General features: G+C 38.3%; 1 protein-coding gene across 1 annotated transcript; it reads left to right on the forward strand.

The window, feature by feature from the left end:
• Positions 1 to 19508: 19508 nt before the first annotated feature.
• Positions 19509 to 42618, forward strand: NAA30 (N-alpha-acetyltransferase 30, NatC catalytic subunit). Its single transcript, XM_059373276.1, has 5 exons — positions 19509 to 19665; positions 19936 to 20704; positions 25928 to 26051; positions 28307 to 28362; positions 39156 to 42618. Exons 2-5 carry the CDS (start codon positions 19937 to 19939, stop codon positions 39291 to 39293), a joined length of 1086 nt encoding a protein of 361 aa, XP_059229259.1. The 5' UTR covers positions 19509 to 19665; position 19936; the 3' UTR covers positions 39294 to 42618.
• Positions 42619 to 72089: the final 29471 nt, after the last annotated feature.

A 72089-nucleotide genomic window follows, 5' to 3' on the forward strand; every position in this document is an offset into this window, starting at 1 on the left:
TGTGTGACCTCTGTCAGGTGTGGTACTACAGCTCATAAAAAGTCACCGGTCAGATGAAGAAATATAGGAGGGTATTTCAAGCCATTTTCTGATGGGCGGGGAGATCCTCAGGATTGCAGAATTTTCAAATCACAAGCAAGCAGGCCTTTTGTCCCCCAATCGGAGCAGGTCTAGGGGTGAGTGCAGATGCCCTAATATAATATGCCCTAAAACAGAAGTTCTGGATTTGCTGCCCGAGTTGCCTCTCTGGTTTCCCGGCCTCCCCTAGTTTCCCCATCCAGTTCATTCTCCATGCACCTGCAGTATAATCTCCTTGAGACACCAATGATGGACAGCTTCAGTGGTTGCCTGTTCCCTGGAGAGTGCAGGGCATGGGGCCCTCTCCCACAGCTTTCTTGCAACATGCTCTCAAAAAAACAGACAAAACCCTGTATTGACCAGTCTTGTTTCTCTTCTCCCAGGATACCTACCCTTTACCAACTGCCCTCCCTTTTCCTCTGTTGAAATCTTATCTGTTCTTACAGGTTAGAATGTATCCCCCAGAAAGATATATGGAAGCCCTAACCCCCATCCCGAGAATGTTACCTTACTTGGAAATAGGGTCTTTGCAGATGATCGAATTCAGTTGAGGTCCTTGGGGTGGGTCCTACCAAACCAGTATGTCTAGTGGCCCTATGAAAAGGGGAAATTTGGAAACAGACACAGACATGTGTAGAGTGAAGACTTCCAGGTGACAACAGGGACAGAGACTGGGCGGATGCAGCCAGAGGCCCAGCAAGGCCAAGGACTGCTGGCCCCCACCAAAAGCAAGGGAGAAGAAAGGAAGGATTTTACACCCTGAGTTTCAGAAGTAGCATGGCCCTACCAATACCTTCATTTGGGAGGTCTAGCCTCCCAAATGAACTGTGAGATAGTAAATTTCTGCTGTTTAAGCCACCAGTTGGTGGTACTTTGTTATAATAGGCCCAGGAAACTAATATATTCGTCCTTCAAGGCCCAGTTCATGCGGAGTTCATATGGCACCTACCCCACTAAGCCTTCAAAGACTGACTCCAAAATGTCTAAAGTAATCTCTCTAAAGTAATCTCTTGCACTCTTCTATACCTTCATACTATTAGAAGAACATGACCTTTTGTTTTCATTTTCTGTGTTAAGTTGTGGGCTTCCTTAGCTAACCTTTTATCAATTTCAACTTTTTGTCTCCCTAGCATGTGCAGCTCTGCATTTGGAAAGCTTTCCTTAAATGTTTATTGAACTAAGTGGAATGGAATATTTGTTTTTTCAAGACATCAATGACAAATGACTTAGAAGAAACTAATTTTGAGATAATGTTTTATTATCATCTGTTAACTCATTAACCATTGCTGGAAGAACTCTTAGAAAAAAATAGAATGTAAAATGGAGTAATGGAAAATTAACACGCAGTTCTCAGAATCAGGTATAAAAAAATCCAGAAAGAGATCACACTGCTCATAAATAAATCAAGAGCAAGCAAGACAAGTTACTATTTCCATCTGTAAGTAATTGTTGGTATTGATTCAATGAGATTAGCATTCTCATACAAGATATTGAGGATGTAAATAAGTAAAACTTCTTTTGAGAGTAATTTGAAAAGTAGCTATCAATGTTTTCAGTGGGCACCTGGGTGGCTCAGTTAGTTGAGTATCCGACTCTTGATTTTGGCTAGGGTCATGATCTCAGGGTCACGGGATCAAGTCCAGTATCAGCTCTGCTCTTAGCCAGAATTTGCTTGGGTTTCTCTCTCTCCCTCTGCCCCTCCTCCTGCTAGCATACTCCCTCCTGTCCTCTCTTCATTCTCAACTCAGTAAATTAAAAAAGAAAAGAAAGACAAAAATACATAAATATCCTTATTTCTACCACTTAGAGATTATCAGGCAATAATCTAATGAGCATCTTTCCAAATTTATTCTGTGCTAAAGTATGTATACACAGAAAGGACTTATACATAATTATAATTATTCACTGATAGTATATCATTAACATATTTCCATGTTAGGCTTTTAGAACTGAAGAACCCTTAAAATTCATTTAGAACAGAACAGAAAACAGCACCTGCACATACAACCACATGTATATTGCCCTCCTCTTCCACATGCCATGACGCATGGGGCCGAGTCACCATGGCATCTTCTGGGAGGGTTGACACATAGCCTTAAAGGCCTCCTCCACAAAGTGCTACTCACAACTACAACCAAAGGACTAAAGGTTAAAGTCATGCAAGCTGAAACTGATTATTTTTGACTAGTTTAAACCAATAATAAGGAGTCAAGTGATTTCTTGACCAAAGTTACACAACTGGCAATGGAACCAAAGATAGGAACCTGTGAAAATATTCTATCATTGTAAATTTAAAAATAGTACTTTGTGGAACAGACTTCATGATATTAACGTTTAAACCCTGAAATGAAAGGGATTAAATGAAGTTTGGGGCAAAAGTATGAAATAATTAAGTGCACCTAAATATCCATTTATTTTTTGTGTTTAATCCACATTTACATGGTGTGGTGATCCCACCTCTGCTGCAGCAACTGTCCTAGGAACACAATTGCCCCTCTACTTGATATTTTACAGATGAAGATTATTAAAATATTTAGCAGATTAAGACTGCCATGCATAAATCTAAAAGGCCCTTCCAGACTCGTGTTTATGAAAACCATTTAGGATTCTGAGATCTCCTGAAGCTCATGGTGGGTATTTTAGAAATCTGACATAGAAGAATGTCACCTCTACTCCTGAACTGTGGGGACTCTGGGAGAAGAAAACTGTCTGTGCATGATTCAAATCGCTGGACTCCTGATTCTCAAAGCAGGTAGTAGGCTGTGGCCTTCACCACGTGATGTACAGTGGTATGATAAACAGGCCAGGTTCACATACTACATGAGGACATAACTGTTTAGCAATGTATTGTAGCCTCAAGTGCACATCCATCAGGTGACCACATTGTACCACTTCAAGATAATAAATGTTGCCCAGCTGAACCGACAGTACTTAACAAGCATTTCATGAGCACTTATTTTGTGCCAAGCACTGTGCTAGGTTCTAAAGCTACAAATATCAGGAAGACATAGTTCCTGGCCTGAAGGAGCTTGTTTTTGCCATGGGTGTTTGTAGTGGGGCATTAAGGAACCCACAAATTCAGATTTTGTTTTTTCTGTGTGTGTGTGTGTGTGTGTGTGTGTTTTAAGATTTTATTTATTTATTTGAGAGAGAAAGAGAGAGAGAGAGAGAGAATACAAACAGGTGGAGGGGCAGGTAGAGGGAGAGGGAGAAGCAGGTTCCCCGCTGAGCAGAGAGCCCAGGATCCATGACCTGAGCCAAAATCGAAGCTTAACTGCCTAATCCACCCAGGTGCCCCCAAATTCAGATTTTGACTAATAACATTAGTTATTAACATTAACACATAGTGGAAGAAAAGTCTCCAAAGCTGGAAGAATTCCTTCCTTTCATATAACTTGATCTGTGATAGTAGATATTTTAAGAAAAATGTATCCATAACTAGAAATGGCTTGTATAAAAGTATAGAAAAAGCAGAAGTTGAAAATGCAATTTGAAGTTAGAGATCCCTGGTAGGCACACTGTAAATTACAAGTCTGTGGAACAGAGACATTTATTGTGGAGACAGACACAGCAATTTCTTACAGTATGATAACATATTTAATAAACAAAAACGCTAAATTGTAAGCCTTAAAAAAAAAAATGTCTTTTCTCATGGGCACCTGGGTGGCTCAGTCGACTGGGAGACTGACTTGATTTCAGCTCAGGTCACGATCTCAAGGTTGTCGGATCAAGCCCCGAGCCAGGTTCTGCGCTCAGTGTGGAGTCTTCTTGGGACTCCCTCTCTCTCCCTCTGCCCTTTCCTGTGCTCGCTTGCTCTCTCTCTCTCTCTTCCCCCCCTTATAAGTAAATAAATAAAAGCTTATAAAGAAAAGTCTTTTCTCGTAATCTACTTGATGATCATGCCCCCCCCAACCATGACATGCGCTATAGCTCCAAGGACTTCTTTACTCAGTTTTTACTTATTAATTTTTTTACGTTTTATTTATTTATTTGTCAGAGAGAGAGAGAGAGAGAGAACAGAAGCAGGGAAGTGGCAGGCAGAGGCAGAGGGAGAAGCAGGCTTCCTGCTGATCAGTGAGCCCAATGCAGGACTCGATACTCGATCCCAAGACCCTGGGATCACGACCCAAGCCAAAGACAGTCATTTATCCAACTGAGCCACCCAAGTGTCCCTTTTACTCAGTTTTTAATTTGACAGTTGTGCAATTATTAATTTACTCTTTCTCCCCCTTAAGCTCAGTGACATAGTGCTTGCTACATTTATCATTAATCTTTTATAGACTTGGTTGGTCTAATCCACTCAGACCAGAACCTGGAAATTAAATGCCAGAACTTTGAAAGTTAAAGCTGTAACTTCAGGTAATTCACCAAGATAAACTTACCTTATAATAAAGTCAATCAGGCTGCTTTCCCTGGTGAAATCTTCCCTACACACTGGGTACTTCTTAAACCCCAGTAACACTCAGAATTGCTCAAGCACCGTGGGGATAGAAATTTTCATTGATATTCCAAAATTATCTCTGTAGAAATGTGTACAAGTACTTAAAATTACTGTAATTATTTCTTCCTAGTAAGATATTACAAGATTTTAATCACTCTATCTAAAGTGGAAAATATAGATGGAATAATGCAAAGCAAAAGTACAGTATTGTTAATAGTTTTTTAAATGATTCGTTTAACTTTTCACTCGATATTTCAAACAACTCAGAAACCACTATAATGGGGGTGAGAAATTTACTCAAATAACAAACAGAACCACGGAGAATCCTTTACCTGTTCTCAGATTGTAGCAATGGTGGTGGCTAGAATAGAACTCATCTTGGATTTCCAATTTCAGGGCTTCATAAAGAGAGACAAGTTTCTGCATATGAAAGTGCCCTGATGGAACTATCCTGCACTGCAGGTCCTGTTGTATGTATGGCAGAAATAAGCTTTGTTAAAGCAGCTCCTTTTAGAAAGTGCTGCTTATCTCATTTACCCTCTCAGAAAACCTGTATGTTAACTCCACCAGTAGAAGCATACTTACCAGTTCAGATCCTGTGAGTAACGGCTCGTTAAAAATAGAGAGTTTTATAGGCATTCAACACTTGAGAATAACTAGCCATTCCTCATATTGGAGGAAGAAGCAGATATGGTTTTCTACGGGTTAATGTGAACAAAACTCTTACAGCATTTAGTAAGTTAACTATTGCTAATTTCTGAGTCCTTCCCCCTAGGAATTGTAGAAAACCCTTAGCCAAGTTTAGATTGAAAGAATGGTTATAGTCTAAAATTATTTTCTTTTTGCTTCAGTATGTCCCATAGGATTCCTGCCCGCATTTTCATGTTCTGACATCTGGGTTCTTATTTCCATTACAGATTTTCCTAGGCTCCTTGCATAATAGCAATTATTGATGTAAAGTTCCTTTGTACCAGACACTGCTGTAAGTATTTTTATCTTCATTTAATATACAAAAAAAAACAAAAACAAAAAAACCTCATGAGATGTGAATGATTATAAGTGCATTATACATATAAGGAAGATAAGGCACAGAGAGGTTAAGAAATTACCCAAAGTCACACAGCTAGTATTAGCAGAAACTGAGGATTCAAACTCCAGGTGATTAACTACTATGTCATATTGCTTTTCTAAGTACCAGGTACTTGATCACAGAATTCTTAGGGCTTGCTCCCACTAGTATGCTCAGAAATGCTCAGAAAACTAGTATCCTCCCACCAGCATGCTCTTTTAATCCTGTTTGGCACTCTAAACTCCAAATGAGTTTGAGATAGGGGAGGGCCCTGGGGGTATGAAAATATGACCACACAGATACTATCTCCATGCTTGCTTTGCAGATGGAAATCAAAAAGTGTGAGAATTTGCTCATACTAAGGAGCAAGCAATTGCCTTAAACCTTCCATTTTCTCATGATCTTAATTTTTAGAGCCTAGTCAGTTAATCAAATTACCGTCCTATTTAAATACCAGGAAATTAAAATATGTAAAACATTATACATGTTTTCTGATCTAATCGTTAGAACATGCTCTTCCTTTAGAAATTTATGATTTTTTAAATATACTTTTTTTAAGATTTTATTTATTTATTTATTTGACAGGCAGAGATCACAAGGAGGCAGAGAGACAGGCAGAGAGAGGAGGAAGCAGGCTCCCTGCTGAGCAGAGAACCCGATGTGGGACTCGATCCCAGGACCCTGAGATCACGACCTGAGCCGAAGGCAGCAGCTTAACCCACTGAGCCACCCAGGTGCCCTATTTTTTTAATCTTAAAAAATAGTCTCTTCCACTGAAATTTAATGGGTCACATATTCCTAGTCAGAAAAAATGAAATTATTTCCATTTTTAAAATAAATATATGTGTATACATGTATATATATGTATCTATATATTTTTATATAATATATATATTACATATATATGAAATATATATATGTAAAATATATATGTAATATATATATTTCAAACTCATATATGTATCTATATATTTTTATATAATATATATATATATATTTCATATATATATGTAATGAATCCAGGAGGAAAATGATATTTTGTCTTTGGTGTCTTCTCTGTAGTGGATCTATATCCTTGTTTTTCTATAAACAGAAACCAGGCAATACAGAAAGTAGACTCACTTCTTTCCAGTATTAAAAAATATAACTCAAATACATGCAAAATTCATTGTATGGATGTTGGCTCTAAATTTCCTTGCAAATTCGCTAAAAAGATAACACATACTGACAAGATTGTAAATGTCTATTGAAAGAATTATGCTTGATTAAAAACATTGAATTATTTTATCTTATGCAAACATAATTTATTGTTGTGCAAGATTGCCCTCTTGTGTTTTTTCTAGTTAAGTCATTATTATTTTTATCAATTTAATATTCAATTTTCAACTTTTCCATCTAAAATTAACTCACTCAACAACATTGTTGGAGCTAAAGCATGTTACTGCTAAGTGAAATAAGCCAGAGAAAGACAAATACCATATGATTTCACACATATGTGGAATTTAGGAAACAAAACAGATGAACATGGGGGAAAGAGGGGGGAGAAAAACCAAAAATCACTCTTAACAATAGAGAACAGACTGAGGGTTGCTGGAGGGGAGGTGAAGGGTGGGCTAAATGGGTGCTGGGTATTAAGGAGAGTACTTGTGTGGAACACTGGGTATTACATGAAAGTGACGAATCACTAACTCCTGTAACCAATATTACATTATATGTCAACTAACCAGAATTTAAATAAAAACCTAAAACATTGAAAAACTAATTAATTAAATAAAATAAAATTAACTCACCGCCAAAGGAACTTTAAAGCTTTATATTTACAACCCTACTGATCAGTAGTTAGTGCTATGGTTTATGGTACACCCATTCCTTTAAATCTCTGAGTGGATCTGTAAAATATTGTGGCCTAAAGTTACAAGGAAACAGAGTCCATCAGAAGTAAATACATAAACAAAAAATTAGAATTATGTCAACAAATACTGAAATCCTGATACTCACTACTCTACCAAGTTATGGAAGGTGCAGCCAATTCGTCTCATATATATATGGGTCTGGCTTAATAACCTAACAGTCAGTTTCCCCCATTGGCTTACTTAGTTATTATGGTTATATAACAACACTGACAACACTTTAAATTATTTTTTAATTTAATTTATTTATTTTATTAATGTTAATTAATTAATTAATTTGACAGAGAGAAATCACAAGTAGGCAGAGAGAGAGAGAGGAGAAAACAGGCTCCCTGCAGAGCAGAGAGCCCGATATGGGGCTTGATCCCAGAACCCCGGGATCATGACCTGAGCTTAAGGCAGAGGCTTTAACCCACTGAGCCACCCAGGTGCCCCAATATTTTAAATTATTTTACGAAAAACTACCTTGTCTTAGGCAAGATTTCTTTTCAGTGTTGTCAAATTAGAACAAGTACTCTCATATATTGAAATGTATATCTGGTACACTTTTTTGTAAATCAAATTGGCAGTATATGCTAAAAGCCTTAAAAAAAAAAAAAGCCTTATTAGGTTTGCTTCTAGGAATTTATCTCAAAAGCACAATCCTAAGTACCCCCAAAACTTCATGCCCCAACTACTCATCATGGCCTTATTTCTAGCACAAACACTGGTAACAGCCTAAAGATGGCTGTGTGTTGAATTCGATTGGAATACATAGAGTGGAATTTTTGCAACAACTATAATTTTAATGTAATATTTAAAATGACATGAAATTTTTCTATGTTATGATGTTAAGTTTAAAAAATTCAGGATATAAATATACATGTGTGTATGTGCAGGTGTGTATCACCATGATTTAAAGAAATTCTTCCCAAATTATGAACAAAGACTAAAACAAAATGCCTCAAAATATTAATAGTGGTTGTCATTTGGGGGGTGGCACTATGGTGGCTATTTCTCTATTTCTCACTTGTCTGTGTCTTCATGTTTTTATGTTGAACATGCATTACTGTTATAAAAGGGGGACCCCACATGTCACTAATATCAGCAGAATTGAGGTACTGTCCTCATTGTACAGATCAGGAATTTGGTGGTTTTCTGTGCCACTGGCTCAGGATAGCTGAGCCACTGTAGGAAACTGGAGAAGCCCCTAGATTAGGCAAAGAGTGGGATAGTTCCTTAGGATGGAGACCTTCTTTCTCAATACTTAATTCTTCCGGAGAAGAAAAAGGTAGAATTAGGTGGATTTCTTTTCCAAACACAGAAACAAGCAAACAAAGCAACAACCATTTATTTGGTGCTTAATATATGCTATATTGGTTTGAAGGGGTCAAAAGCTAAATGCAGTGAATGGCTGGATGAAAAGGACGGTTACACAGTCTCACAACCAACCATTCCCCCCCCCTCCGCCACCTGCCCCGGGCCACTGTAGCCAAAGAGCTGCTCTTCCCGCCTGGAGCAACAATCCTTGATTACCTTAACTCCCATTCTCATTCATTTTTCAGAATGCAGAGAGAGTGTTCTTTTCAAAGAACAAACCTTCCACAGATTCCCAGGGCCTCTGGAGATAAACTCTAAATTTATGGGGGTTGACAAGGCCCTTTATGGTCTGGCTTTGGCTAAACCTATCCAGCTTCCTCTTTGGTCTTCTCCAAGCATTCTGATCTTCCCCAGGCTTTGCCCATCCTGTCTCTGGTTCAGTTAACTCCTGCTTAGTTTTTAAGTGTCTGGTTCAGTGTTGCCTTCAGTGGGAAAATGCCGTTGCCCCTCTATGTGCACCTATCATAATCCCAGCTTTCCTGATTAGAGCCCTTTCTGGGGGTTATTAAATTCTCTGCTTTGAAGGACTTTATCTGGACTTTGGGCTCTGAGTGAGGGAAGGGCTGAGTCTACCCTTTAACTAGATATGTTAAGTGCTGAACAGGGGAGCAACAGGTGTTTACTGAATAAATGAATGAATGGGTGAATTAAGTGAGATAGCTTCATTATATTCAACTTCCCCCAAACGTCCTCTCTAAAGATGTACTCTAACTGATGAAGGTGCATATTAATATAAAGAGGATACCTTGCCATGATGGTGGTCCTGGGGATGCTGTGAGTTCTTCGTTCAGCCCTGCCCTGCCATGCTGAATCCAAGTCTCACTTCACAGATCCATGTGCATGTGTGTATATACTTAAGAGATTTTTCAAATTAATTTTTCAAGCCCCTTATGGGAGAAAAAGGGGTCACTATGATACATGAACTGTTTCTAATCCTTAAAAAAAAGATATTTTCATCCAACAATAAAGGAGTAATTTAATTATGATTCATAAAATAATTACAATCTTTAAAGACATAAGAAAATAATATAATACCAAATTTTTATAAAAGTATACATACCAGGGGCGCCTGGGTGGCTCAGTGGGTTAAGCCGCTGCCTTCGGCTCAGGTCATGATCTCAGGGTCCTGGGATCAAGTCCCGCATCGGGCTCTCTGCTAAGCGTGGCGCCTGCTTCCCTCTCTCTCTCTCTGCCTGCCTCTCCGACTACTTGTGATTTCTCTCTGTCAAATAAATAAATAAAATCTTAAAAAAAAAGTATACATACCACATATACAGAACAAGCTAATCTCTCCTACATATAAAAAGTACATATCACACATTTACATAATACCAAGATTTGAAGAAAATGCATCAAAATGTATATTGTGAATATTTCTGAGTCATCGCTGTCAGAAAAGTAAAGTATTTTTCTTCCTTGTATTTATGTATTTATACTCCCATACAGCACATATATACTTAAAAATATTTTACTGAATAAATTAAGTAATGCAAAGATTTTATACTTAATAGATTTACTAATGCAATGACCTTTAATGCAGATACTACTTGAAGACACTATAGAACTACAATCATTTTGAATTTGACTTCTCCGATATCCTCAGGTTGGGAGTTTTTCATGTTTCTCAAAGGGAACAAAGAATATTTTATGAAATGGTTTAGAAAGTAAATTAATGCATACATTATTATGCCAAGCACAAATGAGATGGCATTTAAAAAAAAGAGATTAAAGGATAGGCTGGAGGCAGTTAACTAAGTATAAAGGTACTGGAAGTTGATTAGGGAGAGGCTGATTTGGGCAGAATTCCCTCTTCAAACAGGCCACCAGGAGCAGTTGGGAGGAGCCTGGGAAAGTCCCTCACCTGCACCACCTATCCCAATAGATCTAGGAAGTTGCTTTTTTGTTTTTGTTTTCATTTAACAATAGGTCCAGTGATAAGCAAAATTGCCCTCCTGGAAAGCTCCCTGAAGTGCAAAAAGACTAAGAAGATCAAAGGAACCATTAACCACTCCCTGAACTTCAAAGGTTTCTCCTTGAGAACTCAGAGAAGCCGCTGTGAGTTTATACATGACTGACAGACTTCCACTGCAGTATAGAAATAGAACAAATATCTCGATTACATTATTTATTTCTCTGCTGTGGTCGCATTTTGGATTTTACCAGTTTTGTACACATAATAAAATGAGTAATAAATCAAAATATATTAGGACTAGAGACCTACACTTACCCAATGAGCCCTAATGGCGCTATTCTTAGCACTACTCTCTTTTCGTGCTTTCTAAACCTAGCTTTTTAGTGTCTTGGTTGTTGCTATATTTTCTCATTCAGAAAGAAATAAAATAACCACTTTGCCTTGCATAGTTTGTATTTTAATTCAATATTCAAATAAAGTCTACAAAATCACTTGCTTTTCCTGGACTGGTTTCCAGACTCAGGTCCCCAATGATGGAAGTTCTCTTTTCAGTAAAGCATTTCATGCAGGCTGTGGTGACCTACAGCCCAAAACATTCAGTCAGCCATGAGTGTGTAGCACTCATTTTAATAATAAAAAATGCATCTGCAGTTTTTTTTTTTACTTTTTGTGAAATTCTTTATTAAAAATGCCTCTCCATCTACTTGTGATTTCTCTCTGTCAAATAAATAAATAAATAATCTTTTTAAAAAATTAATTTTTATATTAAAATATCACATATAAATCATAAGTTTATGGCTCTATAAAGTTTCACAAAAAAGATACACTCATGTAATAACCAGCACTCAGATAAAAAAAAAAATAGATTACAGAATATTTCTAGCACTTCAAAACTCTCTCTTGGGCCCTCTTCCACGTTCCTGACTTCTACTCTGAGATACTGACTGTACTAGCCAACAGTGGCCAGACATATATAAAAATAGAGCTCTGGGGGGCACCTAGGTGGTTCAATTGGTTAAGCATCTGCCTTTGGCTCAGGTCATGATCCCCGGGGGTTCTGGGGGATCACTCAGCCTTGGGTTCCCTTCAAAGCAAGGAATTGGCTTCTCCCTCTCTCTCTCTGCCCCTCCCTCTGCTCGTGCTCTCTCTCTCTCTCTGTGTATGTTTCAAAAATAAATAATAAAAAAGTTTTAATAAAAAAATAAAGCTCTAACCCACAATCCACAGCACCCTGCCCACCAACCCCTTATATATCATGAATAAACCAGGAAGCCATACTGCTCTGAGTTGGATTTGTAGGAAGTCACACTGCTACCTCTAGTAACAATCTGGGAGTCCAAACTAACTTCTGTAACAACTGACCCCAATGGCCAGGACTTGATTAATGATGGATAGCTTCTCCAATTTTTGTCTCTACATCCAACTTAGAATGAATGCATGAAAGTCAAGTATGCACCCTCAAGCCAATCCTGTAAGTGCTTATTTTAAGCAGAAGAATCTTAAGCAAAAGACTCTAGAAGATACTACTAGATTCTTAAGACCTTCGAAGATACTTTTCTTATCACTTCTGGTAATAAAAGTCCTATATAAATAAACTTGTTTAAGACATTTACACCAAGAGAGACATCTACTATCTGAAAAGGTGTAGAAAAAGATCGATCTTTGATGCATACATTCAGAATCATGTATTATGCATCTACCAGGAATAAGATGATAAGACATAATTTCCACTCTTAAAAGTCTTCTAGAAGAAGCCACAGAAGAGCAAAGAAGTCTTGAACAAGTTTGCCCACAGAAATCCAAAGCAGTCACTGAACAGGGAGAAGTCAGTTTTGCAAGTAGAGAGGGTGTGTGTGTGTGTGTGTCTGTGTGTCTGTGTGTGTGAGAGAGAGAGAGAGAGATTAGGAATGGTGAAGGTGATGATATCTAGGACCAATAGCAGAATGAGCACAGATATAGAGACCAGAAAACCATCATGCCCATTTTGGGTACTACAAGCAATAGTCTGGTTCAAAGTTCACTCATCCATAAATACAATAATTATTAAATGAATACTTTGAGTTAAAATTGTGACTATCAAGAAATAACTTGTCCTTCAAGATAAGATCATCAAGAAGGCCTTGTCTATGCAGTGAACATAGAACGTGGCCTTCCTAGAATCCATTCCGCATTCTTCTAATAGAAACGTAATTTCTTTAGTATATACCCTTCCCCCCACAACACAAATGCCTCCAAAGCAGCTCACTCACTCCTAGTTCCAAGTGGCCCAAGAAAGGTTACACTTAGTCTCTTTCCAGTGACTGACTTTGGAATAGCTCATGACCAAGTCTGATAAAAGACAACACCAAGAGAGGTTTGCTAGAGTTCTCTGGGAAAGTAATTCTTGGTGCGTTACTGAAAGCCCCTCCCTTCCCCTCACTGGGCATGAATCAAGAAATACATGGCTCCCAATACTTAGGGCAACCATATGGTAAATACAAAGGAAGCAGGTTTAGGATGGAGCTGACTCTATGAATGGCAGGAGAGAGAAAGAAACCTGGATTCTTAAATAATATCATTGAACCAATTGACCCTGAACTTCACCCTGCCTCTGACAGTCTTTTATAAGACAGATAAAGAGATCACAAGGAGGCAGAGAGAGAGAGGAAGGGAAGCAGGCTCCCTACCCAGCAGAGAGCCCGATGTGGGGCTCGATCCCAGGACCCCAGGATCATGACCTGAGCCGAAAGCAGAGGCCCCAACCCACTGAGCCACCCAGGCGCCCCTACTCTAGAGTTGTTTTTACCAGTTTTCCAGGCTAGCATCATCCAAAAGCAACTATCATTGACCACTCTCTTCACATTCTCCTCAGCAGATTAGAAAAAAAAAAGTGATCTAGTTCACTCCCTGACTTTTCTAAAAGCTGGATAGAGATGGTTTTTCTGTTATTTGTGGCCAAAGCACCCTAATCTAGATTTGATTATTAGGCGAAGGGGAGTCACTGAAGAAGTTTAAGCGGGAGATGGACATAGTTTTCATTTTATGAGGACAGCAGTGGCAGAAATGTTGAGGATAGATGAGTGGGATGGGAGACTGGCTAACATTTACTCAGGGCACACCATGTGCTTCTACTAGGCTAAAAATTTTACACATATTAATTCATTTAATCTTTCCCATCCTCTATGAAGTATGTAGTATTATCTGCTTTCAATAAGAATAATCTGAAGCTCAGAGACATTAAGTTATCCGAGATCACAGAGCTAGTAAGTGGCAGAGCCAGGATTTGGACCCCAATTTTATTATAGACATTTCTTCACACACCCCTTGCCCCCAGTAATACATATCAGGAGAAGCGCATATTCCTCTCAGCCACAAACAGGCCTCATTGATCTAAGAGTAAACCACTGACTGGGTTTCCAGTGACTGACTCAGGAATAAGCTGGTGACCCAACTCCAGTTTGGCTTCTAACCACCAGTTCGTGCTGCATATTTCATAGCATTATTGTGAGAACTAAAGTGGGCTATTGCTTAAAACATACTTAATATATGGTAGGCTGACAGTAAATGGTAGCTACTGCTGTGATGATTATAGACTCCTATATATCAAGAAAAACTGAGAAGGAATGTTCAGAGAAGGAGGGCAAAGAAGTATGGTATGACAGAAGCCAAGGGAAGAGTTTAGGAAAGGCATAGCAAAATCAAATGCCATGGGAAAATAAAGTGACATGAAGAGTTAAAGAGTGGAATGGATCTAGTCTTTAGGACATGACAGGTGACTTTTGCCAGGGAAGTGTTAGTGGAAGGGTTGAGGTAGAAGGGCCACCAATTGGCTGAAGAACAAACTTGCATCTGGATTAGCAATTTCACTGTGATGGAAAGGAGAGAAAGTCAGCATTTATAAACTTTGAGGCAGAGAGTGAGAACAACCATGGGACAGGTGCCAAAGGGTATTGAAAGGATGACATCAAGCTCACAGGTAAAGGGAGGTATTAGTCTTGAAGAATTGGGCCATCTTCTACCCTCTAATGGTTTTCCTGGGGTGGGGAGAGATAAGGGTAAATTCAAATACAGATGCATTTATTGACATGGCGGGTGGAGGTGGAGGGCGTTCACCTTTGGAATAGTTCTTTTCTCCTAGTGAAGTGGAGGCAGGGTCATCTGCTGAGGAGAGTGTGAAGAGAGTGGTCAATGATAGTTGCTTTTGGATGATGCTAGCCTGGAAAACTGGTAAAAACAACTCTAGAGTAGGGGCGCCTGGGTGGCTCAGTGGGTTGGGGCCTCTGCTTTCGGCTCAGGTCATGATCCTGGGGTCCTGGGATCGAGCCCCACATCGGGCTCTCTGCTGGGTAGGGAGCCTGCTTCCCTTCCTCTCTCTCTCTGCCTACTTGTGATCTCTTTATCTGTCAAATAAATAAGTAAAACCTTTAAAAAAAAACAAACAAAACAACCAACTCTAGAGTAGTGACAGCTGAGGGCATAGCTAAATTGGAGACCAAGAATTTTCAATAGCTTTAATATATAGGAATATATGATTCTCTTGAGCACCTCTCACTTACCCAGATAGAGATAGAACAAAGAGCCTGTCTGTGCCCTCAGCAAGTTATGGAAGCATGAAGTTCAAAGTAATGGAAATAGCGACCATTTGACTGTAGTCCAGTCTCTGGTTCCTCATACACCGCCAAGGGCCTTATTCATACAAACAAAATCTATGCCTACAACTGGGACTGCCAACCACTGTTGTCAAAGGGTCAGAGGGTTAAAGAACAGACTGTTCACTCCCTCAAATTCAAAGGGAAGAATCAAACTGTTAATCAAAGCACTTTACCTGGGAATCTCACAGTGTTCCAAAATTACAGGTGGTAAAACAATATTCATCCTTTGATTAAATGCTGAGTCTCAAATTTGATGTATCCCCTTTCTTTCATCTAGGATAAAACAAAGTTAAAGACATTCATATTTAAGGCTTTATGTACAATGGATAGGATTAGTAGGACTAAGAGCAATATGGCATGTAAAATAAAACTACATAAATATTTGAATTATTCAGTATGTGTGTCTATGCCACATAACATGACATCCTGCTGAGTCAAGAGAACTTAAAACATCTCTCCATTATTAGCAACTTCATTCCCCCTTAAACCTGGCCAATAAGAGAAAATGTCTACTTGTTAGAATATGGAAGGAACATTTCTCCTTCAGGAAGTTGCTTTAAGATATTGCTTCAAAGTTGCTCTTGGTTATTTTAATTGATTTAATGAGTTTTTTCTTCTAAAAAACTCAAGGTGTGTCCTTTTATTGTTCAAAAGAGAACAAAGGCAATAGTAAACAAGTGACTGTTGTATCATAAGGTATGTCAAAGCAATGAAAATACCAATTATCCAGATAGAAGACTATCACTGGTTGTACATCCCCTGCTTGGAGACCATGCCTTCCTCTGAACTTATCACTCTCAGAGATAGTTGTCTTTTCAGAGCTTCTTAATTGACAAATATGCCTAAAGCATTAGAGTAAACTAATCCTATTTTTATACCTAAAATAATGCTGCCATCATATCAGCATATAAAAACATGAGTAAAAAAGAAAAGGCTTACAAAGACAGATTTCTTAGAGAAGTCTTCCTAGAAGATCAGCATTGGGATTTTAATACTGGGATATAAAGTGGAGTCACTGGAGCTTAGATATCAGAGATCTTATTAGCTTATGAACTAGCAAGGAGGCCAGAATTTACTTTGTAATTATAAACATCCTAGACTGCTGAGAGAATAACATAGTGTAGGAAAAAAAAAAAAAACAGCAAGTCTCCTTTTAAGTATTAGATATGATCATAAGTGAATAAGACTCCGTCACTGACCTCATGGAGGTCTTTCCAAATCTCACCTTTCTGAAAATAACTGTGAGACAACATTAAGTGAGCTCCTCAGCAAGAAAGCTCAGTGCCGGGACGCCTGGGTGGCTCAGGTGGTTAAGCAGCTGCCTTCGGCTCAGGTCATGATCCCAGCGCCCTGGGATCGAGTCCCATATCGGGCTCCTTGCTCAGCAGGGAGCCTGCTTCTCCCTCTGCCTCTGCCTGCCTCTCTGTCTGCCTGTGCTCACTCGCTCTCTCCCCCTCTATCTCTGACAAATAAATAAATAAAATCTTTTTTAAAAAAAAAAAAAAAAAAAAAAAAAAAAAGAAAGCTCAGTGCCAAGTATGGAAAGAACACTAAGACTTGCTGCCACTCATTTCTTACAATGGAGTCACATTAGATAGGGTTACAGTTCACAGATAACAAGAGACATTTTTCTAAGTAAAAATTAACTTTAGGGGCACCTGGGTGGCTCAGTTGGTTAAGTGACTGCCTTTGGCTCAGGTCATGATCCTGGAGTCCTGAGATTAAGTGCCACATCAGGCCCCCAGCTCCATGTGGAGTCTGCTTCTCCCTCTGACCTCCCCTCTCATGCTCTCTCTCTCTCAAATCAATAAATAAAAATCTAAAAAAAAACCCTTTAAATATGTTTTGGGGAGTTGTGTGGGGCCATCTTGGTCATTATTTCCTGAATGACTTGAACAGATCATTGTTTCTTTGGCTGACCATCCAGGTTACACTTCAAACCTATGTCATTTGAAAAATATGTATTGTTAAACAATGTACGTGCATTTGGAAATATGGTTTTGTTTTTCTTTTTAAAAACCATAAATGGGATCCCATTGTACTTATTAGTTTACCTCCTTAGGGTGTTTAGGAAGTCTTAAGCACCTATGACAACTTGTGCTTTCCAAAAATGGCCACAGCAATATTTCTGGTCCCATGTTCTCTTTAAAAACCTTACCTCTCCTCATCAAGAAGTAGGGTCTGTTTCCCCATCCCCTGAACTTGGATGAGGCTTTGTGAGGGTATGGAGAAATAGAAGGCAGTAGAATTGACACTGCATGACTTCTAAAGCAGATAAAAGGTAAGATGGTAGAAATCTGGCTCTCCTACTCTTGGGATACTCACCCTTGGAAACTAGCCATCATGCTGTGAGAAAGCCCAGAGCAGTCCATAGTAAAAGACCACCTGGAGAGATCTACATGGAGTTGAACTGAGTTCTCCAGCCTGTGGCCCCCAGCCAGTATTAACCATCGACATGAAAGTGAAAAGTTTTCAGATGATTCTAATCCTCAACCTTCCAGTTGAGGCCCTATGCATAAAGAGAGCAGAGAAAAGTCATTCCTGCCATGCAGTCTGAATTCCTGACCCACAGAATCCATTGGCATAATAAACGTTTATTTTATACAACTGTATTGTGGGAGTAATTTGCAATGCAATCATAGTGACCGGAAGTGTACCAATATATTCCGTTATATTCAATCTATTTCATTCTTTCAGCAAAAACATAATTAACTATAGTATTTAGGTATCGTAAGCTTATTTTAATCATTCTTGTATTGATAGACACTTAGGTGGTTTGGACTTGTTTCCAATTATAGATAAGGCTGAAATAAATAAGCACCTACACCTCTATTTGTACACAAACGTCAATATTTCTATGAAAATATATAAATTAATTTTTATAAAACCTATAAATGAGTTAACAAATACACATAAGGTACTTAGAACAGTGCCTGGCACATAGTCACACATTTTGTTATTATTTTTTTGTTACTATAGATTGAATTTCTAGATGGAAGATGATAGTTTGTCCTATCTTTAGTGACAGGCATCTGAACAATTGTATTTAACAGCTACAATACAGTGTAACCCACTTTCCAGAGTTTTTATCATGGCAGAAAGTTGCAAACATAATCAGTCATAGAATTAAATCCCTGAAAACATCTGTATGCTGCTGACATGACCAGCTCTACAAATCAGTTTTCAAAAAACTTAATCTGCTCCGCGTGATGGAGAGTTACAAAAGATCCGCTGGAAATCATCATTTGCAGACTAGAGAGGAAAGAGGGAATCCACCCGCTCAAGTCCGTGCCGCTGTTCAATTCCATTTGCATCCGCTCCGGCAGACCACTTGGTGGAGTGAGTGAGGAGGAGGTTCAGGACATCACTTTACTGGTGACAGTTTGTGTCACAAGTTTAGGCTTGTGCTTTTCTAGCCGTTGTCACTCTATTCCACCACCTCTAACTCTTCCTCAGACGTGCTTCTATCTGTCCGGCACCTTTTAATCACATTTACCTCCAAATTCCTGGGTGGGGTGAAGGGGGTAAGGGGAGAGGAAAAGGACCACCTGTCCAGCTTGTCTTGTCTCAAAAGGGTCGACTAATCAAACTTAACTCACACTGCAAACAACCAGTTTTTAACAGCTTTTAACAGCCTTTCTCTTTCGATTTTCTCCCGTTTTGCTCCATTTTTAAGGGACTCAGGTAACCGCCCTCTCCCCTCTGCCTTCCTCCCTTGCCCTTCCCCGGGTCAGGGCAAACGTAGTACAGCTGAGGAGGAGCAGTTTTAGGGAACTCGTGTGCTTTCAGGTCGGCAGGCCACCAGCCCGCAGGCTTCGCGGCAGCTCGGTGGACGGCCGGCCTGCCCATCTCTCCCCCCGCCCAGCGTCTTAACCTCCGCCCGCGGAGGAGTTCCAAAGCCGAGGACAGTGGGGCGGGAGCCGGAGACTCTGAAGCCCTGAGCAACTTCCCCGCCCTACAGCCCCACCCATTAGCACTCGGCCTCCCCCCAGAGCCCACAAGAGACACCTTCGTCCCCGCCCCTCCACAGGTCACCTCCCTCCACGCCCCTTTCCCTTGGCCCCGGCAGCCGGCAGGCAGGGAAGTGTCGTAAAGCCAGGCCTAGGAAACTTTACCCGGGGTAACAGCCGAGGCGCTTTACGGCGACGGCGGCTGAGTGTGAACCTTGGCGGCGGTGGAGGCGGCCGCGGCGGCGAAGGCGGCGGCGGCGGCGGCGGCTGAGGAGGAAGAGGAGTGGCGGCAGTGGCGGCGGGGACCTGTGCGGGGTGAGCCGCGAGGAAGGGACAGGGAGGGGCCGCGGGTGACAGGGCCAGCGATGGGTGCGGGCGGACGGGGACGGTGGCCGGCTGAACAGCTGGGCGGCGCTGAAGAGCGGGGGGGGAGGCGCGGAATTGGGGGGCTGCTCCGTGAGGGACGGTTTCTGCCTTTGTTCCCCCTCCCCACCTTCACCGCCGCCCCCCCGCCCGCCGCCCCCTCTGCTGCGCGCTAGTCCGCCGGGTCTCATGGCCTCCCCTCTCGGTCTGTGTCGCCTCTAGGATGGCGGAGGTACCGCCTGGGCCTAGCAGCCTCCTCCCACCACCAGCACCTCCGGCCTCGGCGGCGGCCGAGCCCCGCTGTCCCTTCCCGGCGGGGGCCGCCCTCGCCTGCTGCAGCGAGGACGAGGAGGACGACGAGGAGCACGAAGGCGGCGGCGGCAGGAGCCCGGCGGGCGGCGAGGCGACGGCGGCGGCCAAGGGGCATCCGTGCCTCCGCTGCCCTCAGCCGCCGCAGGAGCAGCAGCAGCTCAACGGATTGATCAGCCCCGAACTGCGGCACCTCCGGGCGGCCGCCTCCCTCAAGAGCAAGGTTTTGAGCGTGGCCGACACGGCCACGACCACGGCCACCCCCGACGGGGGGCCCAGAGCGACTGCAACAAAAGGAGCTGGGGTACACTCGGGCGAGAGTCCCCCTCACTGCCTCCCCAGTAATGGAAGAACTGCGCTCCCCAGCCCGGCAGAGGCAGTGGCGGCGAGCGATCCTGCGGCGGCCCGCAATGGACTGGCGGAGGGCACGGAGCAGGAGGAGGAGGAGGAAGACGAGCAGGTGCGGCTGCTGTCTTCATCCCTGACCGCCGGCTGCAGTTTAAGAAGCCCCTCAGGCAGGGAGGTTGAGCCTGGGGAGGATCGGACGATACGTTATGTCCGATATGAATCCGAGCTACAAATGCCCGATATCATGAGACTGATCACCAAAGATCTGTCTGAACCCTACTCCATTTATACCTATAGATATTTTATCCACAACTGGCCACAGCTGTGCTTCTTGGTAAGTGGATGGAATGCAAAGAGGGTGAACCCAGCAGAGAGATCCAGGCCGTGCAGGGCAGGGAGTGTGAGGGCTGAGAGTGGCAGTGGATGTATACTCCTGCGTTTCGTAGTACGTTACATGATGTAAAGTGCGTGTGCACACTACTAGTTGTTTAATGAAAGTGTTCTGAAGGTAAGACGTCTTCATCTGGCTGAACTTGATAATGTAAATGCAACAAGCCTGTGTGATGCATGTTGGGGGTCTTGGATCCTGTTTATATTAGCTTATAATCATGTTTAACCGTCTTTAATTACCTTCCCTCGTCCTCAAAGCACTTTGCAATTATTTAATTTGAACATGGTTCTGTTCGGATACAGGCTTTATTAATCTCTCAATTGCAGCCGTAATCAGGGAAGAGTGTATGCATAAACATGTTTTGGTGAACATGATTGTCAGTAAACTTGCTGTGGCCACATTGGAGAATTAAATCTTACAAGCGTTTTCTGTAATTATGGAAATTGTTTCCTTTTACTTCAACAGGACAATTAACAGTTGTAGCCAGCCTGTTTTCTAGTGCTAGATTGTAGAAGGCGCTACTAACACTTTTGGTCGCTGAAAGACTCCTGAAACTTGAACAAAATGCCTTTTTGGAATGTAGGAAACTTAAGTGTGAAATTGTTACTAATCTAATTTTTTTCTTTAAGAAAATGGTCATAGATATACCTAAATGCTAGTAGTAACACTGGCTTCTGTGAAGTATAGTTGACAAATTTTTTTTTTACTTATGTGTAAACAAAAAAGATCTGGCTATGAAGTAAGCTGAATAGTTGTATTTTTTAAAAAATTTATGTAGTACTGGCAGTACCAGTAGTTTCTTCCCAGTAATATTGACCAGTTTTAGTCTGTATGAAACCTTCCACTTAAATATTAACTGAGGGTATATGCATTATATTTGTGTCCTCACAAGCATTTTGTTTCCATTGACTTTCTCTGAGGAAAAGCAACATGCTTTTAAGAAGTATTTTATGGTGTGTAAAGGGAGAAGCACTACTGTTGTTTACTGTTTTAGCATTGACTTAGTTGCACTTAGCAAATCCCTGCAAGACATTTTGACAGTGCTTTAGAAATCCATCTTTTTTATTCCATATGTTGATAATCTGAAAATATAGCTCCAGTATTGTAGATAATGGTAGGGGTTCTGCTATTTTCTATGTTCAGTCTACTAAACTTCAATGTAGTATGTTTATTTAAATTGTGGGAACTATCATATAGTCTACAAAACTGCTCTTCCAGGACTCTAACCACTCTATCAAAATAGGAGTTCTTAGCCATGCCTATGCCAGTGAACATGGGAAAGTGATTTTATAGCACTATTCTACATGTGATATTAAATGCCAATGTAATTGCTAAAAATTTATGATTGATTTAATTGTAAGTTTACCCACAAAAGCATAAAATTGAGTCACACCTTAAATTGAAATATGTATTTCAAATATGTATTTCATGTACAGAAAACAGTTGTATATATAGTATTTAGGCAGCGTTGGGTTCTGATACTACCTTGGCCTTTCTCAATTTGTCTGCCATTTTAGACTCTGATAAACTTAGTAAATTTTAATTTTGATATTTCATAGACTCCTTCCAATTCATCAGCTAATTTGTACTTTAGCTCTTTAATAGCCAATTTACTTAACATTAAATTCTGAATATCTGGAAATTGAGATATGTACAGGTGGTTGACATCTAAGATTTACTAGTGCAAATACATATCTGGAGGTATTGAACATAAAATAGTAGTTAATCAGAAGCCATTTAGAATTGGGGCCTTTATGTTGGCCCCAGTTTTTGAATTTCCTATAAGAACTAACTTAAAACAAATATAAGTGTGTATATTTATTTTAAGTCATATCATGTTAGAACTGTAAAGAATCTTAAATATAACCTAGCTCAACTTCACCTTTTTTAATGGAAAAAAAAAAATTAAGGACCAAAATGACTTAAAATGCTTAAATCTTCAGATAGTTAGGGGTGCCTGGCTGGCTCAGTCAGTAGAACGTGCCACTCTTGATCTCATGTTTGTGAATTCGAGCCCCAGGTTGGGTATAGAGATTACATAAAAACAAAATTTTTTAAAAAAGTAAATAAAGCTTCAAGTATTTAGTGCCTGAGAGGTAAAGCTAGAACTTTACCTGACCTCTCAATATGGAAATAAGCAAGAACCTGAAAAGTTACATATTATTGACCTATTCAGTGAAGATCATTGTGTTACCAAGTTATGCCTCATCAAGGGACTCTTGTCCTTGCAAACATGAATAATCTGAAGAGATTGAAAACCTTCAAAATGTTTCTGATTTTCATATAACCTGTAATGGATCAAATGGAGTGTAGGAGGTTGAACCTTAGAAAATTGCCAATACTTGACCTTATCGGACTAACAAAAATGATGGTTTCTTATGATTCTTCCTAATAATTGTAAAAAGTGTGAAAGTAGAGTACCAGACAAATGGGACATTGTTAGTTACTCTAGTCTTAACTAATTTATCTCTACCTTTTTTGAGCTGTTGGTGCCTTTTTGAACATCTTAAGCTTACTACCAGTGATGTATTATAGTCTGTTTATTCTAAATTTAACTTCATGGCTTCCTCTGTTTTCTCATGTATGGCATTCTGGAATTTGGGAATTTCTATTTCACACAACTTACATTTTTCAAGTTTTATAGATTAACAAGCATTTGGCCTTGTAGAGTTCAGTCTTAATCTTGCCAGGAATTTTTCAGTTTCCATCCTTGAAAAAAGAACACATTTGATAGTAAGAGTTCCAAATATATGTGCAGAGCTTTTATTTAGAAAAACTGACAAGCAGTTTATCAATTACTTATTTTTTTTTTTTTAAGATTGCCTTTATTTATTTGTCAGAGAGTGTGTGCAAGCAAGGGGAGCAGCAGGCTTCCCACTGAGCAAGGAGCACAGATGTGGCACTGGATCCCAGGACCCTGGGAACATGACCTGAGCTGAAGGCAGATGCTTAACCGACTGATCCGCCCACTCGTTCCCCAGTTTAGTGATTCTTTTTTTTTTTTTTTAAGGTTTTATTTATTTATTTGTCAGAGAGAGAGACAGCACAACAGGGGGAGCAACAGGCAGAGGGAGAGGCAAGCAGAGGGAGAAGCAGGCTCCCCACTGAGCAGGAAGTCCAATGTGGGACTGGATCCCAGAATCCTGGGATTATGACTTCATTCGAGGGCAGATGCTTAACCAACTGAGCCACCGAGGTGTCCCTAGTTTAGTGATTCTTTTAAGTGTATAACCAGTAATTTATCAGAAAAAAAATAGAACTTCCTTACTATCAATATCTTATTAGTAACAGGCATATTATATATTGGGCTTTTATCTTTTTTACTGATTTTGTACCTGATCTTTGTTCCTTCATACTCTTAATTAGGAATAAGTCAATCTAGTCTAAGTGTGAAGTGGTATAATACTTGTTTTCCTCTTACTTCCTTGGTCAAAGGACAAAGATTTGTTTGAAATTCCTATCCAATTTCAAAGTATTGTCCAATGGTATTGTTTCTAGTGGTTCTGATTTTGAAGAAGCTTCTTTTGGATGGTTTACTAACTGACGTGTAGCTGTCCTACAGTTTTGTGTCATAGATTTATATAGGTTTCCATTTTCCTTAGCTTATCAGGTCAAAAAGCTTTTTAATGTACCATTTAATGTGTAAAACATGTACACACATACACAACCGCATAAACATATATTTTAGGTGAGTTACTTTCAAATCAGAAAAATGCTGTTAAGAGTTGTTCAGCCAGCCAATTTTTGTGTATTTTTCAGGTCTTATTTCAGGAAGAAATTTTAGTTTTCAAAAGAATTTTGATAAAACCAGATTGATTTATTGTGAATGAAAATGGAAATAGAAATTTTAGAGGTTTATTGGATTGTGTGATAAAACAGGAATGAATTAGTGTGGATTGTTCAGTTTAAGAGCCCTTCAAGAGAATTTTTCTGACCCAGTTCAGATTTGTGTGAAATGGATTAGAATTACCTTGCCTATAGGATTTTCCACAATTAAAAAAGGACTTTTTAATCATATTACAGAATGATGAACTGAAAAATGTCACATCAAAATTAAGTTTAAGTTAAGTATAAACTGGTCTTTTCAATTTTTTAACCCAATTCCTGGTTTTTGTTGTTGAAATAGTTTCTTCTGAAAATTTAATTTTATTAAGAGATAATTTGAAGTTTTCCTGTTTTTTAATGAGTGCTTCTTATAGCAAACACCTATTTCTAGCAAGCTGACATGTTATTAAATAATTGGAGCTATATCCCTGTTGATATTTACCAGAATACAGTATCACTAGAACTTTTCATGAGTGAAGGAACTTTTGAAAAACATTTTTAATGGTAACACTGGAAATCTTAATGAAAATGGGGGATGATTAGCAGTTATTCAATATGTAACCTTTAACACTCTGGAAAGACATACATTTTTGTTAAAATAACTATAAAATTATATTAAAGCTTTTGCTTTAATATGAAGCTCTGATTTTAAGCTCTGGATATTCTCTGAGCTTTATGATAATGATACTGTCAGGAGTACCCTAAAAATGAAACCATCGTATATCTACTTTTCATAGTCCTTCACTGAAAAAACACCTTGGACAGGATCCAAAGAATACCTTAAAAAAAAGTCTTTTTTCTGAAAATCATTACCTTTTTTTCTTCTGGTCAGAATCTAACTCTACTGTTCATTTATAGATATGTCTTATATTTTTCTTTCAGCAGAACTTTTTTAGAATTGAGATAAATTTACAGTACTTTGATACGCAAGTCTACAATACTTTACCATTTCCTAAAGAATTTTCTTAAAAAAATTACTTTCACATATTTCCTCCTTCCCAAATCTTAAACATGTAGGTCTTTATTGCAAATAATTATAAGCACCTCTTTTAAGGTACTTGAATATTTGCTTTGTGGGAATCTTGCTTCTTTTCCCCCTAGGGTTTGGTAAGAAGCATAAGCATACCCTAAATAATGTTGAACAATGTTGAATGATTTTAAAACTGGAACATTTAAAGGACTTCTGGAATTGAGATTTCTGAAACTTAAGTGATTGCTATTACTAGAATTCTTATCTCTCCTTCCTCAAAAGTGTGGCCAATGGTTGGTTGCTGTTTCCCTGGGTAATTGTGCCGTACCTGATGGCAATGTATTCTTCATAACTGTTTGTTTATTTTTAAGGCCATGGTAGGGGAGGAATGTGTAGGTGCCATCGTTTGCAAGTTGGATATGCACAAAAAGATGTTCCGCAGAGGTTATATAGCCATGTTAGCCGTGGATTCCAAATACAGGAGAAATGGCATTGGTAAGGAAAATACTATGTCACTAAATGAATGCATAAGTTATTTTCATTTTTGTTTTTTAAAGCAAAAGATTTATATGTAAATATGTAGGAATGAGAAAGAAGGTAAGAGAAGGAAATTACGGTTGTTTTTATTTCAAAATATTTTAAAAATGTTCTTAAAATGAATTGTTTCTTTATTAATGTTTTGAGAAATTATCTTTCTGGCAAGTAACAGGTGATCAGTTTTTACCTCCAAACATTTCTTTTGATCATATTCAAAATTCTTCGTTTATACTGTATACTGCAGTTTTCAGTAGCATCATTGGGGCATGGATAACAGCCCTCTAGGAGCTGTCTATACCTGTGTTAAGTGGACCTCAAGGCAAAATTATGGAGAAATTGTTACCATTGTTTAGTATTAATGCTAGTACTAGTCCTCAAACATACTGGCAGTTCAGGGAGGACTGGGGGAAAGAATGCTTTCTTAGTATTCCCAATTCCATCTCTTTCTTGGGTCTGCTTTTCCTGGCATTTTCAGTTAATCTTACTCTTGTGATTTATAATGGTCATTAGAATCATTTGGGTGGTTGAAAGGCAAATGTGTAGGTCCCTCCTCCTGAGAATCTTGTTTGTCCTGTTAGAAGGTGGGCTGGAGCTTCCCCAGGTGACTGATGTAAGCCTGGTTAAGAGCCATTGTCCTAGTGTCTAGGACCCACTGGCTCTTTGTTGAGGATGGGGATCAAACACTTGTCTGGCCATGTCAAATTCTGGGATCTAGTAAAGCTAAGTAAGTATTTGTGAAAGATTTAATGCCTATACCAGTATTTAATTACTAGTAGTTTTTTGTCACTTGTGGTTTTTTTTTTTTTTAATACGAGTGTTACTGTCCAATTTAAGACTGTTTCACATTAATTTGAGATGTCAGTAAAAATCATTATGAATAGGTAGACTTAATACATTTGGTTTAACCAACCTTTCTTAACTAGAGGTTAGATTTTACTACTAAGGATTTTAATGGATTGGACTTGTTATATAAGCCAAGTTTGCATTTTTGGCACATTAAAAAGAGCTGATAAGGGCTCATGGCAAATGATAAGCAATTGTCTGGCTAGTTCTCAGGGCAGACCCTGGTGGCTTGAGGGCTGTTTGCTAGCCCATAGACATTTTGTTTGGCTCATGCAATATGTTCTTCCTCATGTGCATGGTTGGGAAATTAAGAGATTCCTTACAGAATTTGGATTTCTTAAAATCAGAGTTGGCAGTTGTTTTCCCTCTTACGAGCCAAATGCATCTGACCCTAAACTAGGATGCATTTTGCGAGACATTTACAGAGAATACTGGCGTCATTTGGGAATGCTGGACTTCAGTAGCTCAGGCTCCCTATAGGGTTTGTAGGAATCAACCAGTATTTTGGGCCCAGTCTGCATCCCAGCAGTTTCTGGTGTGATTTTTGGCAAAATTAGCTCAAGAGTCTAGTAGTAACTTCTGGCTAGTTCAAGGGTTTCCTGGGTTGCTCTGGCCATACTATATCTTGCCTTTTTCTTTTTCCCTTTTTCTCTTACTTTTAAACAGAACAGCACAAACTCCTTCTTTGAGCAAGTAATTACACCTAAGAAAAAAGGATACACACAGAGATAGGTCTTTTTTTTTTTTTTTTTTAATTTTGAATGAATCACTTGATTTAATTTTAAAAGCAGGTTAGTAATTCACATTAGGGCAAATCTGCTTTAAGTTTACAACAAAACCATACCACATATTTAAACCTAATGAGGCCATATTTTGTACCTCAGCATGGCAATTACCAGATAAAACACAGGAAGTGACACGTTGAGACAGAGATAGGTCTTTTATTTTTTTTATTTTTATTTATTTATTTATTTATTTTTTTTAAATATTTTATTTATTTATTTGACAGAGATCACAAGTAGGCAGAGAGGCAGGCAGAGAGAGAGGAGGAAGCAGGCTCCCCGCGGAGCAGAGAGCCCGACGTGGGGCTCGATCCCAGGACCCTGGGATCATGACCCAAGCCGAAGGCAGAGGCTTTAACCACTGAGCCACCCAGGCGCCCCGAGATAGGTCTTTTAAAAGGAAACTTACATTGCTATGTGTAGGTTCTCTTGGCCTCTCAGTTTAAATTTTTTTCTCACTTAAGATTGTGTGTATGTGCATTCAAGGTAGAAGCCAGCATTTGATATTTCTGTGCTTATGAATATGATAATTTAGGTATCTTTAAGAAACTAAATTTTCCTTCATTAATACTCATATCTATATTCTAGGTACTAACTTGGTTAAGAAAGCTATATATGCCATGGTTGAAGGAGACTGTGATGAGGTAAGTCTTTCTAAATGTTTAAAACCTTAAACTGGTATTCTACCAGTTTTTTTTTTTTTTAATAAATATCTCATAATAAATTTTACTGCAAATTTCATTGCAAACTATAATTATATAATTGTCGCTTATGGTAAAAATTATATTCCTTTTAAAACCACATGAATTTTGACCTAGAACAAATTTTAAGATGATAATGAGAGCTGAAATTTGCTCTTTGTCAAAATGTAAAGGTGAAATCTTAGACATTTTCAGTAAATAATTGATATTCAGAAGAATTGGTGTTCAGAGGATTTGTTATCAGTTAAAGTCATATAAGGTAGCTGTTATTACTAATTTTACGCAATTTCCTTCCATACTAGCCTTAGTTTCTCTCTAAATAACATTTTTTTTTTAAACTGTGTGCCAACTGTCAGCTCATATGCAAGACATTCCATTCCATGTTTGAAAAAAATCTCTCAGCATTAAATAATGAGAAGGCTGAGGAGAAAAAAAGACAACCACTTTTTAAATGTAGACCTCTCTGTACATTAGCCTAAGAGTGTCTTCTCTTTACCTTGTTTGTACAGCCTAACCACGGCTATAATTTCTTTGTTTCCTAGAGCACTGTGCTCTGTACATTGTGAGTGCTCCATAATTCATGGTAATGGTTGGGAATGTTAAGATTTACTGTCATAATGTGGAAGGAAATAAGTATAAACTAGAGAAGTATAAATGTTTTTAATATAGGCGTGGTGACTGAGAAGGAACAAGGTTATATTGTGCTAATAATTTTATGAACAGTACAGGTGACAATTATCTTTATTATTGGAGTGTAACCATGCTTTAGAAAGTTCTCAAAATAGTTGAAATTAGGTTTTTTTCCTCAAAAGACTACAACTTGTTTTGATTACTTTTTTTTAAGGTTTTTTTTTTTTTTTTCCCTGTACAAAATGTATACAGTCATTAAGTATGATGTGTGATTTGGGGGTACAGAGTTCCTTTATTCACTGTCCTCACGCTCTGCAGCTCTTCATTCTTCTTTCCACTTACAGCTACTGTTCATCAGATCATGTATCCTCCTATTTCGAAGTACACATCTAAGCTGTGTAATACTTTTTCTTTACACAAATGAAGCCATAATTATTATTCTGCAATTTTTTTTTTAATTTAACAATATGTCACAAACATGTTTCCATGTTGGAATACAGAGCTTTACCATAGAGTAGTCTCACGTTTCTTGTTTACATTAGTTCGTATTCTGACAGATCACACTAAATGGTGGTTTTATGAGAAGGCCTTCAGGCATGTTGGGCAGCATAGAAGAAATCATCCTGGCATTTCAAGATATTCAACGTTATTTCAGATGAGATAATTCACACATAGTGAAGGAGCTTATATCGTTCACAACTTTTAATATAATGTCACAAAGTAAAAGATGCAGTGACACTGATCATTTAAATGGCTGGTAACTAAAATTTGCAGAAGAGGATTGGATTGTATATATTGATGGGTGTAAGTTTCTATGTTTGGACCATAGCCACACTGGTTAGTTCATCAGGAGAAGTCAAGCTTCCTAAAAGTTGCTGAACTGTTTGGAGAAATCTTTGGGTTGATAAGACCATGTTTTAATCCTCTACTGCTACTGAAAAGAGTGGTTTCCAGTGAAGAGGGGGGGTGTACAAGGGCGTATTGTGTTCCGTAATGGTGTTATACCTTCTGTGAGTTAGCCTAGTCACTACCTGTGAGACAGGGTAGTGTGCTTTACCTTAACTGAACAAATGTTTAAATAATATTGGTTTTCCTTTGAAAGTTCTGGGGATTGATAGAGAGATTTGACTTCTATCATTTTAGTCTCAAAGTTAGACCCTAAATTAGTGACACATTTTATGGTAGAAATACTCTTTTCATTGTGGGCCTAAAAATCTAATTCTGATTTACTTTCCTTACTTTTGAAGAAAAGAATTTTAACTAATCTTAGTCTGAAATGATAGTTCCATAAGCTTATTTCTTTTGTATGATGTTTTTGCAGTTTGAATAACTCTGCCTCCGAATTAGAGAACTCTGCTGTGTTTAAAAAAATTGTCTGGGGGCACCTGGGTGGCTCAGTGGGTTAAAGCCTCTGCCTTCAGCTCGGGTCATGATCCCAGGGTCCTGGGATCCAGCCCCACATTCAGCTCTCTGCTCAGCAGGGAGCCTGCTTCCTCCTCTCTCTCTCTCTCTCTCTCTCTCTCTCTCTCTCTGCCTGCCTGTCTGCCTACTTGTGATCTTTGTCAAATAAATAAATAAAATCTTTAAAAAAAAAATAAAAATAAAAATAAAAATTGTCTGTGTCCCACATTGTTCAGATAAGTTATTCTCTATGAAGGGATTAGAACCTTTGATTACTCTTTATAAGGCTTTCCTTCTCCCTTTCCTTGTGTTTTAGACTATATAAGGCACAATTCTATCCCTTTTTCCCTTCTAATTTTTGATAGTTAATTGTTGTCTTTGTTGGTTCCATTTCCTTTTATTACCATTTCATTCCATTTTGGTTTGGTTTCTTCCCCCTCGACCCCAGTGTAACTATTTTATCACTGATATTTTTGCTAGACCTAGTAGCTTCTTGATTCTCCTCTTTTTATTAAACTACTTCTCTGTCTTTAAGATCCAAAATAAATATCAATAACTTTTTTAAGTTTTCCTTAATCCTTCTGGACAGAATCATTTGTGTGGCTTCTGTGGTTTTCTTGGCTTCTGTTTTTGAAAAATTTACTTTGCTGTTCAGTCTGTGCCCTTAGCTGCTAAGGAGAGCAGAGATTCCTCTTCCTGTTTACTGCTGTGTTTTTGTACTTAGTGTGGCATTTATGATAGAGTACAATGGTTCTTAAGTATTTGTTGATTGATTAAGTCAGTGCTTGCAACATTATATCTGTACCTCTTTTTTTAATGCACTTTTGAATTTTGAATTATTACCTTGTCTTTGCTTCAGAACTTTCTGTAAGCTTTCTAGGAATGGCAGTCATCTTACTTATTTTGTACATAGTAAGATTTAAAAAAAAAAAAAACAAAAAATCTCCTCAGAGTTTATCAGTTGTTAAAATACCTTTTGGTAAAAACAAAATCATGTGTAAAAACAGTCTTATATATAATTCATTGTTTTGAGGAAAACTGAAATTTTAATTTCTAAGAATATAGTAACCAATTATAAAGTAACCGACATATGATTTTACTTTTATTAAATTAAGTCAACCTTCTTTTCCCTTAAAGTGTTAAGAAATTTCAGCAAATTATTGGAAAGAGATTTGAGGAGGGATTTAAATTACATTTTCTACCACTTAGATTGTACTGCTATATATTTTTTTTAATTCTTAGAGACATTTTAAATTTTCTGCACCTGTAGAGAGTTACATTTGGAAATCTCTCTGAAGCCTTACCATGCACATCCTGTCAGTTTTTCCTTCCTGTTCTGTTTGTAGAATTTGAGACCTTGAGTCGTGTTTTATTGTTCTTGGTAGCTCTTTTCATTTTTATGATAAATTCACAATATATTAAACCAAAATGAGTAATCACAGAGTTGAAATGTAGATGATGTTTTTGTTTGAATAATAATGAAATACTCTCTGGATCTACTATTTATCTTCATTTTGCCTTACTATGACTTTCTTAACTTTTTATGTCAGAATTAGCCATGTTAAACAGCATAACTAATATCTTTTTCATTTTCTGTATATATGAGCTGTCTGTAAAGTTACAACATCAAAAGAAGAAACAAGTGGATTTGTTGCTTCATGAATGAGAAATGCATTACCCTTATTGCTGACCTTGCTTTAACTTGGTTACTTGGCAGCTCTGGCTGCCAAACATGTAGTGGCTTCTAGAACAAGCATCTTGGGTTTGTGTCTTACAGTAGAGGAAATAGTAAGAAAATACAAACAGCATGAAAAAGTGTTCTGGAATGTAGGATTGCTGGATCATATAGTAGTTCTATTTTTAATTTTTTAAGGAACCTCCATAACTATTTCAGTGATAGCTGTACCAGTTTACATTCCTACCAACAGTGGCCTAATTTCTTATAACCAATAATAAATCTGTTACATATTAATAAAATGCATGTAATATCTTGATAGGTGCAAATACATCTCATATTTTTATGATTTTTTGGTATTGTACAAAGATGACTTTTAAGCCTTTTATGTTTAACAGTTACATGTTGAATGTTTTAGTTTCACTGGAAACATATTTTGGCTATCAGACAGAGGCTGCTTGGTAAAGAACAGAATGAAATGGAGATCTTTAAGCTGTAAGAACTTTTGGTTGAATAGTTTGTCCTGATTAAAGAACTGCTTATGAGAGTCCTGGGTTATAGTTTCTTTGTGCCATATGATCGTAATTCTGATCTTAAAGGAATGTTATGAAAAGCAATAGTTATCGGCTGCCTGGGTGGCTTAGTTGTTAAGTGTCTGCCTTTGGCTCAGGTCATGATCCCAGGGTCCTGGGATCGAGGCCCACATCGGGCTCCCTGCTCAGCGGGAAGCCTGCTTCTCCCTCTCTCATTCCCCCTGCTTATGTTCCCTCTCTCTTTGTGTCTCTCTCTGTCAAATAAATAAAATCTTAAAAAAAAAAAAAAAAAAGCAATAGTAGTATTCAGTAGTATTGATGGAAGGTCTGTGAGGTTCCAGACCATAGGCTAGTGCTTAGGTTCTAGCAGTGAACAGCTTGCCCTCCCTCCAGCAGTTCCAGCCTACGATATTAAAAAAGTCTTTCAAAACTGTAATAGTTTGGCTTATCCTGACAATGGTTTGTTGCTAAGAGAGTCCGTGGAACTTCACAGTAATCCTTTTTCTGTTAAGTAGAATTCTACTTTGGCAAATTTCTTTGGGACCAAAGTAGCCTCATTATCCTTTGTCTTCCTATGTAATACTCCCATGATGTGGACTGAAAGAGTAGTTTTATACTGAGTTCACTATAAGCCGGGATTCTCTTTTAATGTGTTTATAAGAATTTGAGTGATTAAGTATTAAAAAGTAGTTACTTTTTTTTGACATTTTGTTTTGTCAGATGATCTCTTTGTTTAGAGAATGTGAGTACTGAGAGAATCTTTTCATTTAAACTAAGGTTAGCCCTTTGTGTAATTCCATTTCTGTGTAATTGGGCTGTATTTCACTAATCTGTTAGCATGCCAACAAACATGAATACAGCTCTTTACCACACCTTATGTGTATATTTATGTAGCCATAATAAGCTTCAGATGTGTCTTGACTATTTTCAGTTGCCAAATATTAACAAACATAGACTTAGATTCGCTTCATTGTGTCTTAAGTAGGTTAGATCTCCCATTTGCTGCCTTGTTTTACTCTGGGAAACAATCAGCGGGGGAGGCACAGAAGAGTGGGTACTATTAAGTTTTAGTTCAGATTTGCAGTCTGGTCTGTTTCTGCAGTACTGGTGGCCTTGAGTTTCATTCTTTTGTAGATTGGAGAAAATCATATCTGTTTCATAGGGCTATTCTGAAAATAATGTAATGACAAATGCATGTAAAATGACATAATACATGTAAAATCCCTTACAAAGCATTTAGTAAGCCTTCAATAAATAATAACTTAAAAAAACTTTCACTCCTTTTTCTGTGAAATCAAGTTCCAAGTTTTGTGGTGTTGTACCTTTATTGCTTCACATGATAATTGTTTTTTTTTTTTTTAAGATTTTATTTATTTATTTGACAGAGAGAAATCACAAGTAGATGGAGAGGCAGGCAGAGAAAGAGAGAGAGGGAAGCAGACCCCCTGCTGAGCAGAGAGCCCGATGCGGGACTCGATCCCAGGACCCCGAGATCATGACCTGAGCCAAAGGCAGCGGCTTAACCCACTGAGCCACCCAGGCACCCCGCATGATAATTGTTTTGACACATTTTAGCTCTAATTAGGTGGTGGCCTAAAACAGAATTCTAGGAGTTACCCAAGAGAATTGTTCAAAATTAAAAACCTGTATTGATCAGATTGTAGTGATCTTTCGTACTGGAAGATGACATACATTACTAAAAAATAAATTCCATATTTTTAAGAGCTGGGAAAAATTGTTGACTTTTCTTGTTCTTGTTCTTGTTCTTCTTTTTTTTTTTTAAGATTTTGTTTATTTATTTGACAGATCACAACTAGGCAGAGAGGCAGGCAGAGAGAGAAAGGGAAGCAGGCTCCCACTGAGCAGAGAGCCCCATGCGGGGCTGGATCCCAAGACCCTGAGATCATGACCTGAGCCAAAGGCAGACGCTTAACGCACTGAGCCACCCAGGCGCCCCTGTTGACTTTCACTTTTTTTTAAAAATTTGATTTGATTTTGTTTCAGTGTTCCAAAATTCATTGTTTATGCACCTCACCCAGTGTTCCATGCAATACGTGCCCTCCATAATACCCACCACCAGGCTCACCCAACCCTCTGCCCTTCTCCCCTCCAAAACCCTCAGTTTGTTTTTCAGAGTCCACAGCCCCTCATGGTTTGTCTCCCCAATCCGATTTCCTCCAACTCACTTCTCTCCTATCTCCCAATGTCCTCTGTTATTCTTTATGCTCCACAAGTTAAGCGAAACCATATGATAATTGACTCTCTCTGCTTGACTTATTTCACTCAGCATAATCTCTTCCCGTCTCATTTATGTTGATAAAAAAGTTGGGTATTCATCCTTTCTGATGGAGGCATAATATTACATTGTATATATGAACCAGATCTTTATCTATTCATCTGTTGAAGGGTATCTTGGTTCTTTCCAGAGTTTGGCAATTGCGGCCACTGCTGCTATGAACATTGGGGTACATATGGCCCTTCTTTTCACTACATCTGTATCTTTGGTGTAAATACCCAGTAGTGCAATTGCCAGGTCATAGGGTAGCTCTATTTTTAATTTCTTAAGGAATCTCCACACTGTTCCAAAGTGGCTGCCCCAACTTGCATTCCCACCAACAGTGTAAGAAGGTTCCCCTTTCCCCACATCCTCCCCAGCTCTTCTTGTTTACTGTCTTGTTAATTTTGGTCATTCTAATTGGTGTAAGGTGGTATCTCAATGTGATTTTGATTTTAATCTCTGATGGCTAATGATGATGAACATTTTTTCATGTGTCTGTTAGCCATTTGTTTGTCTTCTTTGGGGAAGTGTCTGTTCATGTCTTCTGCCCATTTTTTGACATGATAATATGTTTTGTGTGTGTTAAGTTTGAGGAGTTCTTTATAGATCTTGGATATCAGCCCTTTGTAGTGTCATTTGCGAATATCTTCTCCCATTCTGTGGGTTGCCTCTTTGTTTTTTTGACCGTTTCCTTTGCTGTGGAGAAACTTTTGATTTTGATGAAGTCCCGAAAGTTCATTTTTGGTTTTGTTTCCTTTGCCTTTGGAGACATGTCTTGAAAGAAGTTGCTGTGGCTAATGTCGAAGAGGTTACTGCCTATGTTCTCCTCTAGGATTTTGATAGATTCCTGCTTTATGTTGAGATGTTTCATCCATTTTGAGTTTTTCTTTGTGTATGGTTTAAGAGAATGGTCAAGTTTCATTTGTTTATACATTGCTGTCCAATTTTCCCAGCACCATTTATTAAAGAGACTTTTTTCAAAACACTGTATATTTTTTCCTGTTTTGTCAAAGATTATTTGACCATAGAGTTGTGGGTCCATATCTGGGCTCTGTTCTCTGTTCCACTGGTCTATGTGTCTGCTTTTATGCCAGTACTATGCTGTCTTGGTGATCACAGCTTTGTAGTAAAGCTTGAAATTAGGCAATGTCATGCCCCCAGTTTTGTTTTTCCTTTTCAACATTTCCTTAGCAATTCGGGGTCCCTTCTGGTTCCACACAAATTTTAGGATTTTCAAAGAGCTCTTTGAAAAATGCCAGTGGAATTTTGATTGGGATGGCATTGAAAATATAGATTGCTTTAGGCAGTATAGACATTGTAACAATGTTTACTCTTCCAATTCCATGAGCATGGAATGCTCTTCCATCTTTTTGCATCTTCTTCAATTTCTTCAGGGAGTGTTCTTTAGTTCCCCAAGTATAGATCCTTTACCTCTTTGGTTAGTTTTATTCCCAGGTATCTTACGATTCTTGGTGCTATAGTCAATTGAATCGATTCTCTAATTTCCCTTTCTATATTTTCATTGTTAGTGTATAAGAAAGCAACTGATTTTTGTACATTGATTTTGTATCCTGCCACATTATTGAATTGCTGTAGGAGTTCTGGTAGTTTGGGGGGACTTTTATTCTTAAACCAATTTATTTGTTGTACAACATTTATTTAAGTGTTCCTTAGTAATATTTTCTCTTGCTCCTGATTTATTCATTACTTGTTTTTAGACCTCTTAAAAGTTCATATTTAGCAAGTGATTTACTTTAATGAGTAAATTATATAGGCAGTTGCTTTAATATGATGTTTTTTCTTTCAGTACTTTGGTCATTTAAAAGTTTGATAAAACTTTCATTTGTCTAATGTTTATGTAATATATGTAATATAATGAAAGGTATGTAGGATGTATATAATTTATAAACATTTAAGAGCCTTCTCTGTGTTAGCCAGTATGTTAGGTACATAGGAAACGGCTGTGAAGGAGGTACACATGATCCCTGCCCTTCTTAGGCTCATCACCTAGGAGAGCTGTCACACTCATTAAATGTTGAATGAGAATGTAGTTGGATAAGGAATGGTGCAGAGTGCTGTTGGGGTAATACAAAAGAAGACTTCGCCCAGTCTGGAAGGGACAAACTAACAACAAAAGCGAGGAGGACAGGAAAAGCATCCTTCCAGACAGGAAAACAACGTGTGTGAAAGGTTTAAGGTGGGAAAGATCACGGTGGGTTCCAGAAACTGAAAGTTCAGTGTTGATCATGGAGAGCTGAAAGAGCACAGGCAGGGGGCTGGAGGGACCTAAAGTGAAGTTGGTAGGGTAGGTAAAGGCCATTATTTTGATGGGCCTTTTAGGTTTCTTTATATTGCTTTTAGATTGTGGACATTATCTTGAGGACAAAAAGGAGTCAACAGATGGTTTTAAGCAGGGAGTTAACAAGAGTATGGAAGACTTTTGAGTTAGACGGATCTTAGAATTTCAGTGTTCTGGGAGCTTGGACTAGAATGGTATCAGGGAGAGAAAGAAAAGGGTTGATAGGAGAGATTTAAGAGAGAAAATTGCAATACTTGTGCTTGGATGTTTGTAGCAGGGCATAGAGAGGGAAAAAATTATTTCAACAATGACTCTTGGTTTCAGGTTTGAGGCATTGTTAGGATGGAGATCTTGTTACTAAGATACAGAATTGTGGAGGAGGAGTTGATCATGAGTTCACTATTGCAGAGGATGAGTTGAGGTATATTCTTTTCCCTATTATTTTATATCCATTTGAAATCTTGTCAAATGTTTTGATAGCTTGAGATAGAATAGAAAGTCTCATAGGCTTCACTTGGGCCTTTCTTTAATTATACTTTGCTCTTTTTTGTCCCACTTCAAATACCTTAGGTTTTGTAGTAGTAGTTCTAGTAGTAGCTGTAGCTCACTGTTTGGTAATTCTCAATGAGGTAGGTTGAGAAACAATAGAAAGGCAAATAGAGCTGTGCATCTAAAAGGTAGGAGGATGGGATAGAGGATATATTGGTAGAGGAAGGTAAAAACAAAAAAAGGAAATCAGAATATCAAAAAATGTCACTTATTCATTGTCAGGGCCATTCTAAAAAAGACTCAGAAGTTAATACTTTATGTGTTCTTCTGTTAAGTGTTAGTGTCCATAATATGTCGTCATTTATTTGCAGACTGTAGTCTCCCAACTAGCAGCATCAGCATCAAGTAGCAGTTTTTAAAATACAGATTCTTGGGCTCCACCCCAAATATACTCAGGGGTGTCAGCAATCTATTTTAACAAACCCTCCTGTTAACTAATTTTGGGGTACCTTTGGTCTAAACAGAGAGTCAGATAATAAATATTTTAGACATTGCAGACTATAGATCTCTGGTGCAGCTGTTAGGCTCTGCTTCTTGTATTGAGAGAGCAGTCCTAGATAGCACGTAAACAAATGGGCATTGGTTGTGTTCCAATAAAACTTTATTTTCACATTTGGCCCAAGGGCTATAATTTGCAAATTCTGGTGTAGACTCTAGATTAAATGGTAGTTGTTACCAGGATAAATGATGACAAATTAATGAAAATATAGGCGTCGGAGGTCAATTCAAATAGTTTCAAGTACTGGTCCTTTTTCTTCCAAGTTTTTATTGTTGATTTTTTTTTTCTTCATCTTTTTGTCATGCTGTTTTTTTCCACAGGGAAATAATTCATCTTTGTTTAGTACAGAACATATATTCTCATTGCTAAAACTTCCAAACATCACAAAAAATCAATAGAACAGGAAATGTTCACATTCCTACCTCTCCTTGCCCCAAGAGAAAATTGCTATCACAGTTTCAGTGACTATTTTTCTGGGTTTTTTTTCTTTAACATTTGTTTCACCATCAATTTAAAACCGATACAGTATGTTTTTCTTAAATACTTAAAAATGTTTGGGCGCCTGGGTGGCTCAGTGGGTTAAGCCTCTGCCTTTGGCCCAGGTCATGATCTCAGGTTCCTGGGATCGAGCCCCGCATTGGGCTTTCTGCTCGGCAAGGGAGCCTGCTTCTCCCTCTCTCTCTGCTTGCCTCTCTGCCTACTTGTGATCTCTCTCTGTCAAATAAATAAATAAAATCTTTAAAAAAAAAAAAATCTTAAAAAAAAATACTTAAGATGTTTACTTTATATGTGATTTGTCACATTATGAAATTATAAAATTAATTTCAAATATATAAAATTGCAACTCAGTTTCCTCTTTTTTTTTTTTGCAGGTTGTTTTGGAAACAGAAATAACAAATAAGTCTGCTTTGAAACTTTATGAAAATCTTGGTTTTGTTCGAGATAAGAGGCTGTTCAGATACTATTTAAATGGAGTTGATGCACTGCGACTTAAATTGTGGCTGCGTTGAGAAACTGACATCAAGGAACAACTTTCCAACCACACAGAATCGACCTTTGCATGCAATGCAATTTGTACAGAATTGCTTTGCAGGTGGATTTAGTAATTTCCATGCAGCTCTTATCTGTCAGTGTCTCATTGAGTGTCGCACAATATTTGTTGCACTTTGGCATGGCGCATTTGTTCTGAATTAAAAGAGATTGTTTTAAACTTAAAGAGTTCTTTTGGTACCAGCAAGATGTGCCAGTTGATAGCCAAGATTTGTTTGTTTATTTGCAAAGTCTGCTGACAATGTCATTTACACAGTGATCATTTTGTCACAGAACCAGTAAGTGGAACATGATTTTTGTTCCTTAAAAAAGCCAATGTAAGATTGTAAAAATCTAAGTATACTAACATTTCACATGAAACCTGCCATAGTTTTCTGAAGGGGGTGGGGGAAAAGCTTCAATTTTAGGTTTTATTTTTTCAATATTAAATTTTCCATTCTTGAATATTGGTACCTCAGTGATTAGTGAATGAAAAAAATGTTATGTAGGGTTGGGTGTGTCTTACAATGAGTAAAGATAACAATTAAATTGCGTCTGCCAGTGCCTGTGTAGATAAGTATATTTGTCTTCATCTCTAGTTTTTGAATGCATGCTATCTTTTCCTTTTCTTTAAGGCCTTTGCAAGCAAACTTTTGTTTTTATTTAAATTCTAAATTTGATAATAAATTATTTCAGATTTTTATAATTTGGATACTTTTTTCCAGGTGAGTGACAGAGTGGTTTACTGTAAAGTCCCTTTTTTCCTTACAGTAAGAAGTTGAATCTACTTGGAAAATCTTTGAGAAATGACTCAAAAGGGATGAGAAAAGTTGATGGAGCCGGGAATTGCTGGGTTTTTGGATGCACTTTTTTTTTTTTTTTGAGAGTGAGGGAATTTTTGGAAAAGAATAGAAAATTAATGTAAATTGGTATGATTTTATTTAATCAAAATTATCACTAAGCTGTGAAGAACAGCTTTTACAAAGCAGTTGGAACTTTTTTTCCCACTTGATTTGGATTTCACATTGCTTCTGTTTCTTAATATGCTTAACTTTGGTTCTTGGTCTTGGAAATAAATTTCAAGGTGCATTGTATCCATTTTAAACCGATTTTCTTTTCTTTTCACTTATTTGAGCAAATTCTTGGGGAAGCTTTGCTTAGTTCTCAGAAAACCAAAAGGGAAAATTGTAAAAAAAAATTTTTGGAATGAGTCCTATGGGTTTTCGTTAATAGTTATCACCATGTTCATTTACATTGTATTTTGGCCGATCTGTTCAGTGTAACAAATTTTGAAGTTAATTGCTTTCAGTTGAGTCAGGAAATATGTGATGGATAATTTAACTGGAAAACCTAGGTACCCATTTAAAAAAAAAAAAAAAAGATGGATGCTCTGTGAAAAATGTTTTGTAGGATTCTGTGTTGTTGTTTCTTCAATTTGGATATGCTTTACTTCTGCTCTAGGATTTGGTTTGAATTTTATTTTATGGCTATAATTACTGTATTTTTTAAAAACCCTACCTCCATTAACAGTTGGTAAAAGCCCCCTTTCAGGAAAGTTTGTTGCCTTTTTTATTTTATTTTTTTTTTTTTAAAGGAAAGCTGCTCCTTGCTCAGTGTAGTGTCTTGAAAGTGAACATGGTATTAAATACTTTCAAAATAGTGGTACACCGATTTGGTAAAAATAAAATCTTCCTGCTGGTGGGATCATTTATCCTTCTTTTTAAAGACAAATATTTCTTTCCATTTTATGTTGTTCTTGAAAGTTTAATGGGCAGAGTACTGATTACATTTAAAATGTGATGATCACACAATACACAGCTTTCCAGCTGACGATTTTGAGTATGTCTTTGCTCAAATGTCATTTGAGCTCTAGCCTTTAGAGTAATGCCAGTCATAGTGATGCTTCTGTTATTTTTAATATGGAGGGAACTGAGCTAAAAGAGTTATCAAATTTTATCTCACCACTTTATGTTTTACGTGGTGATTCATGAGTAATGATAGTTGATGAACATACAGTTGATTGACTCACTAATGGGGACAGTTCTAAAATAGATACATGCTAGATTTTCATTTCAGCCATTGTGTCTTTGGCACATTGTCAGTGAAACCATCTCTGCTGACCTTTTCCCCTAGAATTGACCATGTTTTGCTGCACTGCCTGGGTGTTTGTAAACATGACCTTAACATGTGGCTAAAAAGTCAGATCGTTGCTGTATTATTCAGTTGGTGTATGTTGAATATAAATGTCTTCCTTATGTCTTTCTTTGGTTATGCAAAAATGGTTTACTTAAGTGGACTAAAATTTTAATGTCTAGCATGATAACCCAGCATCAAAACTAAGTCTCCGTTCCAGTTGCAGTAGCATCATACATTGATTTACTTCTTGGTAGTGGGCTTTCATTTTTCTTATATAATCTTAAAACAATCCCATTTAAATCGATAGTGTGAGTTCACTTGGCTAAAGCTGAGCAAAATTGGTGCAACTTTCTTTTAACGGGGTGCTGCCTCTTTAAGACTGACTGTACTATCCACTGACACTGGTTTGGCAGTTGGTACTGCTGAACATTTTTATACATGCTACCATGAAGCTATATATGTTAGTATTGAAGAAGCTAACGGGTATACTATACTATCATTTTTGATGTGTGGGCTGATTGTAATTTCCCTTATATTAGGATGAAATTACTCGAGAAGTCCACAGATCAGAAACCAGACAGTAGTTTTTGAAGTTGAAGCCAGCAAAATTTAAAAAAAGAAAAAATTACTATTGAAAAATTGGTTTTAATATTTTCTGCCTCTTCCCCAAATTACCCTCCCTACTTGCTCGACAAATCTATGTAAAGAAGTTTGTTTGTCACATGTTTTAATTTTACCTTGCCCTGTGTTATGGTATTGGCTGACATGTATAAGACTGGATGTGTATATTTATTATGGTGTCTAAAAATCATGAAGTTCATCACTTTCCAGGAGCATAGATAAAAGCAAATTGGTAGTGCATCAGAGTTACTTTTTAGTGCACCATGACATCACTAAAATGAGTGCTATAATGTTACAGGGCTTTCAGGTTTGTAAAAACATAACCATAAATTATATTGACGTCAGATATGAGTTGAGTATCTATAAAATATCACGTGTATCTCAAAATATTGGACTGCTGTTTGATGACTGGATATTGCTGCATAATTTTCTTCTATTGTCCCATATCCTTTTGGAGAGAGAGATTTAATGGGATTTGAAATGTGCAAGCTGTCTAAATAAGATGCAGTCAAATAAAGTTGGTTAAGTTGTGTTTGCATTTTTCTTTTAGATACAGCTGTGTGCATTTTATGATTGAGTTGTTCTGCTTTTACCTACTAAGAAAAAAAAACCCAACCAATCCATTCAGTTCCCCACTTCCTGCCTCCGATCCAAGAACTATTTGGAAGAAGTAATATATAATTATTATCTGCTTTGTGTTCTGACAAAGTAAATTCAAAAATAACATGAGTTTGATTTTCCTAAAAGTATTCAGTCAACTCAGATATCAGATATCAATACAAATGAGAGCATTTTTTTTTGCATGTGTAAAACCAAAACTTGTTTTTTTGTCCTTGTCCCATAGCAATTTATTCCTAAGACCATCATTCTTTTAATTTACTACCTTTTTGTTTGTATTTAAGTAATGTTTTTAACCCCCTTGTTAAGACACCAAAGTAAAAGTAAAGTAGAGCAATATTTGGCCTATTTACCTTATTCTTGTGAGAAACTTTAAATGGTAGTTATGTATGCTTTTATATTTAAAGATTTATGGGATGTTAGTGGAAGAAAGAGATGTTTTAAATATGAGTACTAAATTACTTTCATCATCCATGCAGTATTCACTTTGTTGAATACTTTGTTCTTTTATGGTTAGTAAAAATGTCTGAGTTCATGTTTTACTTGAATCTTACGTGGACCTCCTGAATACCTCATAAATTGTCTAAATAATGATCAGAAATTTGATAGCATCCTTTGACACCTATGAACAGAGATCACTATTAATCTGTAGCCCAGAGATACAGTGATATTTTTAAACAACTTTGAATAAAAAAATTTCATGAGATACAGCACATTGCACTTTCTTCAGATCAGTGCTGTCCAGTAGCACTTTTTACAATAATAAAAATATTCTTTGTGTGCTCCAATATGGTAGCCACTAGTCACATGTAGCTAGTGAGCCCTTGAAGAGTAGCTAGTATGATTGAAGAACTGAATTTTTAATTTTAATTGAAATTTAAGTAGTCACATGTGGTTAATGGCTACTGTATTGGACAGCATAGCTTTAGAGAATATTTAAGTAGTAGTAACCAAGGAAAGCATTTCTTCAATAGGGTTTTTAAGACTACTAATTTGTTGAAATAAATGGCAGCATCATGATTAAAAAATGATCTGAGCAACGGAACAGCCGCACTGTTTATGTTGACTGTTGCATCCATACAGAATTTGGCACCACCTCTCTCCCACCCCCGTTGTGATGTAGGCCTTCAGAGAAGAGCAGCCCTTTCCGTTTTTGTTTGGAAGTCTTTGGTTTGCAGAGATGTACAGATTCCAGTGCCAATAATTCGTTTCTGATGAGACTGTCATGTCTTTTTAGTGTTCAAATATTTTACGTAGCTAAACCTAGTAATCTTATTGTAGATGAATTTGAAGTAATTTCACCTCTAAATAAGATTGGTCATTTCTCATTTTACCAGTGGTCAAACTGCAACATGGAAGTATATCATATTTATACTTTGTTTAATTCTGGGAGACCATTCATGCTGATGCAAAGACAAGTGTGTTGTTTCTGAGAGAACAAGATTTTGCTGTGTTCTCTGGCCATGACGTGTGTCACCCTTGATTCCAGCTGGTCGTGTAGTTTGTGTTAATTCCTCAAAAGGGCAGGAGTGGGGTTGGAAAACACCTGGCCAAGGGGAGTGCCAGGCTTGGTACAATTTGTTCCCACTGCTGGGGAAAGAGCTTAAAGCCTGTTTGTTTGATAGCTATCAGTGTTTAATCATCATATGAAAAGACTTAGGGATAACAAAGACCACCAAAGTGCCAAATCTAATACTATTTAAAAAAAATGTAAACAATGGAGGGGTTATAATGTAAGGGTTTTATAATGCTAAGCAATAAGCTCATTTTTAGTTATGGATTTTCATTACTACCTCTTTGCTGTATAAATATATCTCAGTTTTTTAATACCTCAATTTCCTGAGAATCTGTATGTATGTTTTTGTAAATAAAAGAATTTACCATATGCTAGGGGAAGGACCTGGCTTTTAAAGAAATTGTATAAAGACCTTTGTTACTGGATTTGTTAACAGTGAATCAATTTGAAACTTCTTTAAAACATTTTATAGCCTTTTCTGGTCCCTTGACTGAGGTGTTTTTGTTTTGTTTTGTTTTTTTCCTTTTTTAGTAAACATGATCTTATTTAGTGAGACCTATGTTCAGGAAGTGTGTACCCTCATTTGTTAATTTACAACTGCAAAGATTTGTATGTCTCCTATGTTTTCCTTTCATGCCAAAGAAATACTCTTTTTTAAAAGCCAGCAGGTTGCACGAACTGAAAACTGCCCCCCCCCCCCTGCTTATACAGGCAATCTTAAGTTTTATTTCCTGGGATTTAGATAGTTTCCAGAAGAAAATACCCAATTTTTTAGTTAAAGCTAGTGATAATAATTCGTGAAAGTAACATGGTTTTAGAAATGCATTAGTTCCATTAAGGAAGTAATGACAGTTTTAAGGAACTGTGTTGCATTCAATCCACAATTGCATGAACCTTTTAAAAGTGAATACAAGATATAATCACTAAATTTTGTGTGTGTATGTGAACTACTCAGGATTCAATGGCCTAACATGTAGGAGATTGATCGCTGTTATCTTTAGGGCCAGATTTCCCATGATTGCACACGGCTATTGATCCTATTTTTAAGGGGGTCAAACCTGCTGCCTTAAAGCTAAACCTGCTGCCTTTAAACTTTGCTATCCCCCTCCCTCCAACTGTGGCTGTAAACAGTGACTCTGCATAGTCAGCTAGCATTATACTTGATTCCATTGTGAATGCAAATAAAATTTGTTAAGTCCATCAAGTATTAACTAGGTAAATGTAAACTGATTTCAACCTTGTCTTTGGCCAAGTCTACTTAATAGCTTACGATAATTTGGAAATGAAGTACATCGATATGAATGTGAACATTGTGTTTGAGTCATTGTGAGAATAATTATTCATATTTGGAACTGATAATGAACATTTAAAGTGTTTATTTCCATCCTATGGGGCAAATTTCTTAATTTCTCAGAGCCTTTAGTGATTACTACCAGAAAAGCGTATTCTGAAGAATGAGAAAATTTATGTAAATTACCTTAATTCCTAGTAGCTTAGTGTGCAGTAAAGAATAAATGATAATTTATTATTGGTATTTAATGTTGGCATATCACTAATATACATACCATATTAATATATAGTAATTTTGTATTTTGGCATTGGGTTTTGTAGTACCATTTAAACAGTGAAGGTCATCTAAATTTTATGAGATCTTCTGAGAGTAGCCCAAACTGTAGCAAGTAAAGAAAAAAAAAAAAAGTTGTACCTTTTTATTATAGAGACTATTAAAATAAGTAGAAGATTATAATCTCGTTGTGTAATTAACTAGGTCCAACCCCCATGACCAGTCTGGCCCTGTCCATTCCATACCATCTCTTCTCACATTTTTTGGGGGGAGGGGGGAACAAATCCCAGAGATTGTATCTTATATCTTACCTATAAATATTTCAGTACTTATCTCAAATGGTAAGGTCTCATTTTAAATAAAACCACAATACCATTATACACACACAGTAATCCTTAATAATCATATAACCAGTATGAATTCTCCAGTTTCTAGGAAGTTGTTTTAAATAGCAGTATTGAGGTATGTAAAAAGTGGAGAATAAATATAAGGAGGAGGCTACTTTTGCAAAGAGGATGAAAGATTTCTGTTACGAGGACAATAGACCCCTAAGTAGGTAAATTTGGAGGTACAGACAAGCGACTAAGGGGAGGAAAGTGGGAAAGCAGGGTAATGTTGAAAGCAGGGGCTGTTTCTTGCTTCCTCACTACCTACTGTTTTCCTATGGGCATAGTAAGATGAAGATGATTATTGGGGTAAAAAAGTGGAATTGATAAATCTTGTGAAATTGCTAACAGTGACAAAAGAATGACTCTTAGGAGAAGGGGTTGGGCTTTTGAAATATAATCAACAAACCAAGGCAGAAAAGGGTGAGCAGGAAAGAAAATGGGTGGTTAAGCGTCCTGGGATCGAGTCCCACATCGGGCTCCTTGTTCGGTAGGGAGCCTGCTTCTCCATCTGCCTCTGCCTGCCATTCTGTCTGCCTGTGCTCGCTCCCTCTCCCTCTCTCTCTCTCTAATGAATAAATAAAATCTTTAAAAAAAATATATATATATATATTAAAAAGAAAATGGGTGGTTAGAAAAAAAGTGGTAAAATGGGCACAAAATTTTAATAAAGATGGTTCAGCAAGTGAATGCAGGGTTTTTGTATTTTTTTTGCTTTTGGAAGAAGATGAGATGGGGAAAGGATAAGGAATCACCTTAAAATCAAACATCCCAATACTGTAGTCAAAAGGGATCAGTAGAGAAGTAATTCAGGATAAATTTATCAGAGCCATTATCAGAATTTATAAGGAAATCAAACTACATGGCTAAAGTTGCCAGAAATGCATCAAATTAGGCGACTTTTTGAGTTTTTTGTACTGCTGCTTACACTAAATGCAAATAGAGTGTGAATTACACACACTCATCTCAAACCAGTGAGCCCAATTTTATTTTTAAAAGAGTACCTGAATAGAGAGAACACCTGTGTGTATTTGCACAGTCTACTGAGGAAGGGTATGTGTGGTCTGGCCTAATAAATGCTTGGAGCTGCTGGGGTGTGAGCCCCTCATCTTGAGCTGGAGAGACCTCTGATTAATGTTCTCTCTCCACGGCCAAGAGGACGGAGGACTAACAGCTGTAGTAAGTCAGATATAGCCAGGCTGCCTTTTTACAGTTTTCAGAGCAGCTCCACTGACTTTTACTCAATCTTTCAAAAGGTCTTTTGAGATGGAAAGATAAAACTGATACTCAAAGTGCTTCAATGACACCTCTGTTGGAGGTCATGCAGCAGTGATGAGATCTGAACCCAGGCCTCATGAGTCTCATCTATCTTGTGTGGTCTTCCCACCACACTCCATGTTGGATGAAACCCAAAGATGACAGAGTCCAGTATGTTTAATTCTGGCAGATAAAATTAAAATTTTAATGAATTCTAAATTATTTAAATTCAGCTATTGGATTCAGCTTAAGCTTTCAATGTTCTCTTAAACTGTTTAATAGGTCCAATTTGTAAAAATCCATTGAAGGATTTAGGATCAAGTGATTTTTTTTTAATCAAGTGATTCTTAATATCTCATTGGTTTCTAATAATCAGGTCTATAGTATCTCTAAAGAGGACTGAAATTTGTTTATTTTTTAAAATAAAGTTACCATATGCATCATCTCATTCTTTGAAGGTTGAAATGAATACTCAGAGTTAATTTTAAATTTTCCAAATGCTGTGCCTTAGCCTGTATGTAAGTCTCTTGCCATATTTCCAGTAAACTTTTACTTGTCAAATTTCAAATAAGCCCATGGAAATACTTTTTTTAAGGGAAAGAATGAAGTTCATAGACAAACTACCTTAATTATTCATCAAGTTGGAAGTCTAAAATATATAAAAAACATTAAAAACACCTCACAAAATCAGGGTCATACGTTCTCTTTATAGTACTAAGCCTACATTAGTGCAAACATTAGGAAATTATTTTATATATATATATGTGTGTGTGTGTGTGTGTATGTGTATATTTTTTAAATAGACTCTTTTCCTGGTGGTAAAATCTTGCTTGAATTAGAGTATCAACTGCTGGTTATATGATGTGAAGTGATTGGTTTTGCCTAATAAAGTTGCCTTCAAATACAGAAGTATGCTAATTAATAGGCAAGATCGGACACTGGTCAGGTCTGGGATGTCAACTGTAGGATGGAAGAACTTTGTCATCTCCCTACTCATAGAAAACGGGATGATCAATATTTGCCTTTCAGGTTGGTGATGTAGGTTCCACTGGAGTGGAGCTCTAGGACAGTAGGGAAATTTATTCATGGCTGTATGTTTTCACTGCCTAGAACAGTGCCCTGGAACGTAATAGGGATAAAATAAATGTTTATTACATGCGTGTATCAATGGATGCAGATCGCTCTTTAAGGTTTACAACAGAAAGCTTTCACACTTAAAATCATCCGAGGTATCAAAGGTGTTAACTGGCTAGCCAGTCAGTCTTTTATTTATTTCCCTCCCCCTTCCTGCATTCTTCATGGGAGGTATACATCCTCTGCTGACATTCTTTACCTTTATATCAAAAGCATGAGAAATGATGTCCTGCTATTAGGCACTAGTGCTCTTATGTTATCTATAAAGCAAGGACCAAGGACCAGGTCTCAAGGACCTGTGCTGGGCCAGGTACCATGCTAGGCACTAAGAAGACAGAGCCAGTGGAAAGGCTCCTGAGAGGTTCACAGGGCCAGCCTGCCCTGTGGGATATGCAGATGTGACCACCGAGTTACTATGACTACAGAGATGTTGACAAGGTAAAAACTCTGGAAACCCAGTAAGATCCCAGATATTTTCTTTCTGAATTATTTTCCTCCACTTTTTAAGAGAGAAAGGCCCACCGTATTGTGAACAGTAAGATTTTTTTTAGTATGTCAGACATTCAAATCCTCAGACACATAAGTCCAATTACAAAACCTCTGAATCATAAATTGTACCTAAGAATTTGAACAAGAAAATTTTATGGAAATTGAGATATCTTATTTATATATTCTATCCCAAATGAAATAACTTTCCATAAACCTTATGCAGTTGGACACTTACCTTTTTTTGTTATGGTTATTCACTTGTAACTTCAGTTATGAGGAATAACTCAAGTACTTTCAAAACTAACAATGTTTTTAAAACTTACAGTCCATGTTCAAGTTTGTCTAACCTGTAAGCTAAACTTTGCCATTCCTTGGCCACCTGATATTGCACTGATAACGTCTGTCTCCCTCAACCAAAGAACTGTGTCAAATCAGCTCTCCACTCCACTTGCTGGGGAAGCCAAGAACAGGAACATACACTTTCCAGCAAAAGCAAGGAGAATCAAGGCCAAAAAACAGGGTCATTTTTATATATAGAAAAATAGATGGAAGCAAAAGGGATCCAGCCAGCTGGGGCCAACAGTCCGGTTATTTACATAGGCAGGAGAAGGGGAGAGAATATTAGCAGAGATTTTGTGGATTGAAGTAGAGGATTCTGAGTCTTAATACAGAATGATTTTACTTTTTACAAAAAGACATTTAGAAATATTGCAAAGATATTTTTTTCCCAAATGAATGTCAGCAAAATTCATTACATCTACTTTGAAAGGTAGGCAGCCTTTTTGCTTAGTTTCCCTTGACCGGGGGAAAATATGATTGACCTCTTGTGTGTGTGTGTGTGTGTTTGTGTGTGTGTGTGTGTGTGTGTGTGTGTGTGTACCATATATATTTTTTAATTTTTTTATTTATTTGACAGAGAAAACACAAGCAGGGGGAGAAGCAGAGGGAGAGGGAGAAGCAGACTCCCCACCAACCAGGTAGCCCAATGGGTGCTCCAACTCAGGACCTGAGAACATGACAGAGGCTTAACCCACTGAGCCACCCAGGTACTCGTCAATCTTATTTTTGACTTGGTTAGGAAGTACTGAATTCTCTTTTGAATGGTCACATACCTGTTTGTGTGAGCCTCACAGTTGTTGTTTTTCCCTAACCCCTCAGGGATTTACTTAAATTAACTACCAGCTTATGTATTTGGATACCCAGGTAGAGGGATACTTGGGAAGTAATTTTAATCCTTTCAGTCCCAAGTCTGAGCATGGACCATGAATCCTCATTGGGCAGGCACTGGGAAATCATGCAGCAGCACAAACACCAAAGGAGTGGTGGATTGTTGCGGGCATTAGAAGAGATGTTTCAGTTCCCAACTAGAACACATCATTTAGTTATCCGACCTTCACTGAGCATGTATACTATGTGCTAGACATTGCACCTGGCACCGTAGAAGAAAACCTCCACTCCTTTCACCTCAAATAGTCTGTCAGGTCCAAGCCGGCAGACGTCTAAGGAAGGGAAGACAAAGTGCTAATGCGAGGCCTGTGGTCCTGGGGCTATTTGTATTCTCCCAGCGGACAGTCCCTAGATTCTAACGGGAAACCTGAGAACACTTGAAGCTGTCAGATGTGTGGCGAATCAGAGCTCTGCAAGGCAAATTTTGAAAGATTAACTAGGAAAGGAGCGAGAAGACCTCTTCCCCATCAGCAGTTTCAAACCGGGCATTATATGTATATCAAAACACCCAGTGTTACACCTTAAATATATATAATTTTTGTCAGTCATACCTCAGTAAAGCTGTGTGTATGTGTGTGTGTGTGTGTGTGTGTGTGTGTGTGAGAGAGAGAGAGAGAGAGAGAGATTCCCAGCCCTGCTTTCCACATCTCAGTCTTCACCATACTTGTCTCCCAGCTGATGATGGAGAGATCCAGACTGGACGATATGAATTCTTGCATACGAGAAATTTCTAACAGGCTTCATGCTTCCGCTATACTACCCTCAGATGTGCTATGGTGTTGCAGTGGCATTCTAGGTAAAATTAAATAATTGTAAAAGAAGAGGGGATAGGCAGCAATAAATTTAATCTAGAATATTTACAAATAATATATATCACATCCATAGCTACTTGTGACTTATTTCTGATAGTAGTTAACACGTATATATTTAAAATTGTTCTTTCTCATAGAGTTAATGGCATCTTTATAATGATGTCACTTGTGCTCAGTGTGATTCTGATATTCTTTCTTGAATGGAAGAAAACTGAGGAGGGTTCCTCCAGGAGAAGTGTAAGGAGATGTGTCACATTTTAAATATCATCCGTAGTGTACAGGAATAGAAAAAAAGCTTGAGAACTGCTAGGACGGAACTAGGAGTTGGGGATCATAATTTTCTTTCAGTTTTCTCCTAGCTCTTGGATGCTCCCATTTTATTTTAGTAGCTGCTGTTCAGGAGAAGCTGTTTGACATATGTAACACTCAGCTGAGGAAGAGAGAATGCTGAGTCAAGAGTCTCTAACTAAGAATATAGAGGAAAATGGGGTGTCTGGGTGGCTCAGTCATTAAGCATCTGCCTTTGGCTCAGGCCATGATCCTAGTAGGATCAAGCCCCACATTAGGGTCCCTCCTCAGGGGGAAGCCTGCTTCTCTCTCTGCCACTCCCTACTGCTTGTATTCCCTCTCTCACTATTCTCTCTCTGTCAAATAAATTAATAAAATCTTTTAAAAACCCACAAAACCCAAATCGTCCAACAAGCAAAGAAACAGAAAAGAACACAGAGAAAAATGAATTTAAAATGGTGATAAGTATTTTTCAGTATCTCTTATAAACAACCTCTTCTGCCTGCCTTTTAACCAAAGCCAGCTAAAGATAGCTAAACACTTGCCAGTTGGCCATGGCAATGAGGCAACCAGAGGCACTGGCAGTACTGGAGTTAGCTCTGACCTAAGGTAACTCTTATTTGCTGAGCACTTCCCTTCTCTTTTGGGTTTGAGTTGAGACGGTTACCTTAAATTGGTTTTCACCTGCGCAACTCAGGACCTCTCTTCACCGAGATGGTATATTTGGCATAGAATCTTGACCCTGAGTTATTACTATAAGCTGGAGTCTAGAGCAAACCAGAGAATGTGGAGGCATAGCACACAGCATCTTGTCTTGTGGTTAATTGTATGGGCTTTGATATTAGAAAGCCTGGGTTCAAACCCAGATGCAGCTGCTTATCAACTCTGTGACCTGGAGGCTTTAATCACTCAGAGCATCTGGTTTCCTTTTCTGCAACATGAAGAGAATAATGATAGTTCTCATTTCACAGGGAAATAGGCAGGCTCAAATAAAACAACGTAGGTAACATATTTGGCAGGGGGCCTGCCACAGAATAAGTATTTGATACATGCGACTAGCTTGTATTATTATTAGTGGAAAATATCAGGACTTGAATTTAGCAAAATAAAAAAGCAAGTACTTAATTGTTTTAGCAGTAAAGATCTGAACGTTATGTGAGTTGAACTGGGGCAAGAGAATTGAACTGTGGACACAAGGGCCATCTTTGCAAGGGGGATGTAACCTTCAGAGCCTTCAGCTACCGGGTTATCCTATACTCAGCCAAAATCTGTCTTCTGACGGGAAGTGCTGTGTTTCTTAAGGCAGAGCTCTGAACATCCTAGACAATATCTCCTTCCACCTGGATTAAGTTACTAATGTTCCTTATAGGGCTCTCCTCCTCAAGGATAGATGTGTACTACTCACTTATTTATGGAAATTAAATCTTTCCTTTTATATTTAATCCACCCTTCAGAGTTGTCACTGGGATGTCATTTTTTGTTTAATGACATTTCCAATTTCTGGGATTAGGGTAAACTTACTTTAAAATCTCTTTATTTTGAAATATTTCAATTTACAGAAAATTTACAACAGATCATACAGAGGACTCCCATATATCTTTCACCAAGATTTCCCAATTGTTAATGTAGGGAACCACTCAGAATCTCAGAGTTAGTATAAAGATTATTTCAAGCTCAAGATATTTGAGAATCAAGAAATGCAGGAAGGAACCTTCTTGGGGCTTTCCTTATCTGACTAAAAGCAGCAATTTCTGGAAAACAAAGCTACCATAAATTCCTCCTTTTGGGAAGATCTACTCCCTGAGGGGAAAACATGAATAAAGCCTTCCCCAAATTCCTTCTCTGAGGAGTTTTATGGCCCCAAGGGAGACAGAAAGACCATTCATACCTCTATAGACAAACACTATCACTTTCTTATCTTTCAATTGTTCTCCTAAAAACTCTTTTGGCTTTCCTAAAGAAAACTATTCATTCTTCCCAGAAAAGTGTTTCTTTCTTTTTCCCTCTATCAAGTTAGGTATATAATCTTCTCATTAAAACAATTTAAGAAGCCAGGTACTTCTTTTGCTTGCTCCCAAGTGTACATGGATAAATCCTTTTCTTCTGTTAATCTGTCTTTGGTCAGCTTCATATGCAGGCCCCAGGGAAAGAACATAACAACATAAATGACAAGTTTTACTTCTTCTACATTAACATTTTACGACTTTTGCCTTATCATTTCCTCTCCCATGGGCATTCCTTAGTTTTTTTTCTAAACCATTTGAGAGTTGTAGATATGAGCCCCCCTTGTCTCTGAATACTTCAACGTGTATTTCCTAAAAATAAAGGCTCTTTTTATATAACCACAAGAAATTGATGCTAAATAATACTATCATCTAATCCACAGGCCTCACTAAAAATTTGCGGATTGTCCCAGTAATGACCCAGTGATATCTTTTATAGGTCCAAGATCCAATCTAGGATCATGTGTAATATTTCGCTTTCATTTCTTTAAATCTCCCTCAATCCAGAACAGTACCCTAGTCTTTCTTTATCTTTTACAACATTGACAGTTTTAAAAACTGACTCTGTAAAATATTTCACAATTTGGTTTCCTTTGGTGTTTCCCCACCTTTGGATCAAATTATCCATTTCTGGCAGGAACACTACCAAAGTGATATGTAATATCGGGAGGTACATAGTATTTATTCGTTCTATTACTGTTGTTGCTCCCTTTTGTCACTTGATTAAGATGATATCTGGGTGGTTACTTTATCATAAACTTAGTAGCTATTACTCACTTATCTAGTAATAAGCAAGGAATAAACATTTTGTGGAGAGATGCTTTGAGATTATCTAAATATTATGTTCCTCATCAAATTTTCATTCACTAGTTTTCCCATCCATTGATGATTCATGATTAAATCAATTAATGCCATGACGGTTGCCAAATGGTGATTCTCTAATTCTATTATTCCTCTATATTTCTTATTTGGAATCCTCTTATGAGGTAGAGCTTTTCATTTCCTTTCATTTATTTATATATTAATTTATTTATATCCATATGGACTCATGGACTTCTATTTTGTTCAGTGTGTTAAAATAGGTTCCTATTATTATTTATTAACCTCTCAAGCTTATCTTCCGGGTCCTTTGGACTTGCCCGCAGCATTTCTTGAGCACTTCTTTGCTTTCTGGCACCACACGATGTTCTAGGCTCACTGCTCTTTTCCTGCAACAATCCTGGAAGCAGTCATTTCTTTAAATAAAGAGTCCTGGATTCTTTTAGAGGAGAATGGAATTTAGAAACCATGAACCTGGTACTCTTTGGTACTAGAATATCATTGCTTTTAGGACTTCTCAGCAGACTAGGAAATATGACACACTTGCACATACACACATCTATTCATCCATCCATCCATCCATCCATCTCTCCATATATCTCTATATCCTAAAAACCATGAATTTACACTGAAACCTTCAATTCCAATCCAACAACACAGGGCTTATCCTTTCCTCTCTTACCGGTTTGAACTTCCTTCTCCATCACTGAAAAACCTGGCTCCCATTAGTCTCAATACATTTACGTAGTTGGTCAATTCTCCAGTGTGTAATGTCTCAACCACACCATGAGTCTCTTTGGCTCTAGACCTGCTGACCAAATTTTTACCTCCACTACAGGAAATGGCAGGTAAGAGAAGGTATATTTATTTTCTTCAATGAAGCCTGAAGTGGAAGTTCTGCTCCTCGGTGTAAAGTAAAATGTTTTTCCTTCTTAAACCTGATTCTAAGTTCAAGGCAAACAAGTAAAAGCCTGAAGTGAAGGTTCACGTTCAGTTGTTACAGCTAATGATTGACTTAGTGGGTGGTTATCTACTGCACTTATTCTTATTATGAGAGGCTGATATAACACCATATTGAAGCCATTAGTCAGTCATTTTTATTACCTTCTGGACAAATCTGCCCATTTCAGTGCAACCAATGTGTTTGATTAATGTAGGTAAAATACCAAAAATTAGATTTTGCCACCAGTTGACACATCTCAGAGTGCACACATTTCTAAAATTATAATCACTATTTTAGAATTCAGCACTTCAATATACTTAAACACTGTTCTGGCTTAAGGTATCATCTATTATATATAGCTCTTGAAGCCTTAGTGGTCTCAATGAGATCGGTTAACCAGTCCTCAATCTTCAATGAGCATCCAAACTCTTGTGGTGATGGCAACAGTGCGGGTCCCTGAGCCCCCACCCAGAGATTCTGATTCAGTAGCGCTGGGGACTGCCTCCTTTTTACTGAGATCCCCAGAAGTTTCAGGAGCAAGTGGGCTCAGAGACCACAACTTGAGAAACACTGAATTAGCACGTTTTCACTCAGGTGCAGGAGAATTCTAGTTTAGAAGCTGTAGTTGATCATAGGTAGTCATGTGTAAGGTAGAATTGGTCATTAGTATAGCCGAGGGGCAGGGTTGTTCTGGGAATCCCAACCAGACCACATTCAGCCACTTTTCTGCTGACAAAATCCAAAGACAGAGAAATGAGCTTTGGTGAAAGAAAAGAGGGAGTTAGGGGCACCTAGGTGGCTCAGTGGGTTGAGCCTCTGCCTTTGGCTCAGGTCATGATTGCAGGGTCCTGGGATCAAGCCCCACAACAGGTTGTCTGCTCAGCGGGGAGCCTGCTTCCCCTCTCCCTCTGCCTACTGCTCTGCCTACTTGTGATCTCTATCTCTCTGTCAAATATATAAATAAAATAAAATCTTTTAAAAAAACAAAGAAGAGAAATCCTTGAGTATATTTGAACACTGCTGGAAAGAGGGCATATATATATATATGAATTAGTTTGGTGAGGCCAACACCAGGAAGACAGCAGACTAGCATCTCAAAGCCTGCCACCAAAGTGCCAAAAATACTTCCAGGTTTACATGAGGAAAATGTGGGACAAAGGTCGGTGGATACGTGCAGGTGGGTGTGAAGGTCAAGTCGATCACTGTCTTGGGCTCAGTTACACAGGGTCTTGCTGGTTAGCTCAGTCCTTATTGTGTGAAGGGGTAGTTTCTGGTCCCATCAGGAGATGCTCTGTCTGAAGAGACTTTTGCCTGAGTTAGAGTTGGGCTGGAAAGAAGAACTTAATCAATTAGAAAGTTTGGGGTCAAAATGGAGGTGGTGGAAGTCCTTTTTCATGAGGATCCATGCAAGCTTTCACAGTCAACAAGTCTATCAGTGGGATGAACATTGGCTTCCAGCATCTATAATCACAGGACAAATGTATCAGTTTGTTCATCAACATTCATGTGTCAAGGCTGCGCTATGTTGGTTCGACAAGGGTGGCATCAAAGCCAGAACCTTGGTCGACCAGGGAGAGCTCCAGCGTGCTGTCCCTCAGGCTTTCAGGCCTTTGGTTTTGGCAGGCTAGTGTTTCTATTAACTGACACTCAGAAGTGACTGGAGACGGACTGCATACACATGACACATAATCCCGGTTAAAGTCTTTTTCCTTTCTTTGGTTTTCTCCCTCGCACAAGGACAGATGATTGAAAAAATTACCATCTTCAGCAGAAAGAAAGCAACTATCCATCATCACTTTCTAAATCATTTATGCTGAGTGCTTTCACAGTGTTGCATTCAATCATCATAAATGACCTGGTGAGGTGACTTTATTATCACAGTTCCACAGATGAGGAGAGGAAGGTGCAGAGAGTATGAAGTTCGTGCATGATCACACAGCTAGTAAGTGGACATAAAGAGTTTTGACTCTTGGTCTTTTGTCTTTAAATCCAGTGCTTTGTGCAACGAACAGTGTATTGCACAATGTCTTGTGTTTTGACTTTATTTTTCTTTTCCAAGGGATACTATGGAGGAAAACAGACACGGTCGTGGATGAAAGTCAGCCTAACGGTAGGACTCATGCAAATTGGGAACATCAACACTAGCCTCCTTCTCTCCTCCACCATGTCTATAATCATTAGAGAAAAGAGTAGATTCTTGTCTGCTATAATCCTGGATCTTGCCCTCTCATGGTAGAGTGGGAACCAGGCTTTGGTTATGCAAAGTGAGAGTGAAGATCCTTTTCTGAAGTGGAAATATTTTATAGAGGGTTTTCTTCCTTTACATTTGTACAATAAAAAGGACCATGTGGGTGACTTCACAAGACAAGATCGGCTTGCCCTCCAAGGATTATTACAGAGCTCATGACCTCCAGATCTAAAGTGCTACTTTGGATACCCCCCACCTCCATCAGCTTCTTCCTCTCAACATATCAGCTCAGTGCCCATTAGAGGAGTCAAGAGTCCCATGGTCCTTAGACCTCAATGGCAGCACTTTCATTCATGACTCAGAAACTTGAACTGACCATCTCCCTGCTTGTAAGAGCCAGAACCAGAACCCAAGCCAGTGCTCCTGACATCAAGCAATTCTTTCTTCAGAGCCTGGCAGTAGGAGTGAATGTGTGTGAGTGTGGTAGGTGGGGATGTTTAGAGATTAGACAGTAGCCCCCAGCTCTCTCCCAGTAGTCTCCCAGATTTTGTGTAAAGTACTTGGATCCAACTAATTCATTGTCCCTTTTCCTGGCACCCTGCAACTCAACCCATCCAGGGGTGCGCTAGCACAGCAGCCCCTAAAACTCCATGCTTTGGGGGGGTACCACAGAAATAATACCAAGAATAATAGGAAACATCTATATCCATAATCTTATCTAATTCATCACCAAGCTGGACTAATTTTACTCCATAAATACCAGCCCAATTAGTCCACTTCTCTCCATCTCCATTGTCACCATTCCAATGTAAGCCGTCATCATTTCTAGTAGGGCTGCCTTAAGAGTCCCCTAGGGTCTCCCTCCTTTATATATGCTGGTGCCCCCTGCAATGTATTTTCCCCTTAGAACCGCAAGGTCTAAGGGGTGCCTGGGTGGCTCAGTTGGTTAGGCCTCTGCCTTTGGCTCAAGTCATGATCTCGGGGTCCTGGGGTCGAGTCCCGCATCAGACTCTCTGCTCAGTAGAGAGCCTACTTCCCTCTCTCTCTCTGCCTGCCTCTCTGCCTGCTTGTGATTTATCTCTCTGTCAAATAAATAAGATCTTAAAAAAAAAAAAAAGAATCGCAAGGTCAAGGACTTCTCTCTTAACTGTCCTAAATAGCTTTCCCCTAACTGTTTTGTCTGTGTAATCTTCACTTATTCTTCAGATCTCAACACCAGCAAGGGTCACTTCCTTAGGGAGGGTTGGCATCTTTGCCTCGCAAGTTCTTGTGCTGTTTGTTTTGATAGAAATTTCCTCTTTAATTTCACGACATTTATCTCCATTTTTGGTTAAACAGTCATGTGCATGACTATTGTGTTAATGGATATCTCCTCCACTAGACTATAAAATCCATGGATAAGGATAAGGATACATCTGTATCTTTATCTTTCTCTCTCTTCCTTCTTCTATTTCTCCCTACTTTCCTTCAGCCATCTCACTTTTTGTTTTGCCATAGGAATTCTGTCTTCTCACTGCGCAAAAGGTATAAACTATTCTACATTGAAAAGGAAAAGATGAAAGTCATTCTCTGGAAGAGCAGGCTTGCCAAAGATCTGAGATGTTCCACTAAAGTCTAAGTTAGAGCAATTCTGCCATGCCCCCCTACCATCTTTTACGCTTATAACTTATTTCTCCCACTTTGTTTTTGTTTTTGCCTTTTTCACTCTTCCACAGTTTTATTTACTTAATTTTAAATAGAAACTTTCAAAATTAAATAGGCAAAAATAGTATTATGAACTTTCATCCACTGTCACCAGCTTTACCAACTAACCACACTTGCCAAGCTTGTTCTGTCTTTCTCCTCCACTTTTGTTGTTGGTGGTATTGGTGGTGAAGTAATTTAAAGCAAATGTGGACATCATATCATTTTGTCCATAAATAGTTCAGTAATTAACACACAAGGATTTTTAAAAACATAACCCCTAACAATTATAATACTTTCATGTAAATTTAATCATATATAATTCCCCATCCATGCTCAAAGCTTTGGTTCACTAAATGAACCTAAAGTTAGGATCAAACAAGGTCCACATGTGGCATTGTTTCCTGAGTCTCTCTCTCTTTTTTTTAATTTAATTAAAAAAAAATTTTTAATAAACATTTAACGTATTTTTATCCCCAGGGGTACAGGTCTGTGAATCGCCAGGTTTACACACTTCACAGCACTCACCATAGCACATACCCTCCCCAATGTCCATAACCCCACCCCTCTTTCTCGACCCCCATCCCCCCAGCAACCCTCAGTTTGTTTTGTGAGATTGAGTCACTTATGGTTTGTCTCCCTCCTGATCTCATCTTGTTTCATTTATTCTTTTCCTACTGCCCACCCCATGTTGCATCTCCACTTCCTCATATCAGGGAGATCATATGATAGTTGTCTTTCTCGGATTGACTTATTTCACTAAGCATGATACCCTCTAGTTCCATCCACGTAGTCGCAAATGGCAAGATTTCATTTCTTTTGATGGCTGCATAGTATTCCATTGTGTATATATACCACATCTTCTTTATCCATTCATCTGTTGATATAGGTTCTTTCCATAGTTTGGCTATTGTGTACATTGTTGCTATAAACATCCGGGTGCACGTGCCCCTTCGGATCACTACGTTTGTATCTTTAGGGTAAATACCCAGTAGTCCAATTGCTGGATCATAGGGTAGCTCTATTTTAAACTTTTTGAGGAACCTCCATGTTGTTTTCCAGAGTGGTTGTACCAGCTTGCATTCCCATCAACAGTGTAGGAGGGTTCCCTTTTCTCCACATCCTCGCCAGCATCTATCATTTCCTGACTTGTTAATTTTAGCCATTCTGACTGGTGGGAGGTGATATCTCATTGTGGTTTTGATTTGTATTTCACTGATGCTGAGTGATGTGGAGCATTTTTTCATGTGTCTGTTGGCCATCTGGATGTCTTCTTTGCAGAAATGTCTGTTCTTGTCCTCTGCCCATTTCTTGATTGGGTTATTTGTTCTTTGGGTGTTGAGTTTGCTAAGTTCTTTATAGATTTTGGACGCTAACCCTTTATCTGATATGTCGTTTGCAAATATCTTCTCCCATTCTGTCAGTTGTCTTTTGGTTTTGTTAACTGTTTCCTTTGCTGTGCAAGCTTTTGATCTTGATGAAATCCCAATAGTTCATTTTTGCCCTTGTTTCCCTTGCATTTGGCAATGTTCCTAGGAAGATGTTGCTGCGGCTGAGGTCGAAGAGGTTGCTGCCCGTGTTCTCCTCAAGGATTTTGATGGATTCCTTTCGTACATTGAGGTCCTTCATCCATTTTGAGTCTATTTTGGTGTGTGGTGTAAGGGAATGGTCCAATTTCATTTTTCTGCATGTGGCTGTCCAATTTTCCCAGCACCATTTATTGAAAAGGCTGTCTTTTTTCCATTGGACATTCTTTCCTGCTTTGTCGAAGATTAGTTGACCATAGAGTTGAGGGTCTATTTCTGGGCTTTCTATTCTGTTCCATTGATCTATGTGTCTGTTTTTGTGCCAGTACCATACTGTCTTGATGATGACAGCTTTGTAATAGAGCTTGAAGTCTGGTATTGTGATGCCACCAACTTTGGCTTTCTTTTTCAATATTCCTTTGGCTATTCAAGGTCCTTTCTGGTTCCATATAAATTTTAGGATCATTTGTTCCATTTCCTTGAAAAAATGGGTGGGATTTTGATAGGGATTGCATTAAATGTATAGATTGCTTTAGGTAGCATAGCATAGACATTTTTCACAATATTTGTTCTTCTAATCCAGGAGCATGGAACGTTTTTCCATTTCTTTGTGTCTTCCTCAATTTCTTTCATGAGTACTTTATAGTTTTCTGAGTATAGATTCTTTGCCTCTTTGGCTAGGTTTATTCCTAGGTATATTATGGTTTGGGGTGCAATTGTAAATGGAATTGACTCCTTAATTTCTCTTTCTTATGTCTTGTTGTTGGTGTAAAGATATGCAACTGATTTTTGTGCATTGATTTTATATCCTGACACTTTACTAAATTACTGTACAAGTTCTAGCAGTTTTCGAGTGGAGTCTTTTGGGTTTTCCACACATAGTATCATATCATCTGCAAAGAGTGATAGTTTGACTTCTTCTTTGCTGATTTGGATACCTTCAATTTCCTTTTGTTGTCTGATTGCTGAGGCTAGGACTTCTAGTACTATGTTGAATAGCAGTGGTGATAATGGACATCCCTGCCATGTTCCTGACCTTAGAGGAAAAGTTTTCAGTTTTTTTCCATTGAGAATGATATTTATGGTGGGTTTTTCATAGATGGCTTTGATGATATTGAGGTATGTGCCCTCTATCCCTACACTTTAAAGAGTTTTGATCAGGAAGGGATGCTGTACTTTGTCAAATGCTTTTTCAGCATCTATTGAGAGTATCATATGGTTCTTGTTCTTTCTCTTATTAACGTGTTGTATCACATTGATTGATTTGCGGATGTTTAACCAATCTTGCAGCCCTGGAATAAATCCCACTTGGTCGTGGTGAATGATCCTTTTAATGTACTGTTGAATCCTAATGGCTAGTATTTTGGTGAGAATTTTTGCATCTGTGTTCATCAAGGATACTGGTCTGTAATTTTCTTTTTCGATGGGATTCTTGTCTGGTTTGGGGATCAAGGTGATGCTGGCCTCATAAAATGAGTTTGGAAGTTTTCCTTCCATTTCTATTTTTTGGAACAGTTTCAGGAGAATAGGAATTCATTCTTCTTTAAATGTTTGGTAGAATTCCCCTGGGAAGCCATCTGGCCCTGGGCTTTTGTTTGTTTGGAGATTTTTGATGACCGTTTCAATCTCCTTACTGGTTATGGGTCTGTTCAGGTTTTCTTTTTCTTCCAGGTTCAGTTGTGGTAGTTTACATGTTTCTAGGAATGCATCCATTTCTTCCAGATTGTCAAATTTGTTGGTGTAGAGTTGCTCATAGTATGTTCTTATAATTGTTTGTATTTCTTTGGTATTGGTTGTGATCTCTCCTCTTTCATTCATGATTTTATTTATTTGCATCCTTTCTCTTTTCTTTTTGATAAGTCTGGCCAGGGGTTTATCGATCTTATTAATTCTTTCAAAGAACCAGCTCCTAGTTTCATTGATTTGTTCTTTTTTTTTTTTTATCAATTTCATTGATTTCTGCTCTGATCTTTATTATTTCTCTTCTCCTGCTGGGTTTAGGCTTTCTTTGTTGTTCCTTCTCCAGCTCCTTTAGGTGTAGGGTTAGGTTGTGTATTTGAGACCTTTCTTGTTTCTTGAGAAAGGCTTGTACCGCTATATATTTTCCTCTCAGGACTGCCTTTGTTGTGTCCCACAGATTTTGAACCGTTGTGTTTTCATTATCATTTATTTCCATGAATTTTTTCAATTCTTCTTTAATTTCCTGGTTGACTCACTCATTCTTTAGAAGGATGCTATTTAGTCTCCATGTATTTGGGTTCTTTACAAATTTCCTCTTGTGATTGAGTTCTAGCTTCAGAGCATTGTGGTCTGAAAATATGCAGGGAATGATCCCAATCTTTTGATACTGGCTGAGACCTGATTTATGACTCAGGATGTGATCTATTCTGGAGAATGTTCCATGTGCACTAGAGAAGAATGTGTATTCTGTTGCTTGGGGATGAAATGTTCTGAATATATCTGTGATGTCCATCTGGTCCAGTGTGTCATTTAAGGCCTTTATATCCTCGTTGATCTTTTGCTTGGATGATCTGTCCATTTCAGTGAGGGGAGTGTTAAAGTCCCCTACTATTGTATTACTGTTGATGTGTTTCTTTGATTTTGTTATTAATTGGTTTATATAGTTGGCTGGTCCCATGTGAGGGGCATAGATATTTAAAATTTTTAGATCTTCTTGTTGGACAGACCCTTTGAGTATGATATAGTATCCTTCCTCATCTCTTATTATAGTTTTTGGCTTAAAATATAATTTATCTGATATAAGGATTGCCACCCCAGCTTTCTTCTGATGTCCATTAGCATGGTAAACTGTTTTCAACCCCCTCACTTTAAATCTGGAGGTGTCTTTGGGTCTAAAATGAGTTTCTTGTAGACAACATATTGATGGGTTTTGTTTTTTTATCCATTCTGATACCCTGTGTCTTTTGATTGGGGCATTTAGCCCATTAACATTCAGGGTAACCATTGAGAGATATGAATTTAGTGACATTGTATTGCCTGTAAGGCAACTGTTACTGTATATTGTCTCTCCTTTCTGATCTGCTACTTTTAAGCTCTCTTTGCTTAGAGGACCCCTTTCAATATTTTCTGTAGAGCTGGTTTGGTGTTTTCAAATTCTTTCAGTTTTTGTTTGTCCTGGAAGCTTTTTATCTCTCCCTCTATTTTCAATGATAGCCTAGCTGGATATAGTATTCTTGGCTGCATGTTTTTCTCATTTAGTGCTCTGAATATATCATGCCAGTTCTTTCTGGCCTGCCAGGTCTCTGTGGATAATTCTGCTGCTAATCTAATATTTTTACCATTGTATGTTACAGACTTCTTTTCCCAGGCTGCTTTCAGGATTTTCTCTTTGTCATTAAGACTTGTAAATTTTACTATTAGGTGATGGGTTTGGACCTATTCTTGTTGATTTTGAGGGGAGTTCTCTGCACCTCCTGGATTTTGATGCTTTTTCCCTTTGCCGTATTAGGGAAATCCTCTACAATAATTCTCTCCAATATACCTTCTGCTCGCCTCTCTCTTTCTTCTTCTTCTGGGATCCCAATTATTCTAATGTTGTTTCATCTTATGGTGTCACTTGTCTCTTGAATTCTCCCCTCATGGTCCAGTAGCTGTTTGTCCCTCTTTTGCTTAGCTTCTTTATTCTCTGTCATTTGGTCTTCTATATCACCAATTCTTTCTTCTGCCTCATTTATCCTAGCATTAAGAGCCTCCATTTTTAATTGTACCTCATTAATAGCTTTTAAAATTTCAACTTGGTTAGATTTTAGTTCTTTTATTTCTCCAGAAAGGGCTTTTAACTCTCCAGAGAGGGTTTCTCTAATATTTTCCATGCCTTTTTTGAGCCCGGCTAGAACCTTGAATTTTGTCATTTTGAACTCCAGATCTGACATATTACCAATGTCTGTATTGATTAGGTCCCTACCCTTCAGTACTGCCTCTTGCTCTTTTTTTTGCGGTGAGTTTTTCCGCCTTGTCATTTTGTCCAGGTAAGAGTATATGAAGGAGCAAATAAAATACTGAAAGGGTGGCAAAGACCCCAGGAAAATGTGCTTTAACCAAATCAGAAGAGACCCCAAATCATGGGTGTGTGGGGGGAGAAAGGGGATAAAAAGAAGTTCAGAAAAAAAAAAATTAAAAACAGAAAACAAATAAAGAAAAAAATGTAAAAAATAAAAATATATATATATTAGACTGGTGAGTAGAACAGGGTCACCCACTGAATTTTGGGAGTATTTTTGTCTCTTAGAAGAAACTACCTCCCCAAATTTTAAATAATGAAAAACATATATAAGGGTAAGCACAACAAAGGGATGGAATATGCCTATAAAGATGAAAAAAATTTTTTTTTAAATTTCTTAAAAAGGAGTTGATAAAGTAAGGTGGTTGGGAGAATAAAGAAAAAGAAAGTGGAATAATTTGCTCAGGCTGGAGACTAGAACAAGCCTGGAGCTAGATTTTGGGTATATTTTGATCTATTAGAAGAAGTTGTACCCCAAAATTTTTAGAAGAAAAAAATCCTATGTGTATACAAAAAATAAAGTTAAATACAATGAAGGATAAAATATGACTATAATAATGATGGTTCAAAAAAGATTATTATTATTTTTTATGAAAGGTATTTTTAAAATAAACTAGTTAAAAAATTTAAAAAAGAAAAGGATAAAAGTTAAAAAAAATTTAGCAGAAGAAAAAAAATTAAATTAAAAAAAATTAAATTAACTGCAAGACTAAAGAATCATGGGGAGAAAGCCATGAGTTCTGTGTTTTGCTTTCTCCTCCACTGGAATTCCGCTGCTCTACTTGGTAAGTGAACTTGGTCTTGGCTGGATTTCTTGTTGATCTTCTGGGAGGGGCCTGTTGTAGTGATTCTCAAGTGTCTTTGCCCCAGGCAGAATTGCACCGCCTTTACCAGAGGCTGGGCTAAGTAAACTGCTTGGGTTCACTTTTGGAGGCTTTTGTTCCCTGAGCGCTTTCCGTAGAGTTCCGGAGGTCGGGAATGAAAATGGTGGCCTCCCAGTCTCTGGCCCTGAGGAGCCGAGAGCTCAGGACCCCACTCCTCAGTGCACCCTCAGAGAAAAGCGCTCAATCACTCCCATCTCCCTGGTCTCTGGCCATGCTCCGAGCTCACCCAGGCCGCGACCAGTTCAAGGTAACCCCCAAAGTGAGAGCTCACTCCTCGGCTCTATCTCTGTAGTCAGCTTCCCCACTCGAATACCTGCAGGCTCTATGACACTCAGACACCCCCGATCCTTCTGTGATCCTGCAGGACTTGGGGCCACGCTGACCCCGCGTGGGCTTCATCCCGGTTTAGCCTCTGAAGCGATGTCCTTCAGCGGAACAGACTTTTAAAAATCCTGATTTAGTGCTTCATTGATCCACTGCTTGCCAGGAGCCGGCCCCTCCTCCTGCGGTCTATCTTCCCATCACTTTGGATTCACTTCTCCACCGGTCCTACCTTTCAGAAAGTGGTCGATATTCTGCTTCTCCGCCATCTTGACTCCTCCGCCTCCTAAGTCTCTTTTAACCCGTAACTATTCCCTCTCCTCCCATCTTTTAAAATTCCATTAAATTTCCATTAAAATTTATTTGTTGAAGACATTGGGTCATGTATTGTGTACAATTTCCCATCTTCTAGATTTGGATGATTGCCACCTCCTCCAACTTGTTCTTTTATCCCCTAGTTCTTCTGTTTGTTCTTCTATTACTTTCAAGCTAGCAGGGAGATCTCTAGGCTTGATTAGATTCACCCTCTTTGGCAAGAATAACTCCAAGTGGTGCTGTGTACCTCTTGCATCACATCAGGAGACATATGCTGTCCCATTTTTAGTGATGTTAAGATTGATCCGGAGATTAAATTAATGGGAGACTGTTCTCCATGGGGCACTTGCATTTCCCTAGGTTTTGCAAGACAGGATTTTCACTGCCATTTGTCTACATTATCTTTTCAAGGATGTTTGCATATGAAGAAAGAGTTTGCATCTGTTGCTGGAGCAAAGGACAGAAAAGCTTGCTGTACAGTGTCCAATATCAGAATTCCCTAAGCTTGAGTTTTTTCCTGTAAAGTAACCCACTTACATGTACAAGGTCACCTGATCCTTTTCCGGTTGCTCTATTAGAAATGAGGCTCAGGGAACCAGTAAAAATGATGATATTAAAAATAGCCACTGCTATTGAAAGACCCTTTCCCCAAAGGCGCCCGCGCTACAATAAAGAACTTCTTGCTGTTTGCATCCTGTGGCAGTGTTGAATTCTTGGGTAAGGGGATCCGCGGGTCTTTCACTATTACTGTGAGTAATTGATGGTCCTGGATCTCTGTATTAGACTGAATTCTCCAGAGAAACACACACACACACACACACACACACACACACACACACACGGCAGGAGCAGGGAGAGAGAGAGAGAGAGACAGAGACAGAGAGACTGATACGTTGTGAGGAATTAGCTCACATGATTATGGAGGCTGAGAAGGCCAAGAGTGTAGTCATGCAGCTTTGAGACAGTGGGGAATCACTAGTGTTAAGTTTCAGTTCAAAGGTCTGCCCAGCAGGAGAGCTGGTAGTGGGATAGTGGTAGGTCTGAAGGCAGGAGGACTTCAACGTTTCAGCTAGAATATGAACGAATTTTTTCTTTCTCAGCTTTTTGTTCTATTCAGTCCTTGAATGGGGTGGATGAGGCCTACCCACAGGTGGAGGGCAATTTGCTTTACTCAGTCTGTGATTCAAATGTTAATCTTATCCAAAGGCACCCTCACAGATACACCCAAAAGTAATGTTTAAGCAAGTATTTGGATCCCCTATGGCCAAGTCAAGCTAACCCAGAAAATTAACTACCGTACTCTTTAAGTCTATACATTTAATCAGTTCCATGAAATTGGGCAGGTTAATCTGTTAGCTTGTAAATAGAGTAAATTCTCAGACCCTTCATAGCTCCTGATACATGCTTCAATAAAAAATAAAAAGACTGATCACTGGGTTCAGATTGTGCCAACCTGATCTCTCCATTACAAAGCTTCCATCACTGTTTCATCCAAAGATTTAGTATTCATTGATTTTCATTGCTTTGAGTCATCATTTTATTAGGGGTTGCAAAGTGGTGTGCATCTAATTCTATCATTCCGTTTGCATTTATTTTGTAGGAATGTTTCTACAAAGAAGAAACTTGGACGTGAAACTTCTAGTATCAGAAGTGCTCGCAACTGATGAGAGATAAGCTGCCCTAATAAGCTCTATCCAATTGCAAAATTTTGTAGGAATGTTTCTACAAAGAAGAATTTTCTTGCATGCTATTTGGTTATGCTGAAATCCAGTATACACAGTAAAGGCAGGATTAATTGCCAGTTCTTTCCTGTTATTTACTAAATTTAAGAATACTGAGTTGGTGTGGTAAAGATCTCCAAAGTGATCATTTTGTTTGTTTTTATTATGAACTAATAACTTTTAAATATTTCATGTTTTTAATTCGTTGCAGTTATTTTTCTTGCTCAAATTAATCTTTGGCCTCTGGAATCCCTTCAGATGGCTACTGTCACCTTTAAGTATGATTGCAATAGCACTCAATAATTTCCTCACCTTTGCTTTGCACAACAAAGCAGCCCAGATCATCTTGCTCCCTCCTGCTGTTCACTGGAATCAGTCATTTCTCCAAACTGTCCTGATTTCTTTTGGTAGGATGTGGTCTTTAGAAGACATGATATGGGTAAAGGGTGTGCTCAAAACTACTGGCTTGTTATTGCTTTCAGGCCTTTTTAGTGGCTATAGCTGGGAAATATATATTTTTTAAAAAGGAAAAAGAATCATGCATTCACATTAAAATTTCCAATTTGAATTTCAGAATATACAGTTTTATTGAACTTCTTTGATTTTAAATTTATCTTTTATGCTGAAAATCTTGGTTCATAATTATTTACATGTTTTAGTCTATAGCAAACACATGATCATTTCAAATGTTACTACTATCCGTAAGATAACCAGTACAAGTCATAGCATTTATGGTTCTTTTATCCTTAGGTTTTTATCTTATATCCCACTGAGGATATGGAGCTAAGATGCTGTGTTTCACAGTTACTTAAAACAATTATTTTCTGTGTGGTTATGCCACCAATTTGATATTCTTAGGTTTTTTTTTTTCAATATTTAGACAATGCTTTTTAATTTGTTATTTAATTTTATTTTTGCTTATATAAAATATTTATACAATTCCAAACCCTCTACTGACTCTGTTCAGCTGCATCAAAACTTGAGTGGTCTTTTCCTACCACCTATTCATTCATTCACTTATTCATTCAACAGATATTCATGAAGCTCTTTGGCCAGGCTAGTGTGGGGTCAACAATAGGGAACAAACCAGATGGCAAACCTTACCCTCACGGAGTTTGCATCTTGTTGTGTTTGGAGAAACAACTCCCTTGATAATCTCTGAACTTCTCCCTTATACCTTCTCTTCCTGTTCCCCTTTGTTTCTCTTCTCTTCTCCAGGACTCTGCAAAAAGCAGAAGTTGCAAGTGGTCTTGGGTGGTGAAAGAAAATTTCCCTCAGTGCTCTTTTCTGTTCTCTCTAAATCCATATTATATTACTAAGTTGCTTAATATTTCTGAGGCTTAATTTATACGTATGAAAAATGTATTCCCCATACTCTTGAATCTGGGTTAGGTCTTTGACTCCTTTGACCAATTGAATATGACAGAAGTAACATTATGTCAGTTTCAAGTCCAGGCTTTAAGAGAAGTGATAGTTTCCATTTCCTTCCTGGAAGCAGTTGCCATGTCATAAGGAAGCCCAAGCATGGCGAGACTCTGACGGAAAACAGGGAGAAGAATTGAAGTCCTGGGCTGACATTTCCCAGGTGGTAGCCAACAACAATTTGCCAACATGTGGGTGAGCCATCTTGGACATGAAACTTCTAGTATCAGAAGTGCTCCCAACTGATGTCATATGGTACAGAGGTAAGCTGCCCTAATAAGCTCCATCCAATTGCAAAATTTGAGCAATAAATAATTCTTTGAAGCCACTACATTTTGAAGTGGTTTGTTACACAACAATAAAGCAGCAACACAGTAGGTACTCATTGAGAAGTAGTCTATTCTAGAATATTTAAAAGTATTTACAAAGCTTAGATGAACCTTAAATCCCTGGCTAGAAACTATGAGTTTCTATAAGTCTATATCAGACCCTGCATCTCAGGGTCTGATGCAGCTATATGTCATCAAGGATTTCTTTAAAAAACTGTGATGAAGACTATCTCACCTACAGTTTAAAGATTTCTAGCTCTGGCAATACTTTTTCTTGTCTGTATTTGCTACAATCTCTCTATTCATTGTCTTTGGACCTCCATATTGACTTGCTGATGATAAGTTTTATTATAATAATTTGGCTTTACAAGTCATAGTTCTCTTTTTTTTTTAAGATTTTATTTATTTATTTGAGAGAAAGAGACAGTGAGAGAGAGCGTGAGAGCTGAGAAGGTCAGAGGGAGAAACAGACTCCCCGTGGAGATGGGACTCCAGGATCGTGACCTGAGCTGAAGGCAATTGCTTAACTAACTGAGCCACCCAGGCTCCTACAAGTCATAGTTCTTATAAGTCAATTTTTATTATCTCATTTTCATTTATTGAAAAAACTTGCAACTCATTTGTGTCTATATGAGTATTTTAATTTAATTAATTAATTAATTTGAGAGAGAACGTGAGCATGTGAACATGAAGGGGAGGGAGAAGGTAAGGGAAAGAATCTAAGACAGACTCTGAGCCAAGCACAGAACCAGAGGAGGGGCTCCATCTCACCACCCCAAGATCATGACCTGAGCCCAAACCAAGATTTGGAAGCTCAATCAAATGAGTCACTCAAGTGTCCCCATATTAGCATGTTTTAAATCAGATCTGCAGTGAATTGATTGATCACCATAGAATCAGATGATCCCAAGGGATTTCAAAACTCCTCTGGCTTAGCTTTCCCTCACGTATAGACAAATAGACAGATATTTCATTTCCCTGTATTTCCAGGCAGATTCCAGCCTGCAGGATAAAGGAAAGAGATGCAGAGTCGCCCAACAGATTTGGAAGAGGAAATAGAGACAGTGAAAAATTTAAAACTGGGAGTAGGGAAGGGAGACTAAGTAGTGGGGCAGACTCCGCCATCGGAATTCTGTGGGTGATGCACCTTGTCCTGACATGACCTCAGCCTGGTCTGTAGGACATCACTGGGTGATACCTGTTGATGTCCTAATGTGTCTGCCTCTACGAGCTCCCAGTTTATTGGTCCTTAGATATTATTTTCAACACTTGGTATGTCCTCCATAGCCTATATTTCAGAATACCTCTGAAACACGACATTGGGAAAGAAGCCATCAGCTGGATAACACAGACTTTGCAAAGGCTGGTGGGAAAAACTGAATCCAGCTCAGGACAAGACTGAAGGTCCGGGACAGATCCACTGACCTGTTTTCCAGAAAAGGGGATAAAGAATGCCTGGCAGCTGACGCAAACCCCGGAGAGGAAAACAAACAGAGAAAGAAATGCTGGAGTGGGTGAGAGGACTGAAAAATGGTAGAAAAGAGTCTTACAGTTCCCAACTTTTTGTGATTACTTTCCTTTTTTTCTTTTTCTTTTTCCCTTACACTAAGGAACAAGTAATGAGGATGACCAGCAGAGGGCCTTCAAATGAACGTTAACACCGAACGCTTTCATGTCTTTTTGTGAGATCTTTGAGCTTTTGGTTCTCTTCCCTTAGGATTTTATTTTAAGAAAAAGAAAAAGGAAAAAAAAAAAAAGCCTCTTTCCATTGTACTGGGAAATAGTTGTAAAAGACTACAGACCTCGCTGTGTGTTGCTGGCCCTGAATTATGATTGTTTCCAGTATTTCAAAGAGGTGCCAGGTACTTCAGCAAAAGGTCAGCAGGTGGCAAACTTCTACAACCCTTAGATTGAAGACCTGTAATGCTTAGATTCCATTCTCGAGAAATACTGGAGGCTCTGGCTTCATTTTTGGGGGGATGGGTGGTGGTTGGGTTACGTGTGTGTGTGTGTGTGTGTGTGTGTGTGTGTGACTCTGTTATGTTGTAAAACACACTGAGTGAAAAATGAGTCTATTTCAAAAAGTTATTAAGACATTAGCCAATTAAGCTAAATCAGCACACATCAAAATCAGTCACCCAGTCTCTCCCGAAGGTCACCTGTGAGTGCTTAGTTGTCTCAATCCCTGTGGGAGAGAGGGTGGAATAGAAGGTCCCTAAATTCTCTTTCTTTCAGAGACTGTGCTGTGAGGTGTTCCACTCAATCCTGTCTTATCTGCCCTCAAGAAGCCTCTCTGTGTCTTATGAGCCAGAAGTTGGTGGAGAGAGTTCCCAACTTTACACGGAGAGATAAGGCTTGGATTATATTTTTGGAGGAAATTATTTTGGGGCAATGTTGAAGGATGACAGGAACATCTGAGTAAGTCCACTGGAGTACAAAAAACTAGAGCATTGTAAAATAACACTGTGTTTCTTTCCTGAAAACCTGGATTCAATGTTAACATCTTCTTTCATTCCTGGAGTCTCCAAATTTAGAGTTTGTGCTAATGAATTCT

The sequence above is a fragment of the Mustela nigripes genome, chromosome 13 (assembly GCF_022355385.1).
Source record: "Mustela nigripes isolate SB6536 chromosome 13, MUSNIG.SB6536, whole genome shotgun sequence".
Classification (NCBI taxonomy): Eukaryota; Metazoa; Chordata; class Mammalia; order Carnivora; family Mustelidae; genus Mustela; species Mustela nigripes.

Coding starts and splice junctions, on each gene's coding strand:
- NAA30 (XM_059373276.1), top strand. CDS start 19,937: ATGGCGGAGGTACCGCCTGGGCCTAGCAGCCTCCTCCCACCACCAGCA. Junction 26,052..28,306: donor ATACAGGAGAAATGGCATTG/GTAAGGAAAATA, acceptor TCTATATTCTAG/GTACTAACTTGGTTAAGAAA. Junction 28,363..39,155: donor TTGAAGGAGACTGTGATGAG/GTAAGTCTTTCT, acceptor TTTTTTTTGCAG/GTTGTTTTGGAAACAGAAAT.